The 72,089-nt window shown below is 38.4% G+C and overlaps 1 protein-coding gene across 1 annotated transcript; it reads right to left on the bottom strand.

Moving 5' to 3' along the window:
- Positions 1-28,801: 28,801 nt before the first annotated feature.
- Positions 28,802-52,821, bottom strand: LOC109410166 (keratin, type II cytoskeletal 2 epidermal). The gene is made up of 2 exons (XM_029854575.2): positions 52,391-52,821; positions 28,802-29,865 (listed from the first exon to the last, which is right to left on the bottom strand). Exons 1-2 carry the CDS (start codon positions 52,632-52,634, stop codon positions 29,252-29,254), a joined length of 858 nt encoding a protein of 285 aa, XP_029710435.1. The 5' UTR covers positions 52,635-52,821; the 3' UTR covers positions 28,802-29,251.
- Positions 52,822-72,089: the final 19,268 nt, after the last annotated feature.

Genomic DNA, 72,089 nt, shown 5'->3' with positions numbered 1-72,089 from the left:
TATTTTACCAAAATCTCAACTGTTAAGTTTTTTTCCGGAACAATTTGGTGATGTTTATCAAACTTGTTAAAATTTGACAGATAAACGATAACATTTTACCGAAATTTGGTATTTTTTACAGAATTTCGGTAAAAACCATTATCGAACGCTAAGCAGTTGAGATTTCGGTAAAAAATACCGAACGCAACTAGCTGTGTAATATAATGATTACAGCTGTGAAAAAATAGATTTTAATTTAAAAATGGCAGAAAAAATATGTTTCCATAAAAAATTTGCTCTCATATATCTATTGGGGGTGCCAGGGTGCTTCGATTTAGTCCACTCCCATAGGAAATGCACGTGATTGGCCAAAATAGTAATCAATGTTGAGAATATGGCCAAAACTGAAGCAGTGCTTTTGCATTAAAAAATATCAAATATTAACTTGATTTCTGCATTTTTCCTTTAAATTATAGCTTGAAACCATTCATTTGACACATGGGCAGTTTTTATAGGATTATTGGCTATTTTTATAGAAATGATTTCCCTTGGACTGGCCAAAACCGGTGCTATGTCTGTGGCGTAGCTTACCAGGATATCGAACATGTCGTGTGGGGATGCAATGAGTATCGTGAGGTCAGATCTGAGCTGCATGAAATTCTCCGGGTCTGAGGAAAACAACAGAAACCCGTTAGAGAAGTGTTGGCAGGACTTGATTTGGAATACATGAACCTGATTTACCAGTTTTTGAAACGTGTTGATGTCAGAGTTTGATGTAGTACGTTCCTTGTTTTCGTTGTCTGCCTTTTGGTTTTGTTGTTCGACCCTGTCTGTCGTCGCCCCCCTTCCGTTTGTCCTCTTCTTGTCGTTGTCTACCAATAAAGTCCTTTCTTTTTGGTTCCGTTACAGATATGGATAATTTGTCCCACCAATGTTTTTAGTATAAGTTAGCAAATAATTTAGTTTTAAACCCATAAACCCGTTCTTCCCAATTTTATTTTATTTTTTTTCCAATCCTTAACCTCGAAACAGCCGCGAGTACTTCGGCTTCCCAAACTAACATAGTCTTAAGGCAGTAATAAATTGTAAAATGTAAAATCAATGTAAAAACAAAAGATTTCGGCTCAGTTATGCCCATGTGGCGCCCTGGAAGGCTTGGGCGAATAAGTAAAGTAAAAAAACCAGTGCTCGCACCCTACCTTTTCCCACAAATGCTGCTATGAATTCAGCCTTACAAAATCTAATTGAGCTCGATAGTTTAACATGGCACCATTGGATTTGTACACTGGAACTAAGAATGGGCATCAATCACACCAGGGAACCGACAGCCCTTGAGATAACCCTGAAACGCTCCTAAGACCCGTAGGATCCCCCTAAATCCCTTCTGAGATCTCCCTGGAACCCCCCTAAAACCCTCTGAAATGTCCATAAGACCTCCTGGTACCCCCGTGAAACCCAGGGGGATCCCTTGAAACGTACTTCAGACTCCCTGGTCCTCTTTTGACCCCCCTGGAACTCTTCTCAATCTCCTAAGATCCCCTAAATCGGCTCTGAGACCCTCTAAAATGCCCCCAAGACCTATTAAAATGCCCCTGAGACTCCCGGTACTCCCTGGGACCCTGTGAAACCCTTGAGAGCCTCTGGCTCTTGGACTCTCTGAAACGTCTTTAATAATTCGTGGGATCCTCTGAGATTCTCAAAGACCCTCCTGATAAGCATCTGAGATTCCCTGAAAAGCCCCTGAGATCCCTTGAAGCACCCTTGAGACTCTTGAACCTTGACCCTTGAGATCTTTAAACGGATTTAATACCCATTGAAATGGTTCTGAGACCCCTTGAAACGTCCGTAAAACCTACTGGGGTCCTCTAGGACTCTCTTAGCCTCCACGAAAACCCCTGAAAAGCCTTGAGATCCCTTGAAGGCCCTTGAACACCTTGAAACATTCCTCAGACTTCCTAGGATCCTCTGGGACTCAAACACACCATAAAAACTCCTTAAGAGTCTCTGAGAACCATTGAAAAGCCCATTGAGACCAGCTTTGAGATCTCCTGAAGGGCCCTTGAGATTCCTCAGAGCCCCCCACCCCTCCGAAACGGCCCTGCGTCCGCCTGGGATCCTCTGGGACTCTCCAAGAGCCAATGAAAACCCCTGAAATCCTCTGAGAACCCCTTGAGATTCTTTGAATTACCGCTGAGACCCTTAAGAACCTCCCTGAAACAGCCCTGAGACCCCTTGGAACGTCTCCGAGACCCTCTAGAACGTTCATAAAACCTCCTGGAATCCCCTGGGACCCCTTGAAACACCTTTGAGTCCTACCGATACCTCCCCTGAAACCATCTGAAACGCACCTAAGGCCCCCTGGAACCCCTCTGACACCTTCTGGGACCGAATGAAATGCAACTGATGCCCTCCAAAAAGGATTTGAGACCTACTGAAACGCCCCTGAATTTCCCTGAAGCGTCGCTGAGATTCCCGAAACTTCATTGAAATTCCCTAAAACGCTTTTAACCCCTTTTTGGGAACCCCTGAAAAGAAACAGTTTCCAAGGTTTTTGATACTAGTTTATTTGTGGACGCAGTAGCGCCCGTGGTAAGTTTTTTTTTTTTCAATATAAACGGTTCATGTGTAATTCACGCTTGTAGATTTTAAATAAGAAAAGCATTACATACCTTTTTCTACGTTTTGAATAGAGTTTTTGGTATTGAATTCACCAGCTTATATTTACATCTGAAAATACATCCGTGAAGTCACCGGACAAACAGGACTATCTGTGTTATTCCCAGTAACTGCTACATTCGGTTGTCTAAGAGTGACAGATTCTTTTCCGCATTAAAACAAATCAAAATTTTCAGCGTCTGTTGTCTGTCTGTGTGTTTTTTTTCATCAAATGCTGTGTCTGGTTGTCAAAGGTTGTCACTGGTTTTGTTTTCTGCACCCGATAGTAAAAAAGAATTGAAATGTCAAATATTAAAAAAATCAAAATTTTTTAAAAATCAAATTTTTAAATGCTATGTCTGGTTGTCTATGGTTGTCACTGGTTTTGTTTTCTTCATCTGACAGTAAAAAAGCATTAAAGTGTCAAATTTAAAAAAAAAATCGTCTGTTGTCTGTGATTTTTTTCATCGAATGCTGTATCTGGTTGTCACTGGTTTTGTTTTCTTCATCGGACAATAAAAAGCCTAAAAGTGTCAAATTAAAAAAAAAACAAATATTTGAACGTCTGTTGTCTGTGATTTTTTTTCATCAAATGCTGTGTCTGGTTGTCTATGGTTGTCACTGGTTTTGTTTTCTGCGTCTGACAGTAAAAAAGAATTGAACTGTCAAATATTTAAAAAAAATCAAAATTTTCAACGTCTGTTGTCTGTGATTTTTCCATCAAATGCTGTGTGTGGTTGTCTATGGTTGTCACTGGTTTTGTTTTCTGGATCTGATAGTAAAAAAAATTAAAATGTCAAATATTTTAAAAAATCAAAATTTCCAACGTCTGTTGTCTGTGATTTTTTCCATCAAATGCTGTGTCTGGTTGTCTATGGTTGTCACTGGTTTTGTTTTCTTCATCTGACAGTAAAAAAGCATTAAAATGTAAAATTAAAAAAAAATCAAAAATTTCAACGTCTGTTGTCTGTGATTTTTTCCATCAAATGCTGTGTCTGGTTGTCTACGGTTGTCACTGGTTTTGTTTTCTTCATCTGACAGTAAAAAGCATTAAAATGTCAAATTAAAAAAAAAAACAAAATTTCAAAGTCTGTTATTTGTGATTTTTTCCATCAAATGCTGTGTCTGGTTGTCTATGGTTGTCACTGGTTTTGTTTTCTGCGTCTGACAGTAAAAAAGAATTGACATGTCAAATATTAAAAAAAAATACAAAATTTTCAACGTCTGTTGTCTGTGATTTTTTTCATCGAATGCTGTGTCTGGTTGTCTATGGTTGTCACTGGTTTTGTTTTCTGGATCTGATAGTAAAAAAGAATTAAAATGTCAAATATTTAAAAAAAATCAAAATTTCCAACGTCTATCGTCTGTGATTTTGTTCATCAAATGCTGTGTCTGGTTGTCTATGGTTGTCACTGGTTTTGTTTTCTTCATCTGACAGTAAAAAGCATTAAAATGTCAAAAAAAATCCAAATTATTAACGTCTGTTGTCTGTGATTTTTTTTCATCAAATGCTGTGTCTGGTTGTCTATGGTTGTCACTGGTTTTGTTTTCTGGATCTGACAGTGAAAAAAAATACCATCAAATATTTAAAAAAATCAAAATTTCCAACGTCTATTGTCTGTGATTTTTTCCATCAAATGCTGTGTCTGGTTGTCACTGGTTTTGTTTTCTGCATCTGACAGTAAAAAAGCATTAAAGTGTCAAATATTTAAAAAAAAAAAAACAAATTTTTCAACGTCTGTTGTCTGTGATTTTTTTTCATCAAATGCTGTGTCTGGTTGTCTATGGTTTTGTTCTCTGCATCAGATACTTAAAAAGAGTTGGAAGAGTCAAATATTTTATTTTTTGTTAGAATTGTGTGAGAATTTCCCCGCGTGCTGCGTCTGGTTGGCTAGTCACCGGACAGACAAACAGGGCTATTATATATATGATGATAAGTAAATTCAAAAAAAAAAAAGAAAATAAGAAAAATATACCTTGTTAAGCGTTGATCGTAACGGTCTGAAAAAATAAAACTGTGGCCTGATAAAAACTGCACTCTTAGAAAAAATCATGTAAATTTAAGTTCACTTGGATGCACATATTATGTTTCCAGTTCAAAACCGAATAAGCGACATTTTTTCTTTGACTTCCGCTGCTTTTGCCTTGCGTTAAACACAATGTCGGAAGTGGGGCGCTGTATAGAGCACCAGGTACACAATACAGCGCCCCACTTCCGACATTGTGTTTAACGCAAGGCAAAAGCAGCGGAAGTCAAAAAAAAAAAATGTCGCTAATTCGGTTTTGAACTGAAAACATAATAAAAGGAGCGGCCCGTTTGACACAAATTTACGTCTTCTATCACAAATAAAGTCGAGCTAGCAATCGCTAGAGCCGAAGCAAGAAATACAACATATGTAAGTAAAATAATGAACTGGATTCAAACTCTGGTCCGCTGATTGAGAGGCACGTACTATACCTCTCGGCTGTATCACCGCGTTGTAAGACAAGCGATAAATGTAAAACTGTTTCTGCCTATCTGGTCGGATAGGTTTGTTGACATCTTGTGCAACTAACGCGAACTTACATGATGGATGTAAAATTGAGTCAAATTTTCCATTCAGTCATGAAGTGTTTACGTACGTTGATGGTTTACGTCACGTGTGAATTCCTAATTTTTTAAGAGTGTGTGAAACAATAAACAAAACTCAACAAGGTCGCATGCATTTTTTTTATTTTCGCTGTCACTTAAGCGTGACTAGATGTAGAAAAATAAAACTTGTGCGTTAAATCCATTTTTGATATGAAAATCCCAAAAATTGTTCTCTTCCGCATGTTTTAATTACAGTCCCAATTTTGTCAGCACCCGGTACCATTTTGAGCTGACAATATCGTGGAATTTTTTTTCAATGTTCTTAGCTCATCACAGCCAGTAGCCGCGAGTGAGAAGTTACGGAGATGTCGGTGGGAAGGTCTATTTTGTAGTAAAATATTCGATTGGGTGTTAAGGGCACAGAAAAACAAGCATTTCAAAGTTAACATTCAGTGCTTTGTCATATCGATTTTTTTTACAGCAGAACTATTAAATCTTTTACTTCTCCTTCCATGGAGGAATTACTGGAGCAATTCTCAAAAAAAGAATCTTTGAAAAAATCCCTGTAAGGACAGGTGAAGTACCTTGAGAAATCCATGTAGGAATCCTAAAAAAGGGACTGGCAGAATGTCTGAAGCAGTTCTTAGAGGAATCACAGCAGAAATGGTTTTTTTTTAATTTTTATTTTTGTGTATTTTAACTTAAATGCTAATTCTACACTCACAGCAGAAATGGGTTAAACTCATTAGTTTTGGTGATATTTATCGTGGAAAGCTATCAAGCCGGCTTGATCGACGGCCGGTCGACAACGGGCCAGATCTTCGCTGTACCGAACTTCTTTGGAAATGCCGTGAATATCAGGTCCCAACGCATCACTTGTTCATCGACTTCAAGGCAGCATATGGCAGTATCGACCGCACAGAGCTGTGGAAAAGCATGGACGAGAACAGCTTTTCTAGGAGGCTGATCAGACTGGTCAATGCAACGATGATGGGCACACGGTGTGCACAACTTTGTAAGGGTTTCGGGTGAACTATCCAATTCATTCGGATCGCTCCGGGCGACTGCGACAAGACGAACCTTCAGAGTCACTATGGAAGTTGTAATGCTACGACCCGAGCTGAACAGCCGGGGTACGATCTTTACAAATTCCGGTAATTTGTGTGCTTTGAGCACGCCCGAGCATTTGGAGCAGGTCGAAATGGTGGTGAATGCGGTAAATACAAAGTACATGCAGGTAAGCGACACTTGGATGAAATTGATCTCAACTAGTGATAGGGTGTGACTCGAAACTCTTGGCAGCACAACCAACTGGAAAGATGCGAGCACGTGCAATCGGTTGTGCACTCTTGCTTTACCATACACTGGAGGTCACTTGTCTCTCGTGGTCTGCCGTATGCATTCTCTCTGTGCTTGACTCTACGAAAGATTGTTGCAGGTGTATCTAGAAGTGATCCTGGGGGTCTTGGGGGAACCGTGGGCTCAAACCAATTTCAAATGAGATTCAGTGGTGTTTCCCGGGGGCTCTAGGTTTTCAGAAGCGTTTTGAGAGGATTCAGGAGCGTTTAGGGTTTAGGGTGATTCTATTGTTTGTAAGTCCTGATAAATATTCCCGAAGATACCATGTCTCCTAAAAATCAGGATACTGGGACCAGAGCGTTGATGATTAATCATAAATTTAATCATGATTAATGATTAATGATTAAGATTAATCAAAATCATTAATCATAATCACAAAAAATCTCATTTAATCATTAATCATTAATCTTAATCACACTGTTTTAGCCATCTAATCATTAATCAGTAATCATAATCATAAGAAAAAAAAAATGAATCATCAATCATTCATTAATCATCAGCCATTTTTAATCATTAATCATAATCAATAATCACAGATAAAACCAATTTTAATCATTAACCCTAAAAAGGATACCTGGGGTCCATTTGGACCCCAGGCGCCTTTCAGAGCTCGTCTTTGATGGAACACACTCAGCGAGGTGACGAAACTGAGGCCATGAAGGTATTCCTTTTAGGGTTAATCATAATCTTTAATCATCCTTAAAATCAAATTAATCATTAATCATAATCAATAATCACCAAAATTGGAATTTTAATCATCAATGATTAATCATGATTAAAACTTTTGTTAATCATGAACGATCTGACTGAGACATACGCGATGGACATTGTCAGTCTCAAGCACTGTTCACTACTGAGAAATTCATCCAGGGATATTTTCACAAAAACTTATATAAATTCCTTTAGAAATTCTTCCAAGCATTCTCTCAGCAATTCCTCTAAAGATTCCTCCAGAAACTCATAAAAAAATACTTAATAAAATCTCCACGGATAGCTTTCAAAATTACAGCATGTATTGATTTCCTAGGAAAATCTCAACAGATTCTCTTAAAAAAGCATCAAAAAAATATTCGGAAATTTTCCTCAGGGCTCCTTTAGAGATTCCCTCAGTTTCATCATAAAAATTACAAATAATTGTTTTGGAAAACATTACATGGACTGCATGTAATTTAACTTAAATATTTCACCAGGGATTCCTTAAACGACTTTCTGGGTGTTTATTCAGAAAATTCAGCAGGAGTTGTTAAAGAAAATTTGTTAAGGATTTCTTCAGTAATTCTTCTGGTTTATTCCGGAAAATCTCCCAAATAATCATTCAGGAAGCCCTCCAGGGATTGCATTGAACATTGTAGTCTATTGGATTGCCAAAGAAGTTCCCCCGTGAATTTGCCGGACATTTTTTGTGGGATTCCACGAATTGCTTCAGAAACTCCATCAGAGATTTCTGAAAAAAAAAAATCCTTCAGTGTTTTCTTTAGAAACCTCCAGTGCAAATTCTATCAGAAACCTCTACAGGATTCTACAGGGACCTCTACAGGGAAAAGCTTCTACGGATTGTTTTAAAACTTGCATCAAAGGTTATCACGTGGCGTGTGTTATATGTGTCCTTCAACGATCCTTTCAAAAAGTCTTCCAGTTCCATAAATCATTCTAGGATTTCCTTGTAAAACCTTCTATGAATCCCCTTCGAAATTCTTCCATAAAATCTTCCATGGATCCCTTTGTAAATTCTCTCAGATAAACGGCATCACCATCGTTCAAACATTCCTTTTGAGATTCTTCCAGAAAACTCATCAAGAAATCTTTAGAAAATTTTCCAAGGATTTCTTGCAAATTTTCAGCATGGATTCCTTTAGAAGTTCCTCAAGAGATTCCTTCAGCAGGTCATTCACGGGCTTTTTCAAAAGATTTTCCAAGGATTCATTTAGACAATAATAGTAACTTGCTTTAGCAGCTCTTCAATGAATATTTCCGGAAATTCCGCAAAAGTTTCCATCAAATATTTTTCTAGAACTTCAGCAGATAAGAATTCCTCCCATGTATTTCCATTAATATTCCTCCATAGATTCTCTAAAAAAAATCTTCCGGGGATTCATTCATGTTCTGCGCGGATTTCCAAAGAGTTCGTTAAGAATTTTCTCTAGAAATAATTTAAAAAAACGTACAATCTGATCTTTTTGGGGATTTTCTAGGAAAATTTACAAAGTTTGACCCATTTGTTTTTACACAACTTTCTTCAGATACTTAATTATCCATGGATTTGATAATAGCATACGTCAAGTGGTTCTTTAAGGAATTTCACCAGAGGTTTCCCAATGAGTGTCTTTAGTAAGCCCTTTTTTAATTTCTTAACCCTCTAATACCCAATCCCGCCTTTAGACGGGGTATAGTTTGAGCATTTTTGTAATTTTTGTTTCGTGGAAAATCATTTTTTCTAATATTTTTGGCTGATATTTAGGACTGTTCTGTATATCTCAAAATGGTTTTTGGTGTATTTTAAAGCGTATTTACATTTTTTAAAATCATTGAAAAATTGATGTTTTAGTCACCTTTTAGAAGTCATTGTTTATTTTGTATTGAATCGCTACAATTAACATATTTTAAATTTTTCCCGAATCATTCTATCCTTGTTTAATAGTTTAAGCGAATCGAATACACTCTAAAAATATTTTCCTTACAATTACACGGAAAATAAAATTTTCTGTGAAAAAAATTTAAAATAATAATATTTCAACAATAATCATAAAATCTCAAAATGTGTTCATCTTAAAAAATCCGTTCCCCAAATTGGCTTCCAAGAATAATATAAAAGTGTGGGGATGTTCAAAAATAAAAATTCGGAAAATCAAAAACTGAAATTCACGAAATCTAGAATTAAAAAGAATCATCTTCCAAAACATGTTTAAATCGATTTTTGATGACGAAAAATGTTATCATCAAAATCAAAAATTTGGGTATTAGAGGGTTAAAGATTTTTCTAGATTTTTTTTAAGATATTCTCCTAGAGATTTTTAGAAAATTTTCTCCAGGGATTTCTACCGAACTCAAACTAGAGACATATTTAAAAAATATTCAGGAATGCATGTAGTAATTCCTTCTGAAATTTATTTAAAAATCTCACCAGTGATGCTTTTAAAGGCATCTCTAGAAGCTCGTTTAGTATTCCAAGAACTTGTTTAGGAGTTTCAACAGGGGTTTCATCAGAATTCTACCATGGATATTTCATTCAGGGGTTCCTTCAAGAATAACTACAAAAATCTTTAAACAATTGCTTCACTGGTTCTTTCAGAAATATTTCTGGGGATGCCTGGCTAAGTACTTTAATATTAGTCCATGGATTTTTTTAGAAGGTCTTTCTACGCGATTGCTTTGAAGAGCGTAATTTCTCGAATCATTTTTTTTTCTTCTTATGTGATAAACAAAAATGGCCTACGACTCATCAATTTCGCGTTCAAGAACATGGCCATGGTCTCCAGTTACCCTAGCGATTAAGGCTATGAATAGCCTATATGGAGACGACGGGTTCGATACTCGTTTCGGTCGGGATTTTTTTTTTCGACTTCCTGGGCACAGTTTATCATTGTGCTTGCCTCACAACATACAAATTCATGCAATGGTAGGCAAAGAAAGCCCTTTAATGAATAACTGTGGATGTGTTCAAAGAGCACTAAGTTGAAGAGAGGCAGGCCAAGTTCCAGTGGGAATGTAGAGCCATACATAAGAAGAAGAATATGGTCAAACGTAGCATTGTTTTCCAGCACTGCCTCCCTCTGACATCGACTCTTACCACTACCTGGTGGTGGTCAAACTACACCCAAAACTTTCCGTCATAAGTAGCTTAGAGCGACTTCAGGAAAGAACGCAACGTGGGCGGTAATTCTACAGCATGGAACCCAGCAAAACAAGAAAAGATACAAACAGCAGCGGAAACAGTAGACTTAGAAGAAGCAGAGTACAAGGAAACGAAACTACTATGCCGGCCTCAATAAACACGGGTGTTCTACCTTAAGCTCAACGCATCCTGTTGATGTTTTTGTTGTTGTTGTAAAAAGCAGCCTTGAAATATCACGGCAAGTTTCCACGAAATCCGGCCAATTTGTACGATTTTCGGATGAAATGCACTATATTAGAAGGCATTCATCGCTTTCAATATATCCGATTTTCATTGACCTAAAGGGCACTGAAAATAAGGAATATGCTAGGGAATATGCATCGAAACACGAAAATAGAGATTCACTTACGGTTTCGAGTTGGCGGATGATTTCATTATCGGCGTCGGTGGTGTAGTGGTAATCGTGGTTGCCTCTCACTCCAGCTGGTCGGGGTTCAATTCCCGTCGACGCCGATGGGATTTTCTGAGACATAAAATCTGTGATCACGTCCCGGCCCATGTGTTGATGGGTTCGATATGTAGGGTCCCAGGTGTGGTGGCAGTCTCCCTGAGCGTCGGAATTTAAGGCTTAGCTCTTAGACCCAGCCGACGTTAAGCACAACTTGCGCCGAACGGTGCTAGTTGGCCAGAAATAAAAAGAAGAAGATGATGATTTCATTTACTCCTGATCCTTACAAACAGTGGACGTTAAAGTAAGTTGAATCGATTGAAGTCGTGGGCGAGGCGGAACTTATCGTCGCCTCATAAAGCAACAGTCAATTATAATTGTTTCGACCGAAGACAGAGTCCTGAAGACGAAAGTATTTTTTTTGTTTCTCACTTAATCAAGCCTACCCATCCCATTTGGGAAACAGAAATAATTATGACTCATCATTCGTCAACTGCCCTACAGCCAGTAAGTGTTCCACCATCAGTAGTAGTCTTTCTTGCAAGTCGTTGCCGGTCACAATGCTAGCTGCGGTGTTTCAACACCATAGCTGTCGTTGATCTGTGATTTTAATTAATTTCTCCTTCTGCTTCGGGGGCAATACTGGCCCTCTACCGCTGTTCGGTTAGTTAGCATCACAACCAGAAGAAAAAGGTGTGCTCATTTATGACTTCACACGCCTTACGTTCACGTTGTTGAGCCGTCCTGTCCTGTTCGTTGTTGCGGCGACTGCTGCTGCTGCTGCTGTCGGCGAAAGGTGCAACCGAGATTTGGGATTTAATTTCAAATCCGCCGCGAGTTGATTCCTTTCGATCCCCCTGCCCGCCGGCTTCCTCGATCGTCCGTCGACGGTGTTCGTCGAGCTGATGTGGTTGTCTGTCACGAGGGATTTAAATCCGATTTGTTGTGAGCTTCGGTGATAGCCCGATCCGTGGAATTGTTAACCAACCGACGACTAGAAGCGGATGTGGCGGTACTATTGAGAGGGGTCGTTCAATGTTGATGTAAATATTTGTGAAAAAAGTTCTTGAAGTTTTCAAAACTACTGTTTCTGAAGAGACAAAATGCATTTAGTACTCCTGCAAATCGGTGCCTCACGACCTTCGCTTACCAAACGGCAATACATACACCAAAGTGAACCTCTGACAAACAGCCATACACCAAATACTCCGACATCCATATCAAATTGCATGGACTCAATGGTATGTACGGTTTGAACGACCCCCAATCGAGAAGCGGATCTTGTGAAGAGATTTTTTCCTCCCCTTTCTTCGCATGGCGCTCGATTGTCACGCTCGATTCGCGGTGTGTTCACGAGGAATGCTGGTTGGTAAACAGCGAGCGAGAAGACTTTCGACGGGTTGGGGTGGTAGTGCCGCCGGCGGGCGGGCGGCAGAGTAATCAAGCCGGCGAAATTACCAGCGCCGGATTCGAATGAATGAAACTGGTTCGGTGGGTTTCGGATTTCTTTGTTACCTACGGGCTGCTTGCTGCTGGGCTTGCTCGTGCAGATTTTTTTCTCCTCTGTTTTGGTTTACGTTACGTTCCGGTGAAGGTTTATTTTTCATTTCGTTTGTTTTGATCTCCGAAGCCAAAAAGTTGTCAAGACCGGCTGACCGTTACAATCGTGGGTTGCGACTGTGTGTGAAGGTCGTTTCGGATGGACTAGGGATGTACACTACCCGCCATAAATATGGAATCGCATCTTCTAGTATTGCAACACCCCAATTGAATATTGCAGCACCCCAAAAAGTTTGGCATCACCTGAAAACCTTATTTTTTACTAAACTATATCTCAAAAACCGTATCCTCTGCAAAGTTTAGACCTTCGGCAAAGTTGTTCACCAGGTTTATGACCTTCAAATGGTGAAATGTTTGGTACGTAATTCCGCCGCTATGTGGCGCTAGTGTGCATTTACAATGAAGTACTTTGACATGGTTTATCTCATGATTCTGACCACCTAGAATGTTCGTGTCTTCAGCAATGTTGATCAGAAGGCCTATGGCTATCAAATGATGGTAAGTTTAGTGCGTAATTCCGCCGCTATGTGGCGCTAGTGTGCATTTACAATGAAGTACTTTGACATGGTTTATCTCATGATTCTGACCACCTAGAATGTTCGTGTCTTCAGCAATGTTGATCAGAAGGTCTATGGCTATCAAATGATGGTAAGTTTAGTGCGTAATTCCGCCGCTATGTGGCGCTAGTGTGCATTTACAATGAAGTACTTTGACATGGTTTATCTCATGATTCTGACCACCTAGAATGTTCGTGTCTTCAGCAATGTTGATCAGAAGGCCTATGGCTATCAAATGGTGGTAATTTTAGTGCGTAATTCCGCCGCTATGTGGCACTAGTGTGCATTTACAACGAAGTACTTTGACGCCGACTATATTTTGCTCGGCGGCAGCGTGAGGGCCATTTTTGGCCGGCGGCGGCGGCGTCACGCTGGTGGCAGCTTTCGGCGGCGTGAATCGGCGTGACCTAAATTTGACAATAATGCTACATTGACAAAGCAAACAAGTTATCATTACACTCTAGAATTTGTAGTCTGAGCTATTTCATGACCATCGATGACATAAACTATTGATTGAATGAATACCTTTTGAAAGTCTTGTTCAGATCCATCGCTGCGACCAGTGAATAGACCTATTGTGGCATTACCCGCATCCTTAGTGTAGTTCATGTTGCAATACGGCATTGCAATTGAAGGCGATACAATAGAGATTTTGCTACAGTTTTTGTTTCATTTATTTAGAGTGAAGGAATCTCGTTTCTTCAGGGAGGATTCTCAGAAGGAATTCCAGGAGGAACCTTGAAAGAAACTGGAGAAATCCATGAAGAAAATTCTGGGCTTATCTCTGCAGGAACTGCTGTATGACATCCTGAGAACGACTGCAGAAATCTCTGGTGGTTCAAGCACAGACAAACAGACGTAACACTCTTCAAAACGGCTTGGCTCATGCATTTAACGATCAATTCAAATTACATTTGATTTCCGCAATCCTTCCACCAGAGGCGCTAGTGTTCGATCGCTTTGACGTTTGTTATTGTACACGTTGCTGAATGATACAAACGAACATTACAGACGATTTGTGTAGTAGTGTGCGTGTTAGACAAACGTCAAATCAAAATCCATCATGGCCGACAGTGCCTCGCGTGATTATACCAACAGATGGCAGTGTGCTCATGAAAAAGACACCGGGCAAAAGTTTTTGATGATTTTCCTCTATGAGTTACGTCTGTTTGTCTGTGGTTCAAAAGTCTGTCTTAGAGAGATCCCTGCAGAAACTTCAAAAGAAATCCATGATTGAAATTTTCGAGGAATTTCAGAAGGAAATCCAGTAGGATTCCATAAATGAATTCAAGAAGAAATCCTAAGGGATTTACAGCAGAAATCCTCGAAGGAATTCCAGCGGGAATTTCTAAGGGAATTCGAGAAGGAATCCTTTAAGCAAGGATTTCTAGGAGGAATCAACGAAAAATATCCAGGAGAAATTCCTAAAGATTTTCCAGCAGAAAACCTCAAAAGAATTCAAGTGGGAGTTTAGAAGAATATTAGAAAAAGAATCCCCAAAGGAATTCTAAGAGGAATCAACGAAAATTACCTTAGAGGTATTTCTGGAGGAATTCCAGGAGAAATCCCTGAGAGAATTCCAGTAGGAATCCCCGAAGGAATTCTAAGAGGAATCCCCGCAGGATTCCAGAAAGAATCTTCGAAGGAATCTCCCAAGAAATTGCAGGAGAAGTTTATGCAGAAATCTCAGGAGAAGCCACCGAAAGAACTTCGGAAGAAATCTTCGAAGGAATTTCGAGCGGAATCCTCAAAGGTTTTTTAAGAGGAATTTCCATAGGAAGTCAGAAGGAATCCCCGAAGAAATCCTTGAAGGAACTCTAGGAAGAAACCATGAATTCTAAAAAGAATTTCCGAAGGAATTCTTGGAGAAATCACCGAATAAATTCAAGAAGGAAACCCTGAAGAAATTCCATGAAAAGTTTACGGAATTCCAGGAGGAATCACCGAAAAAAATAAAAAAAGGAATCGCCACAGGAATTCCAAGAGGAAACTTCAAAGTAATTCCAGGAGGAGTTTTCGTGTTAATTTTAGGAGGAATCCCCGACGGAATATCAGGAGGAATACCCGAAGAAACATCAAGAGGAAACTTTGAAGGAAGTCCAGCAGGAATCCACGAAGGAATTCCAAGGCAAATCCCCGAAGGAACTCTAAGAGGATACCCCGAAGGAACTCCCGGTGGAATCCACGACGGAATATCAAAAGGAATCCCCGAAAGAATTTCAGGAGAAATCCATGAAAGAAGTCCAGGAGGAATCTCCAAAGAAATTCCAGAAAGAATTTTTCAAAGTAATTCGTGAAGGAATCCTCAAAAGACTTCTAGGAGGAACCATCGAAAAAAAAAAAAATAAGAGGAATCATCGAAGAAATTTAATGAGGAACCAGTGGACAAAATTGAAAAGGAATCTTCGAAGGAATTTTAGGAGGAATCCCCAAAGGCATTTCAGGAGGAATCTCCGCAGGAATTTCAAGAGCAAATTCCGAAAATAATCCTGCATGATTCCCAAAAGAATTCCAGCAATTATCCACAAAGAAATTCCAGCAGGACTCCAGTGGGAACTTCCAAGGGAATTCGGGTGAGAATCTCCAAAGGATTTCAATAATGGATCAACGAAAAATATCCTCTGAAAGAGTTCCAGGAGAAATCCTTGCGGGAATTCTAGAGGAATCACCGAAGGAGTTTCAAGAGGAATCTCCGAATGAATTCTATAAGAAATTCCCCAAGGAATTCCAGTAGGAAACCCCGAAGGAATTCTAGGTGGAATCCCCGGAGGAATTCAATGGAAAATTTCTGGAGCAATCTCCGAAGAAATTCGAAGAGGAATCACAACAGAAATCCCAAGAGGAAACTCCAAAGGAAATCCAGTAAAAACCTCCGAAGTAATTGCTGGAGGAGTTCCCGTAGAAATTCCAGGGGGAATCCCCGACGGAATGTCAGGAGGAATCCCCGAAATAATTCCAGGTGAAATCCCCAAAATAACTCTAGGAGGAGACCCCGAACGAATTCCAAAAGAAATCTCCGAAAGAATTCAACGAGAAATCTCCGAAGGAATCTCTGAAGGAAGTCCAGAATAAATACTTCTACGGAATTCCAGGAGGATATCCTGAAGAAATTTCAAGAGAAATCTCCGAAGAAATTACAGGAGAAATCTCAGGGGGAAGAGGAAACCCCATAGGGATTTCAGAATAAATCTCCGAAGAAACACTAGGAGAAATCCCCGAAGAAATTTCAGGAGGACTCCTGGAGGAATTCTATGAGGAATCCCTGGAGGAAATCAAGGAGGAATCTCCGTGAGAATTCTAAAAGAAATCATCGAAGAAATTCCAGGAGGAAACCCCGAAGGAATTTTAAAAGAAATCCACGACAGCGTATCAGGAGAAATCCCCGAAAGAATTTCAAGAGGAATCCTTGAAGGAATGCAACATTAATTTTGTTTGTGCACTGATCACCGGCGCGAAAAATAAAAACCGGCGGCGTGACAAACTGCGGCGTATGGCCTAGGTGATCAGAATCATGAGACAAACCATGTCAAAGTGCTTCGTTTTAAATGCACACTTGATAGCCATAGACCTTCTGATCAACTTTGCCAAAGACAAGAACATTCTAGGTGGCCAGAATCATGAGATAACCCATGTCGAATTAATTAGTTTTAAACGCACACTGGCGCCACCTAGTGGCGGAATTACGCACTAAACTTACCACCAACTGATAGCCATAGACCGTCTGATCAACTTTGCCCAAGACACGAACTTTCTAGGTGGTCAGAATCATGAGATAAACCATGTCAAAGTACTTCGTTTTAAATGCACACTGGCGACACATAGCGGCGGAATTACGCACTGAACTTACCACAATTTGATAGCCATACACCGTCTGATCAACTTTGCCGAAGACACGAACTTTCTAGGTGGTCAGAATCATGAGACAACCCATGTCGAACTACTTCGTTTTAAACGCACACTGGCGCCACCTAGCGGCGGAATTACGCACTAAACTTACCGCCATTTGGTAGCCATAGACCGTCTGGTCAACTTTGCCGAAGACACGAACTTTCTAGGTGGTCAGAATCATGAGATAACCCATGTCAAAGTACTTCGTTTTAAACGCACACTGGCGCCACCTAGCGGCGGAATTACGCACTAAACTTACCGCCATTTGATAGCCATAGGTCCTCTGATCAACTTTGCTGAAGGTCTAAACTATGCAGGGGATACGGTTTTTGAGATACAGTTCAGAAAGTGATGAAGTCTTCAGGTGATGCCAAACTTTCTGGGGGTGCTGCAATATTCAACTGGGGTGTTGCAATACTAGGGGATGCGATTCCATATTTATGGCGGGTAGTGTAGTTGAAAAACGCGTTTCAACTAGAAACGAACACAACATTGTAGATTCGTATGTAATTAGCCATTTCATATGTATCTTAGCCTTTTTCATATATCTCTTCCTTCAGTCTTTAATTTAGTTAAACACAAGCTGGTGATGTTGTGTCGATTCGTTCATATCATACTTTATCATTTCGCTTGTACGTAAAGAGAGAACAATCAGTTTTTGCGAGATTTGTTTACACGATGCTAGGTAGTAGTGCGCTCGTTCCATATTTTACATTTTTCCACATTAAGGTGATACGGGACGCCGTATTATTTTTCCTATCTTCCTTCTCTTCCTAACAATTTGCCTCGCGATTTTGAAGATGGTAATCTCGAGTTCTATCGCACCAAAGACGCTGAAAAACAATCAGCATATGTACTGGAAGTGAGCATACACAATGATAGATATTTGTTGCAAAATACGAAGTAGAATCTGAGATTACCATGTTAGTAGCAACAGAAAAATGGCGGAAATTTCCTCGACCGTCCCGTTCGTCCTTAATAACAGATGATAAACAATATAAAAACCGTGTTCGTGTGCATCATTTCTATGTGTAAATAGCAGCGCGATGGACTTGCAACTCGTGACAAAACTCGAATTTTTCAACACTATTTAAATTTATCCAACTCGACAAGCTTCGTTAGATATATGTGTAATTCGTGGTGAAAAGTCTTGTATGGTTACTCGTTGTATACACGTTATTTGTAGGCTACTTTAGCTATCAGCAGCAGACTTAAAAGTTTCCACTTTGTATGTGATCGATTTGATCTAAGATGCATGTTGAGTCCATCAGCAAGCCACCAGGGTAATCTCTCATCGCACCGTGTCGGTGGGAAGGTATGCCACATTCGATCTTTGCAGATTATCACAAATAATCAGTTAATTATTTACATACAGGGTATGGACAAAATGTTTGGAAAAGACAACTTTTTTTTGCTCTCTCAAAAAAGTTCAACAAGGTGTAACTTTTCGTAGAATGCATATAAAATCTCAAATTTTGACTGTTTATCAACATATTATACGTACATCATTGATACAAATTTGAGCTCGATCGGATAATCTTTCGAAGTATCTGTGGAAAAATTTCAGAAAATAGGTCAACTTTTTTAGGATTTGTGACAAATTACTTCAAAGATATATGAAAGAACCCTTTTCGGATTCTATGAAATACTATACATATTCCTTAGGTTGAAGTTCTTGAAAATACGTTACATCATACTTGAGTGATTTATTAGATTGATTTACTTACTGAGCTTATTGATAGTTTTTCGCTCGATATTCTTTGGAAATTTATTATGGACTTCATTGTGAATTTGTTGGCTTTCCGCAGAGACGCTTTGCTCTCATTTTCCTAAAGGTTTTCTGAATTTAATACTTCAGATACAATATTCGTTCATGGCATGCATGTTGTCGCGGTGCACCTGGTAAACTGCCGTGTGCAGCATAGTTGTCCCATGTTAATAGGGATTCCCATAGAACACGGGACAACTATGCTGCACACGGCAGGTAAGCTTCGCGGTGCACAATCTGAAAACCGCTGTGGCAAAACACTATTTTTAGACAACTTATTTTTAAACTGTCATATAAACCAGTGAACCGAATTGAATAAAATTTTTAACGTTTATCGAAGTGTAGTTTTCGAAATTTGTGGGTCCTCCTCTCCTCTTCTTGGCGTAACGTCCTCACTGGGACAAAGCCTGCTTCTCAGCTAAGTGTTCTATGAGCACTTCCACAGTTATTAACTGAGAGCTTCCTCTGCCAATGACCATTTTGCATGCGTATATCGTGTGGCAGGCACGAAGATACTCTATGCCCAAGGAAGTTAAGGAAATTTCCTTTACGAAAAGATCCTGGACCGACCGGGAATCGAACCCGTCACCCTCAGCATGGTCATGCTGAATACCCGTGCGTTTACCGTCTCGGCTATATGGGGTATCCAACACGTTTTCCAGTAGCCACTACTCGGTAGCATAAAGAAAAACGTGCATATTTTTTGGAAAAAAAAAACTGGAAACAGGGAGTAGGTATATGGCTAAAACGAAGAGCGCATCTGATAAAACAGAGCCCTGAGGGACTCCATTCTGTAGTCGTATTGATCATGAAAAAACACCGGCGAAACTGTCCCTTGCTGATCGATATTGTAGAAAATTATCAACAACCCAGTCAACCAGTGATCGTATAAGAATTTGCATAAGATGTTAAAGTGGAGGCGATATGCGTACATTTTACATGCACCTAAATGAAGGCATGCACGCATATGGCCTCCACTTTATCATTTCATGTAACATCTTATACGATTACTGGTTGTCTGGGAAATCTGTTCATGTTGTTTCCAAGGTTACTCTCTACGATAATATCTTACGAAATGGCAGCGAAAAACCTACGCGTTTTCCACTTTTGTGGCCAAAATCATAAATCAATTTAAATCGTGGTTTGCTAGAACGGGAAAGCGTACTGTTGAACTGCGAGGTGTTGTTCAACGTATGGTTAAACTGATTAAACTGCAGTTCACGTTTATTACGAAAACAAAAAGCTGGAAATTTGCTTAACATTGTAACTATTTTAAATATAACTGTAACTATTTTAAATATAATTTCAATTGCTACCAAAATAATCGTTAGCTGTGTTTATGAGTTAAATTAAATCAATTAATGTCACCCCATAACACGGTAGTTTTCTACGGTCAGAGAAAAAAAAATACGAGAGGAAAGAGTTGTCAACAAAAACGTAAATAAAGCGGTGCACAGTAGGATAAATGGTGAAAATACTGGGCAAATTATGAATTTAAATAAATTTAAAATTTTTTTAAAAGAACAAACTGTGTCGGTGAGCATGTTCAATAAATCATAGATCTATGGCTCAACTACTATTTCTATATAGCTCGTTTTGGACATTTTTTGTTAGTTTGCTTGACTGACTGTTTGCGCCGTCTCATTTGTTTGTTTTGAGTGAGTGGTTGAGAGGGTGATTAAAGCGGGAGCCGGAGCGGGAGTGGGAGTTTATTATTATGATCTCAAGCAGCCTTCACCTTAAGGTACTCACGCTCGCACGCACCGTGATGCGAGATCTCCCAAGTAAAATTTTTTAGTCATATAAATTAGAAGTGGTTCTTAAAACCAACATGAAACCAAAATAAAAGGTATTAGGTTGCATGATGGATATCAAGCCCTTTACAAGACTAATTGGTCATCAAAATGTGAATTGCACAATCTCCATTTTTTCTGTTTGTGAGTGTTTTCACCCGTGGCGGCGTATAGGGCACTCATTCTCACAAGCCAGCCAGCGCTTGAGATGAATGGAGCTCACAGACTCTGTTAGTTCTCACAACGAGGAATTGAATACGTCCGCCGCAGTCATTCAATTTCGATTGAAAAACAGGCACTGAGACTGATAGTTGGCAGCACTGATCAGGAGTCCTTAAAGGGCGGTTCAAGAGCGTTTGAAAGCATTTTGTGTTTCAAGGCATTTCAAAGGCATTTTAGAGGCATTTCAAAGAGTTTCAGGGGAAGCGGGTTTTTCAGGTTAGGGATCGGACGTATCATGCGGGGTTTCAGGAACATATTCAAATCAAAGGGGTTTTCAGAACATTTCCAATACGAGGAATTCACGGGCATTTCAATGGAGTTGTGGATGTTCCAGAGCTGCTTCAAAGCACTTCAGGGACGTTTCAAAGGGTATCAAGGGTTTTAGTGTAGGTCTCTGAAAATCCTCTCAAACATCCTGAAATGCTTCCAAAATCCTCCTAAAACACCCTCACACCTCTCGTATCGCACCTGAGACCCTTCCGGAACTCCTTAAAACGCCTTCGTAACGCTTCCGTAACGCCTCCGTAAGGTCTATTAAACCCGCTGAAAATCCCCTGAAACTTCCTGAAATGCTTCCACAATCCTTCTGAAATCCCCTCGGACCCCATGCAAAGCACCTGAGACCCTTCGAAATCTCCGTAAACACCTCCGTAATGCCTCCAAAACCCGTCGAAAGCTAGCTCTAGCTGTGGTCAATCACGGAGTGGCAACTATGAAGTGTACGGCCACCAATGCTCATGCTATAAGGTTACAATTTCACAGTGCTCCCCGTTTTATGGCATTTGTGATGATTTCATCGTGTTCCGCAAAGTTGCCTGAGATCCCTTTTCCTTTTACGGAACGCGGATCCCGTGGATGAAGTTTTTTCATGCTTGAATTTCTGTTAAACGACGATTGACCGTTCTTTACATTGATTTTGGGTCAATAACAGGACTCTCCTGGTTTTCGGATAGAGATTATAATGCTTTCCTTTCAACTCAATGGCATGTCCCCAGTAGTCCAAATATGGTTGAAGGCCTCAAGAAGAGTCACTTTGCAGTGGAATGGGAGATCATAGGATAGCCTATGTTGTCCGAGCCTGTTGACGAAATCGCTCTTGCATGGAAAAAGTTGATCTAATGGAGAAGCTTCACTTGATTCAAGGTTTAGCTGAATATCTTCTCCAACCCGTCTATTTCGTAGGGATTTCTCTGATTATCCTGCGTCGTAAAGGCAAAATATTCGACGAAATAGTCTTCAATCACCGTGGTATTGCTGTTATGGAATGCAGCGTGAATTTATTCAGGAAGTTCCCGAGGGTTACCATGAAATAGTTTGCAGCAACTCCATTGAGAATTTAAAATTTTAGAATTTAGGCTTTGAAGCCTATGTATATCCGGTAATTTTCCCGAATATTCCTCCATGAAGCCCATCAAGAAGTTGCGATGGAGATTTATTCTAGCATTTAAAAATTCCATTTAAGGATTCGTGAATCTACTGAGTACTTTTCTAAAATCAAATAAAAACCATCCGCCTTTAACACCTTCGAATATTTTTCCAATAATTCTCCCAATATTTTACTGGGAATCAATCCGAACATACCTATAGGAGTTTTAAGGATTTATCCAGAAATTCGTCAAATGTTCCCATTTTTTTTTTTTTTTGAAAACTTATCTATCTATTCAACGGATGCTTTGCAGAATTCCTTCAGGAATTTTTTCGTGAATTGCACATTGGTTTTCTTCAAAAGTTTGTTCCACAAATTCCTTCAAAAAATTGCCCATGAATATTTTCGAGGACTATACCAGGTATAAGTGGTCGGCGTTCGGTCAGAGTGGACCACGCGATTTTTTTGGATAAAGATACGCGAAAGAAGTCGAAAACTTTGAACTTTCGTCATTTTTTTGGATGCAGATGTTTCATTGCATAAAGGAGCTATAGTATTTCAGACAAAAACGAGCTAAATTTGATTTCCCAAGTTCTTGCAGGACATATTCCCAAAATCGTTCAAAAACAGATGGTCCGGTCTGACTTAACACCGACAAGTATGTCTCTAGATATTCCTAGATGAATCCCTCTAGCAATATTTTCCTACAGAGATTATTTCGGTGATTTATAGATTTCCAGATTTCTCATTTAGATGTTTTACGCGGGCTCATCCAGAAATTTCTCTGAAGAATTCTCAATATTATCCTCCAGATTGCCTTCCCAAAGCTTCTTCAAACTTTTCCAAAAGATTACGCCTGTGTTTCTCAAAAAATGACTCCTCCCCTCCGAAATGCATGGTTCGTATTGAATTTCCTGAAAGAGATTGTTCGAGGAAATTGCTAAGATTTTTTTTATAGAATTGCTTCAGAAATATGTATAACTTTCTTTTGGGAATCACTTTGAGGATATTTGCCAGAAATTCCTCTGAATTTCCAAGAAATGCTTGTGAATATTGTCTTATTTTCAAGGATTCCAAAGAAAGTCTAGGAAGTCCTGCAGGAATTTTCGAGGAACTTCTTAATGAATTCTTGAGGAACTTCTGGATAAATTCCCGAGGATCTCCTGGAAGAATGCTCGATGAACTTCTGGACGAAATCCTGTGGAGTTCAGGAGAAAGCCCCAGTGAAATTCCCAGGGGACTCTTGGAGGGATTCTCAGAGAACTACTGGGTGAACACCCGGTAGATTCCCCCAGGAACTCCTGGTTTCCTGAGAAACATCTGGAGGATTTTCCGAGAAACTCGTGGAGGAATTCTTGAAAAAATTATGGGAAAAATTCCTGTGAAATTTACGAGAAAAGCCGAAGGAATTTCCCCTCTGACTTCTGGAGTATTCTTGGAAAATTTCTGAGTGAACTCCTGAGAAAGACCTGGAGGACTTCCCGCCGAACTCCTTGAGAAGTCTTGAAGAACTACTTGATTAATTCCTGAGGCATTCCTTATGAACTGCTGGAAGAATTCCTGAGGAACTCCTAGAGGAATCCCCGAGGAACCTTCAGAGGACTTCTTGAAGAAACTCCTGGAGATATGCCTGAGGAACTTCTGGATGAGTTCCTGTGATCAATTCACAATTCACTTTCGGAAAACTTCTGGGTGAATTCCTAAGGAGCTCTTGATAGGAACTCCTAGAGAATTTTTCGAGAAACTCCTGAAGGAGTTATTGCGGAAGTCCTTGATGACTATTCCTGATAAATTCCTAAGGATTTTTTTGTGGAATTTTTGAGATGCTTCTATAGTAATTCCCGAGGAAATTCTGGAGGGATTCCCAAATAACTCCTGAATTAATTCCTGAAGAACTCTGATGAATTCCCGAGGAACTTCTGGATAAGTTCTGGAAGAGTTCTGAAGCAATTATCGAAGAACTCCTGGGGGTATTTCCGGAGAAATTCAGGGTGACTTCCAAAGAATGTCATGTAAGACTTCCCAAGAAAATACTGGAAGAATTTGCGTGTTATTTGTATAGAAATTTCTTGGGAACTTTTTGTCGAGTTCTAGATGAACTCCTGGAGGAATGCCCGAGAAAATCCATGAAAAATTTCCGAGAAAGTTCTGGAGGGATTTCCGAAGAAGCCAAGGAAGAATTCTCGAAGAACTCTAAGACACTTAGACCCATTCTAGAGGAACTTTTGGAGGAATTTCCGAAAAACTTCTGGAGAAACGTTCGATGAACTTTTAGATAAATTTCTGTGCAATTCACGAGAAAGTCCCAAGAAAATTCCCAAGATACTCCTAGAAGACTTCCCGAAGGATATCTGAGGTAGTTCCTGAAGAACCCCTGGATGGTTTCACGAGGAACTTCTGGAGAAATGACTGATGAACTCTTTGAGGAAGGCCTAGAAGAATCCTCGAGAAACTCCTGGAAAAGGAATTTCCCGAGGAGCTTCTGGATAAATTCTTGTGGAATTTATGAGAAAGTCCTTTTCCTAGCGAATGTAGGAGCAACTGAGCAACTGAGCAACTGATGGATGAATTGTCTAGGGACTCATTGGTATATTCCTGAGGAATTCCTTAGGAACTCTTGAAGGATTTGGGATTAAATCCTGGACGAATTCCCGATGAAGTCCTGTAGCTAATCCTGCAGGAATTACCAAGAACTTTCGAATGATTTCTCGAAGAACTTCCGGAGAAATGCTTGACAAACTTCTGAAACTAGTGAAACTTACGTGGAAGTTTCAAGGGAATTTCCAAAAAACTACTCCCAGAGATCACTTCGAGGAATTCCAGAGGAACTTCTGGATAATTTCAAAGAAACTCCTGGAGAAATTCCCGAGAAAACTCCTAAGGGACTCCTAGAACTATTCCCATGGAACTTCTGAATTAATTTTCTGATATTTTCTTGTTAGACTTCCCAAGGAACCCCCTATGAAATTCCCGAACAGCTCCTGGAGGAATTCACAATGAACTCCAGGGTGAATTCCCGAGCAACTCGTGAAGGGGTTCCCTAGGAACTTCTTCTTGAGTTCCAGAGTAATTCCTGATGAAATCTAGAAGATATTCTCGAGAAACTCCTGGAAGAAATTTTTGAAGAACTTTTGGATGAATTTCTGTGGAATTTACGGGGAATTCCCGCAGAAAATTCCCTACAGATTCCAAGAGGTATTCCCGGGATTTCCTGAAAAACTTCCAGTATTCGATGAATTACTTGATGAATTCCTGAAAAAATCCTAAGGAATCCGGGATGAATCATCGGAACATTTCTAAAAGAGCTTCCGAGGAAGACCTGAAGGTAATCCCGAGGAAGTTGTGGATGATTTTTCAAGGATTTCCTGGAGGAATTATCAAGGAACTTGAGAATCCATCTTTAAAGGTACCAAAATCCTACTGGGATATCTCCAAAATCCTTTGGGACAGTTCAAGAACCTTTCTGGGATGATTCTAGGACCCAGAATCCTTGTGAACTAGGTTTGGATGATGCAGAATCCTTGTGGAATAGTTGCAGATTCGTTCCGAGATGTTTCCAGAATACTTTTGAGATGATTCCTTAATTTTTCTGTGATAATTCCTGAATCCATTAGGGGTGGCTCTTAAGTCCTTATGTGATTGTTCCTGAATCTTTCCAATATTGTTCCAGAGTATTTTTTTACAATAATTCCAAAATCCTTCTGGGATGGTTCCAACATTATTATGAAATGATTCGTGAGTCCTGCGAAGTTGCGAAGGTACCACATGGCTCTACGTCCCCACTGGAACTTGGCCTGACTCGTTTCAACTTAGTGTTTTTTGAGCACTTCTCTCTCTCTTCTTGGCGTAACGTCCTCATTGGGACAAAGCCTGCTTCTCAGCTTAGTGGTTCTATGAGCACTTCCACAGTTATTAACTGAGAGCTTCCTCTGCCAATGACCATTTTTCATGTGTATATCGTGTGGCAGGCACGAAGATACTCTATGCCCAAGGAAATCAAGAAAATTTCCTTTACGAAAAGATCCTGGACCGACCGGGAATCGAACCCGTCACCCTCAGCATGGTCATGCTGAATACCCGTGCGTTTACCGCCTCGGCTATATGGGCCCTGGGTTTTGAGCACTTCCTCAGTTATTAATTAAAGGGCTCCCCTTTGCCTGCCATTGCATAAATTTGTATATTGTAAGGCAAGTATTTCAACGGGGAATTTTCCTGATTTCCTGAAAATTGCATGCGTGACACCAATTGACAAAGCTGAGTCTAAGAACGACGTTAAAAACTACAGATCAATATCAATATTATCAGTGCTAAGCAAGATATTGGAAAAGTTTCTAGCAACCAGGCTTTTGAGGTTCTTTCATAAGCATAAAGTTCTCTATAGCCACCAATATGGATTCAGGAAAGACTCCAGTACTCTTACAGCCACCAGTGTGTTATTAGATGACGTTTATGCTGCTATTGATTCCCGTAATCGCGTTGGAATACTCTACCTTGATTTAAAGAAGGCTTTCGACACCATCGACCATGAACTATTGTTGCAGAAATTAGAATATTATGGGATTAGAGGAAATGCGAATAATCTGATACGTAGCTACCTGTCCAGCAGAAGCCAGTTTGTACACGTTAGTAGTACAAACAGCACTAAACGACCGATAACGGTGGGTGTTCCGGAGGGTGGCAACCTCGGGCCATTATTGTTCCTCCTCTACGTCAACGATCTTCCGAAGCTAAACTTGCATGGTCGGACTCGACTATTTGCTGATAATACTTCATTATCGTACGAATGTTCAAACCCAAATGAAATTGTTAGACTAATGACAGATGACTTGGTGAAGCTGCAAGACTACTTCAATGAAAATTTGCTCTTGTAAAATTTGTCTAAGACAAAATACATTATCTATCTAATCGTTGAATCCACAACAACTACAAAAAGTAGAGAGTTCCAAGCACCTTGGTCATCGATTCAAAACTATCTTGAAGCGATCATGTGAATTCACTACAAAAAGACATTAGCTCTATGTGCGGCATATTGTGGAAGGTGGCCAAATTTCTACCCCAACAAACTTTAATAACAATGTATTATGCCTTCGTTCAGACTAAACTGCAATACCTGGTATCAATATGGGATGCAGCAACGAGGTCAAGATTAAAGCCACTAGTCACTACAAATCCTTCAAAATCGTTGTCAACCTGTGTAAAATGTTATTTGAGATATTTTAAACTGGTTTACTGTTTCAGTCAAAATATTTAATATTTTTTCACATATGCAAACTTTCAGACTGGCTCGAATAACATTCCAAAAGGTCCAAACAATTTGTCACATTTAGGCCGATGCAAACATTTATTTCGTTTCATGTTAGCCCCTTCTCCCTTAAAAAAATCCCAAAATATTGAAGGGGTGAAAAAAAAAACATGGTGACCTATGACTCCATTTTAATAATAAAAATGTGACCAACCCACTATTGTTCTATATTTGAAAACTATTGTTTCAATAGTTGGTATAATTTTAAACTTTTCAATGGATTTTTTTGTTTTTTACTTATATGGCGATCCATAGTCTTAATCACTAGGCTAACTGGAGACCCCCAGTTTAAAATGTAAAATCTATTGTTGTTATGAAAATTATCAAACAATATTTTTGGCTTGTTTTGATTATCGATGAAAAATGAAATTTTGTGACACAATAGTTAGAAGGTCTGGGCTTTTTGGTAAATTCTGAGGCTAGGAGTCAAGCCTGGGGTAAAAATAAAAAATCGAAAGGTAGGATTTTTGAAAACAAAAAAAAAGTATATATAAAATCTAACATAGATGCGCAATGAATGTTGATCTAGTGTATTTTTTTTTCTAACAATCCTTCAAACATCCTCAAGGCATCATTTCAATCCAACAAATCGTTTTCGAGCTATAATTTATTAAATAAGAAGGTTGTTTTTTCATACACCCTTTACAAATATTTGGGGAAAAATATCGCAAAACAAATAACATGAAAATATTTTCAGATAGAAGCTCATAGGGTATGAGTGCCATCTATAATCTCATGTTCCCATATTCATCTTATTCGAAAACAAGCGATTACGACTCCAATTGATTCCGTTTTTTTATTTTCATGCGTGTCCACTAACAAAAAATACAAAAATAAGAAACAAAACAAACAGCGCTTCAATCCTATGTTTTTCGTAGTATAAAAGTGGGAGCCACATGCTTAATAAGGGATCCAATACCTTACATGAGCAAATTATTATTTGAATTCAAAAAGGTTGTGTCTTCCCGATTCGAGCGTTGAGCTGGAAATGCTTTTAAGTGTTTTCTCCTTCGATAACGATGCAAAAGAAGTGATTTGTTAATCTTCTGATAAATAGTTCAACCTAATTCTGTTTGTTTACCTTACAGCCCTGGCCTCTACATCTTTTTGTCCCGCACTCCCATCCATTAAACAAACCACAAACCACACTACACATCTCCGAATCACATTTAATCACTCGTCCCAGTTATTTTTTTTTTGCAGAGCTCTTTCCGTTTTCCTTCTCACCGAAGCTGAACTTCACCCTCCGGGCGGCGCGGACGATAATCAACCCCATCAACAACGGCTCCGACTTCAACTCCGACTGTGGCGACGACGACGTAACATCACGCAATAACAAAAGTAAAAGTTCGCTTTTATTCACCTGTTCTGGTTTTAATCACCCACCGCAGCCGCCACCGCCAGACTGTGCAGCATAATCCCACGGCAGTTTTTACGTCATCATCTCAACCAACCAACTGACTTGGGTCGTCGTTGAATAAAGAAAAAGAGGTTATGGGGTTTTTTCTTAAAATTTGTCACCGTTTTAATTTGCATATCTTTTCTAAGAACAACATTAAACAAAGATTACAATTAATCATTACTAGTAATAATAATAATAAGAGTGAGAGTTGTAAAAATTAATTCCTACCATTCTAAAAGAAAATTTGTCTTTTCTTCGCTGGGTGAAGTGTAGAAATCCTATGTACAACAGAGGCCTCGGCGTTCCGATTGGACAAACTTCCAATTGGTCCGATCGGAACCTCCTCGGCAGCAAGAATGAACAGCGTTCAACAATAACAACGTGATGTGTGTAATGTACTTAATGTGGTGTTCGTGTTTGCGCGTGAGCTAGACTCCGCTTGGATGTGTTTGTGTTCGTGTGTTTCTTTTGTTTGTTTTGTTTTGTTTTCGACTAGCTACGTGGTCCGCGGAATCGGTTCAGGGTGAGTCCGTTCGTGGGTCGTTCTTTTAGTATGGGCCGGACTTGCCGGGGGGTCCGTACTGGGCGGCTGGGGCGGTGGCTCCAGAGCCGCTGGAACCGCTATCATGACCGCCAACAGAGCCACCAATATCGGCACCGAAGCTTCCTCCGACGCTTCCGGCGTATCCTCCGGCTCCGCCCTCCTTCTGGGTCTTGTACTTGATGAAGTAGACCTCGGGTTTGCTTGGTTGAGTTGGGGCCGGGGTCGGGATGACGATGTCCTGCTGTTCGTCGGGCTTCTTAACCAGCACGTAGACCAGGGTCTTCTCTTCGTTCTGCGGTTGGATGGGGATCTGAGGCGCTTGGTAGGCCGGAGCCGATGGAGCCTTGATGAAGATGATCTTGTAGTGCTTCTGGGCCGGGGCTACCTGGAGTGGGCGCTGGACGCGGACCTCCTCTGGCTCTGGTGGTGGGACGTGCACGTAGATGTGCTTCTGGATGATGGCCTGCTGGGAGCCGCCTCCAAAGGAGCCTCCGAATCCGCCGCCACCGCCGCCGCCGCCGAAGCTGCTGACTCCGCCTCCGAAGCTGCTAGCGCCACCGCCGAAGCTGCTGGATCCACCGAAGCTGCTGGCACCGGCCGAGCTGAACGAGGACGAACCTGGATGGGGAGGAGGCGCCGAAATGCGAAGGGGTTGAGAACGTCAGAATTGATTCGGTATTTGAATAATGTGGACAATGGGCGTTTGTGGTTATGTGAATACCTTGAAAAACGTGAGTCACATAAGGATGCACGCATTATATCGTATAAGGTGCTATAATAAGTCACTCGCGTTTTTTTTTTTGAATACTACTAAATTGCATTAACGTGGCATACATCGCAATAGTGTAGAGCGTAAGTCGCATAAGAAAGCGCTTTAAGTCTTGCTGCGTTATCATATCCCTTCAATACTCGTATATCACATCAATTTTGTACGCACAAGTTACATTTGCTGCAACTTTTATGATGTAACTCACGCATTAAAGCACGTATAAAACAACCATGAATTTCATTTATATGGCTGGTTTCCACCTGATAAGTACTGTGTAAAAGGATAGGACAAGTAATGCTCACGTAAAACTTTTGCAATCAAAATTACTTAGGCGTTCGCAGTTGATAAGTAATTCACAGCCAGAAAGATTTGCCAACAGATGGCACTGTCATGCGATGCTGTCAGTCTTGTTGTTGATTTTCCGTACGGAATAATATGTCGATGTATTATTCCGTGAGTAAAAGGGACATTTCTCTTTGTGTTTCTTCTTTCGCGCCTGCGCGTTCACAGTGTGCATTAGTATTTAGCCGTGTCGCTCTATAATGTGTGCTCCGTCGTCCCTCAGCATGGCTGCATCTGAACACGAGATTGAATTTCTTGAGGTTGAATAATTTGCCGTTACGTAGTTTAAAAATTTATAAAGACACCCCAAAACTGAATTGTTTATAAATAGTTCGACTATTGAAAAAAGTAAATAGCATTTGAGTTTAGCTGATGAGGAGACAATGATTCTAAAAACTGTTGCATCATAATCATTTCATTTCGTTTGTTGAATAAAATGTTCTATGGTGCACTAGAACCATGAGAAGTAAAGACTGTATTCGATGAAATTTGGACACAGAAAATAATGTTTAGCTTTTGATTGCGTTCACAAAATCATTTTTTTTTTTTTGATCAGGAATAATATATAATGTGTAGCTAATACCATAACAATGACAACAAATTCAGTTTGGTATTGGTGCAGATATTGTTAATATCATAAAATAAGATTTTAGCAAATTTTTTCATCCGTTTTAAAAATTGTAAAGGCTGTAATTTTGATGTAACTCGTCAAGACGTCTGAAAATTTGACTCGAAGTTCTTAACAGAGTATCAATAAACTGGTAAAAAAATCTTAAAATCGGTTCAATACGTTTTTCTAGTATTCAAAACTCAAATCGCTTCAAGGCATATTTTAGGTACATTTTAACCATTTTATTCCGTGTGTACTGTTTTGTTTGTACAACTGTCATGACTGTTCCGATTTTTATTAGCATTTGAAACTGTAAAACCATTATAAAAACTGTTCTTAGCCAAATTGCTTGAAAACTTTTCAAGTTATAACTGTGTGAATGTTACGATACAAAAAAAAAACATTTTGGTTATTGTGACTTTGTGCCACATATACGGCTATAACTTTATTACGGCTAGATCAAATTTAATGAAATTTTTACACAATATTTCTACATTTATACTTTACATACAGAACAGTTTTGATTGAAATCGGTTCAGTATTTTTGAATCTAGAGCTATAACGGTGAAGAAACTTCTCAAAAGGCAAAATTCTTGTTTCAACGATATCTCCACCAAATTTCAACCGATTTTGATGAAATTTGTATAGTAGCTTTACGTAATACACTATTCCTGGTAAAAAAATTAGTCATTTACCATTTTATTATGAAATCTTTCTGAATTCCAATAATTCGTTCCGAGATCCCTACGAGAATTGCTCTGGGATTCCCTCAGAATTTCTGCTTGGGATTCCTCCAGAAATTCCATCCTAGATCTCTCTCGTAATTAATTCAGGATTGCTCCAGGAGTTCTTTCTGGGATACCTAAGGGAGTTCCCTCAGATATTATTCCAGCAATTTGTTTAGGATTTGTTCAGAACTTCCAGGAGTTCTCTCCAGGATTACTCCTGTAACTCCATACGGAATTCCTTCAGAGGTTCCTTCATGGAATTCTCTAGAAATTCCTTCCGAGATTCCTCCAGAAGATTCATATGAAATTATTCTAGAAGTTCTTTCAGGGATTCTTTCACGAGTTTTTTTTTTATGATTTCTCCAGAACCTTTTGGAATGTCTTCAGATTTTTATCTGGGAAGAAACTATTGAAAGAATCTCTGAAATCGCTCGTGTAGATATTCCCTGCAAAACTGCTGGAGATATTCCTTAAGAAGCTGTTGGAGGAATTTTATAAGGAACTCAAGAGTAAGTCTTGAAGTACTTCCATAAAGAGTAGTTCCATGAGCAAAATTTAAGAAACTTCCAGAATGAATTCCAAATTATGTAATCTGCAAGGAATCCCAGTAAAATTTCTTGGAGAAATCCCGGAAGGATATCCTGGATAAATTATTGGAAAAATCTTAGAAGGAACTCCTGGAAGAACCTTGACTTATTTTCCAGGAGTCTGGAAGTTCTGAAGAAATTCCGGAAAGAACTTTTGAAAATCCCCGGAAGATACCCCGGGTAAAATTTCTGGAGAGGTCCCTGATGCCACCCCTGGTGTAATTTCAGAAGAAAATCCTGGAAAATACCAGAAGAAACTAAGAGAGGAACCCATAAATTTACTCCTAGAGGAAACCTAGAAGGAGTTCCTGGAGGAATCCCGGAAGAAGCTAGAGGAATTACAAAAGGAATTCTTTGAGGATTCACATGAGAAACGTCCAGAGAAAACCTAGATGAATCTCAAAAAGTTGTATCTTAGAAAGAAATCCTGGAAGAATCACTGAAAGAACTCCAGGACGAATCTAAGAATGAATTCCTATAGAAATCCTAGAAGGAATTCCAGAAATGATCCCGGAAGGAATTCCTGCGGCAATCTCCGAATAAATATCTGAGTGAACCCCGGATAAAAAATACTTAAGAAATCCCGGATGAAATTATTGTAGAATAGTTCGAAAAAACTCCTGGTAGAATCTTAGAAAACACCTCTGGAGAAAACCCTGAAGGAACTCCTAGAAGATCCAAAATAAAAAAAAACAAAATAAATAAATCCTGAATTAGAAGAAACTCACGGAGGGATTTTTTGTAGAACTTCTAATGAAAATGTCAGAGATATTTTATAAGAATCCCCTGCGAACTTCAGGTGGATTTTTCGGTGGAACATCTGGAAGAAATTCAAGAGGACTTTCTGTGAAACCCCAAAGAAAAACCTTCGTACGGAATGCCAAAAGATTCATCACAAAGAATCTTTCGTGGTTCTTCATTGAATTCCCCGTGAAGCTTTGTCCTACCTCGTATTTCATCTAAAACTCCACAAGGTAACCGTCAGAGTCCCAGCCGAATTCCTCCCACCGTAGTCCGAACTCCAATATTGCAGAATTTATAATTAGTATCCAACCATAGCTCTCGCTGTAATACCATTAAAAGTTTTTTTTTTAATTTCTTTTTATTTGTGAATTTTAACTTAGGCTAATTCTTCACACACCCATTAAAAGTTCCCTCAGAATCCCAGCGTCTCTCATTAGCATTTCCCTTGGAACTCCGTTGCACGGTGACAAAATTTCGATTATTATCGAACTTCCATGTACCTCGGATCTTTCTTCACAGAAAGTCAGCATTTTGGCTATACTTTATAATTGGAAAGTTTTAAAATATTCCATCGGGGAAATTTTGATTTATCTAAGTTTTTGGCTATTTTCCATACTAAAATTAATTAAATACTGATTTTTACCAAAAAACGTCCCAAACAAAATGTATGGGAAAATTTTCACCGATAAAATATTTTCTCGTCTTCCGATTATGAATATATAGCCCAAATACTAACAATTTCCGAAAAAAAAACCGAGGTACATGAAAGTTCGATAATCGAGATTTTGACACCGTGGCGTTGAAATCTCACTATCTGGATTGTCCCCATACGCGCGCAAAAATTAAATTTAAATTTCAATCACACTTCCTGAGGAAACGAACAAAATTTCTCCAAGTCCAAATCGTAAACAACAAGGTCACGAAACGCCACACGAACAACGAACAATTTATCTAGCAACCGCCGTATGCAGTGCCCTTTTCTTCACATCCTTCTTACAGCATCGTTTCGTAAAAATGCTGTCGGTTAAACAAATGTCAAAATTACTTACGGAAAAAGGAGGAATTTTACTTGAGCGCTCTACTTGGGAACTGGAAACTTACCAATACGTATGAATTAGTTGTCAGAGTTCACTGCACGGTTACAGCACTTCGCGGAATTTTAATGAAAACACGTTGGAAATTGCGGTTTAATTACATTTTCGGTGGTTTCCGAGCAAACGCCATGAGGGGAACTGTGTCCCGGCCCATCTCAGTAGGTAACAGTTTTGATGTGACATGATGGGAGAGAAATTATTGGCGCCATGCGTTCTCGTTGATTGATACGCTGCTGCTCCAAATTATGGTAATTTAACAACCGCCATCGATGATGGATTGATGAATTGAAGCTTCGAAATTAGCTTTTCGAAACAATGGGTTGAGTGGGTATTGTTGGAATTTGTTTGTTTAAATTGGGGTCCTTGGAACCGAAAACATCTAAATCGAATCAGCTATTGAAATGGAAGTGGTGATGCGGTAGGTAATAGGTTAACAGAAACCTCCCGGACGCAGTCAATCAGTGATAAGGTATGCACGTATTGTTTATTATTGTCGTATCACCGCTGACGATTGACCGTTAAATTTATTACACAATTTTGAAACCGGACTTGAATATCTGTATTCTGTTCAAAATCTTGAAAACGTTAACATGAACAAATCACAACATCTACACAGAATTGTAACGATATTTATGTTAGCTTTTTTCTTCAAACCTTCCTCGCCTAAATTTCTGGCGACTATCTTGATTGAAAGTCTGATGAAATTTGCAAGAAAAAACTCTCAGGTTTACCGTTTTGATGACTTTTACAACCAAGATTCCTGATTTGAGATTAGTGTCCTGGAAAACCTAAAGAAATAACAACATATTTCAATGGTGGCTCCAAAGAGGACACTTAGCTCTTAAGGGAAAACTTTGAGATCAAAAGCAGATTTTGGAACCTCCAGCGAAAATGTCTTCCAGCTGTTCCACATATTTAAACATTCCTGGAAAACTTTGGAAATTGCTCTGTATCTTTTGAGAAAGAACTCAGTTCAGAAGGTTTGTAGAAAAAGCACTTAAATGTGTGTGAAGAATTAGCTTAAGTTATGTAACCTGATGGTGGCTCCAAGGAGGACACACAATCCATCCGATGAAGTGTGGCTAAACTGCTCGGAATGTTTTACTGTAGATGAAATCTCACTCTTGAGAGAAGTAATATGTGAAAAGTGTACAGTGAGCTTTCGTCATGTTCATTAAAACCCAATTTCCCAAAAACTGTATTTGTTTGCTTTTTTCGTTTCAAATGGATATCAAATCCAACTTTGACTAAGAGGTGCCCCAAGCAACACACATGTTATATCGGCACCAACATTTCAAAAGGGCGTAACTGCATTTGGAAGTAATACCTTCTTTCAAAGCTGTAGGTCGTACTGCCTCCCTTACACTCAAACCACCGTGGTTGTCGGAAAGAGGAGAGTTTTTCCCATCTGGTACTTGTTGTGAAAAACATGGAAATCATAACACATGATCCACCGCTTTAAAAGAAGGTGATGATTCCAAAAGCAGTTACGCCCTTTTGAAATGTTAGTGTCGATATAAGAGTTACGACAGCGCAAGTTTTGGTTGTATAGAAGTTAATTTTACGTAATTCTAACATTGTGTTGAAATAACGTGAAATAAACTTCTATACAACCAAAACTTGCGCTGTCGTAACTAATATATAACATGTGTGTTGCTTGGGGGTGTTCTGGCAGCACTGTCTAGTTCCAGTCAATTGCAATTATCCTTTGACCGATGAGGCAGTGCATTTGACAGGACTATTGACGGAAAAGCTGACAAATTAATTAAAGGAGTTGAGTGTACTGCATCGAGTAAAGATTTAGATTTTTGACCGGTAGTCATGTAGAGGCTTTTTGTAAGGCATTAGAGTAAATTCAGCGTAGGTTCTTCCCGGAACTTTCATCTGCTCAAATTTCATCAGAGAATACCGTCCAGGCATTCGAGCCGCCGATTGCTTCTGAAATTCTATTCGCGAATCCTTCAGGAACTCTTGCTAGGGATTTCCCCCTGGAAGTTCCTTTTGGCTTTAGGGGATTCCATCTTGGATGCCTTCTGTGGGTTTTCCCAGGTTCCTTTATGGATTTTTTGGGTGATTTCTCCAGGAAATCGTTCCGATGCTCCTGTAGAGATTTCTACTGCGATCTAGACGATTAATGCAGGGATTACTCCAGAATGTACTGAAGGATTTCCAGTAAAAAAATGAAACAATAGAGAAATAATAGAAAAATCACAGGTCAAATCCCACAGAGAATTCCGGGAGGATTTCAAGAAACAAAAACTCCTGCAAGATTCTTAGAATGCACTATTGGAAGTTTGCAGCAAGAACTTTTTGGATGATTTTTAGAAGGAAACTTCAAAGGATATCCAGAAATAACTCCTAGAAGTTTTCAAATAAGAACCCCGAAAAGGCTCTCAGAAGCAGGATTTTTAGAAGAAATTACTGGTTTACTCTTGGACGATTTCCAGTAGGAAACCACGGAGCGTTTCCAAAAAGTAATTCAGAAAAAATCCCAGGAGGACCTTTTTGAGAATTCACAAGAAGAACTCCTGGAGATTTCTAGGAGCAACTCATGGAAGCTTCCCAGGAGGAACTGCTAGAGGAGACTTAGTAAGAAGTTCTGGAGAAGTTCCAAAGATCATTCTGGAGAGAATCCAGAAGTAGTCATGATCGAAGTTGCAGTAGAAACTCCTTCAGTATTCCCAGAAAAGAACTCCTGGTGAAATTATTGAACGAGTTCCAGTGGGATTTCGTGGAACAATCCCAGAGGCAATTCTAAACAAAATCCTAGCCATATTTGTGAAGGAATTCCAAGAAAAAAAATTCTGGAAAAAAAAACTTCGGAAGGTATATCGGACGGTATATCTTAAAAATATAAAAATAAAAAAATGGAGAAATTCCCACTGGAGATTCTGAAAAAAATCAGGAGGAGTTTCAGAAAAAGGTGAAATTATTGAACGAGTTCCAGTAGGATTTCTTGGAAGGAACGTTGAACGAGTTTCTTCAAAGGAATCCCAGGAATAAATTCTGGGAAAGTAACTTCCGAAGTAATATCAAAAAGAGATTCCGAAAAAAAAATAAAAAAAAATTTCGAAAAAAAAACCCACAGGAAATTTGGGAAAACAGAGAGAATTTCAGGAGAAACATCTCGGTGAATTCCAACAGCAACTCTTGGAGGAATGTCAAGAGGATTCCCAAAAAAAATTTAGAAAAGATTTAATTTTTTTTTGTTTATAGAGACTTTACCCTGAAGGGGCATTCGTCTCTAACGAAAAAAAAAAAAAGATTTAATAAAAACTGATCTTTGGGGCAATTCCTAAAGGAACTCCTTCAAAAATCCCAGGGTGTATAAACTCCTTTTAAGGGAACCTTTCATAAAATTCTAAAAATCAACCCAACGGAATGGTACGAGGAATCCCAGAGGAAACCGCTTGGGGAAACCTAATAACAATTCTAGACGAGTTCCAATAACTTTAAAAGAAAATGTTCTTAAGTTTCCCAAAAGGTATCCAAGAAGAAAGGATATATTCTGGTAATTTATCCGGAACTTCTGTAGGATTTTCAGAAGTAACTGCTAAAGGATTTTCACGAGGGTTGTCCCGAACGAAACCATGGAGCATTTCCAAAAAAAATCAAATAAATTCTTAGAAAGAGCTAAGAGAGATTTCTAGAAGCAACCTCTGGAGGATTCTCAGGAGGAACTTTTTGAGAAAGCCCAGTAAGAGATTCTGGAGAAATTTCAAAGACGATTCTAGACAGAAACCGAAAGTACTCAGGATCGAAGTTCCAGTAGGAACTCCTACAGGAATCCCAGAAAAAAACTCCTGGAGAAATTGTTGAACGAGTTCCAATAGGAATTCTTGGAATTATCCCAGAAGCAACTATAATTTTGTTTGCTAGCCAAATTTGTAAAGAAATTCCAAGAGAAAAATCTTGAAAAGAAGCTTTTGAAGGAATATCGGACGGTATTCCCAAAAAAGTTAAAAAAAAATGGAAAAATTACCACAGGGGATTCAGAAAAAAATCAGGAGGAGCTTTAGGAAAAAATCATCTTGAAGAACTCCAAAAGCAACTCCTGGGGAATGCCAAGAGGATCTCTTGGTAAAAACCCAGAGCTAGTTCCTTAATAAATTACATTTTCTGAAAAAATGCAAAGAACATTCCCGTAGAAACTCTAGAAATAATTAAAAAAAACTGCATCTTGGTTAACTCCAAAAAGGAAATCTTTGTTCGAGAATTTCTCATGAAATTCCAAGCGTTATCCAAGTGAAACAGTTCAAGGACTCCTAGAAGGGGTCCATTGGAGAAACCCTCAACTAACTCTACAAGAGTTTCGGAATTTGTTGATTTTTTTTTTTATTTTTCTGTGGAAAGTGTTTAAAGAGATCAAATAGAAAAAAAAATCCCTTAGATTTCCAAAGTCGGAGAAAGGATATTTCTGGTAATTTCTCCGGCAAATCGTTTAGATATTCCCTTAAAGATCACTGCTAAAGCATAGTCGGGGATCCAGACGATTGACCTAGGGATTCCTCCAGGAATTACTGAAGGCTTCCCAAAATACCCTCCCGAACGAACCAAAACAAGAAAACTTTGAGGATTCCCGCTAGGAACTCTGTGAGGATTTCTGCTTCCCAGAATCAAATTCTGCAAGTTTTCCACACGAAACTCATGAAGGATTTTTAGAAGGAATTTTTACAAATATTCCAGAAATAACTCCCAATCTAGCTCCCAATAGTTTTCCATTAACCCGGGAGCGGTCGCGTCGTGTACTGAGTACACGCACCATGAAAAATGCTCACATGTGGTACACAGCGTGAGCACGGTGTCGCTGCAGGTAGTCAAAGACGCGACTGCTCGAGGGTTAAGAAGAACAAGAGGGCTTTCAGAAAAAAAAACATTTGGAGGATTTTAAGTAGAAACTGCTGTAGGATTTGCATGAGGTACTCCTGGACCATTTCCAGAAGAGAACCATAGAACATGTCCAAAACTAAGTCCGTTTAAGTTTCTAGAAGAAACTTCTGGGAAATTCACAAGAAGAACTCCTGGTGGTTTCTAGAAGCAACTTGTGGAGGACTCCCTGAAAGAACTGTTGGAGGAGAGTCAGTAAGAAATTCTAGGGAAATTCCAAAGACGATTCTAAAGTGAATCCAGATGAACTCAGGATCGAAGAACCGGATGGAACTCCTGCAGAAATACCACAAAGAATAGCTGGGGAAATTTTTGAATGAGTTCCAGAATAATTTCTTGGAAGAATCCCAGAGGGAACGCCCAACGGATTTCAAGAAAAACTTTTGAAAAAATCCCAAGAAAAAATACTGGTTAAGAAGCTTCTGATATCCGAATCTGGAGGAATAAAAAAAAAGAAAAAATCTCACAACTCTAAAATTCGGGAGAACAGGAGCTATTTCAGAAGAAACATCCTGAAGAACTTCAAAGCAACTTTTGAAGGAATTACAAGTAGATCTCTTGGTTAAACCCCAGAATGAGTTTCGTAATGAATTCTGATTGCTGGTGGAACTCCAGAGGAAATTCTCGAAAAAAAATCCCAGAACGAACTTAAAAATCGATCCCTGGGTCAATCCCAAAAAAAAAAGAAAAAAAAACAGCAGAAATCCCAGAGGTTCGAAAACTTCTCATGAAATTCCAAGAGTCAACCAAGCAGAATGGTACGAGGAATCCCAGAAGGAAAATGTCCTTGAGACTCACTAAAGGAAAAATAAATAGAAATTAAAAAAAAATAAAAAAAAAGTATTCCAAAACAAACTTCTAAAGCAACTGTTGAAGGAATACTTCGAGGAGTCACAGAAGATGTCCCAGTGCATGACTCTTCATGAAAAAGGGTTATCATGAGTTCGAAAATGCTGTAAACTGGTGAAACGGCTTGTAGCAAACGATCCAAGTGACAGTTTTTAGTCAAATAGACTGAAGGAGGTTCTTATAATTACCATAAAACACCAGAATTAGAAGAATTCGGCCTTATGACGGTTCTCAAAACCTCTACAAGACTTATTAATTATTAGAACGTTACTGGGGAAGTTGAGCGGACCTGGTGTGATGGTTAGAACACTTGACTATCATGCCGAGGACCTGGGATCAAATCCCACTCCCGACAAACTCGCAAAATGTGAGTTCTTCCTTCGGAAGGGAAGTAAAGCGTGGGTCCCGAGATGAACTAGCCAAGGGCTAAAAATCTCGTTACTACAGATAAAAAAATACTTCAATGTTCATTTATCAATTTTCAAATGAAAGTCCCAAGATAAATCTTGAAACTTTCCTTAAAATAAAAGAAAATAAAAATAATGTTTTTTCTTTCTTTTATTTTTTTCTCATTGCCCTTTCATCAGTGAATTCTTTAAAAAACAAGTGAGTTCTAAGGTGCTTTCACGAAACAAAAGTTCCGTTTTTTAGAAAATAAAAAACAGCGTTAGTATTTTCTGAAAACAGAACAAAACAAAACATACATTTCAAAACTTTTTCTAAAATATTTTTCCTCAAATCCCGACAAAAGCGATTACGGCGCATTTTCATCAAGATAGCAGGTTTTGTAAAAAAAACCGAAGGCAAACTTATTCAGCTTAGCTTCTTCTCTGATTCTTCATACATCTTTTAGTAATTAGTCTTAAGGAAAATCTCTTTGAAAAAATATAAAATTTAATATTTTGACATAACTAATGTACTTGAAATATCTCAGAGACAAAACAGCCGAGAGCTGGAAGCAACTAGTCTGTTGAAAAGTTCTCTAAAGTTTAGATTAGGATGAAAAACACTCCCGTACCAATCAAAAACTTGGGCAATTATTTTGAAAAGGACGGGAAAGATTGAAATTAAAAAAAATATCAGCTTTATCAAATGCATATGATAGAAAATATCGCTAAAGAAAAAGATATGATAGCCCGGAAGTATCCAATACTGCTTGAGCTGTCAGGTTTGTAGAAGTAAAACAAATCTATATTTCATTTATTGTAAATTTGAAGTTATGGATCTGGAACTCCTCTCATGAAAAAAAAAAAATAAAAAAAACAATTCTAAAAAGTTTTAAAGTTTAATCCTTCAAATTATACGTATTTGGCTTTTGTTATGAAACAAAAGTTCTCACAATTACCAAATGCTTTTTGAACCAAATAAAAACTTAAAAAACTTATAAAAAAATACATTTTTGTAACTTTTATGTCTGCCCTACATAGGGTATTCTGCGATGAGAGTATTCTGTTTAGAGGGTTCGAAAAGTCGGTACAAGAAAAAAACAGATTCTATTTGCATCTGAAGCTAAGGACTTTAAAAATCATTTTAAAAAATCAATTGGCATATATTGAGTTTAAGCGAGCAAAAAAAGAAAAAAAAAACCGAAGAGCAGTCTATGGAACGCAGCATCGACAATCAAACTGTTCCAGTTAGACACTCTTCAACAGATGTTTATGGGTACAATGTTAAGTCTGTTCATTACCCACAAATCATTCACTCGCTGTAGATACAGGGGATACTCAAAATAACTGGGACAGGTAAAATTTTAACTTTTCAAAAAATGTTCAACTCGCTGTAACTTTTCGAAAAGGGCATCAAATATTCTCAAATTTTTACTGTAAGTTCATCAACTAGTTGTGTATCAGTGGTCAAAATTTGGAGAAGATCGGACCATTTTACATAAAGTTATAAAAGTTCTAGAAAAAGGTATAATTATCCGATAGCCAACTTTGAGTTGTTTTATCTCCGGATTCAATGATCCGAATGCAATGAAATTTTGATCATTTTTTACTTATATAATGAGCTATTACAACATTTGACTAAACTTAAAAATCCTCACACGAAAGAAAATTATTTCGATTATTTAATTTTTCTAATATAACACCAATTCATCCAAAACTTCATCATCGTTTCAAAATTCGAGATAATAATTATAGTTCATTTAAATTCCCTCTAATTGAATTGAATTTGTTAATGTTTCAAAGGAAAGCACTCAAATAGCCGGCATTAAATTGAAGAAGTAATTTGATGCATATGAAAAATAGATAAATTTACTGAAAAAACATGGAAAAAATAAAATCGTCATAACTTTTTTTCTGATTAATAATTTCAAATTAAGTCAACTGTTTTTCAAAGTTCATTATATAAGTCATCAATGATCAAAATTTCATTGCATTCGGTTCATTGAATCCGGAGATATAACAGTTCAAAGTTACCTATCGAATAATTATACCTTTTCCTAGAATCTTTATAACTTCGTGTAGAATGGACCGATCTTTTCCAAATTTGAACCACTGATACACAACTAGTTGATGAACTTACAGTAAAAATTTGAGAATATTTGATGCCCTTTTCGAAAAGTTACAACGAGTTGAACATTTTTTGAAAAGTGAAAATTTTACCTGTCCCAGTTATTTTGAGTATCCCCTGTACAGTGTATCAAACAATTGTCCGTACAGCATTTTTTTGGTCAAAATAATTTTTCATTCAATTGATTATAACTTTTTTATACATCAATCAAATACGCTGAAATTTTGAACAATCATACACCATATATCAAAGCTCTATTGGTAAAATTTTGAGCGAGATCGAATAAGTTTTCTGAAAATTAAACAACTTTTAGTAAAACTTATAAAATTTTTGAACGCATTTTTAAAACATTATATCGCAATATGTACTCGATGAAACTTTTTCAATTTTTTCTATGATACAGCTTATACCTAAGGATTTCATATGCAGCTTCGTTTGAGGTTTTATATTCACTACAAAAAATATGAAAAATCTGTATAAGTTCAGAGTGTCATTTGGTAATTTATCATATTTTGATCAATAAAAGTGCCAAATGTTTTCAACGTTTTTAAATTCTCTTAATGTAATATTTTTATACAGGACCTACTAAACTACATATGAAGAGTATGTCCTATGTATTTTTCGTTCAGTTAATGCACTTTTATTGGTGGAAAACGTTTGGCAGATTATATATGCAAAATATGGTAAATTTTTAAACATCGTCAACTACATAAGCACATTTTTCATTTTTTTTGTAGTGAATATAAAACCTCAAAAGTAGCTGCATATGAAAGCCTTAGGTATTAGCTGTAACACACAAAAAAATGAAAAAGTTTCATCGAGTACATATTGAGATATTATGTTTTAAAAATGTGTTCAAAAATCCTATAAGTTTTTTTAAAAGTTCTACAACTTTCAGAAAACTTATTCAATCTCGCTCAAAATTTTACCAATGGAATTTTGATATATGATTCATGATTGGTCAAAACTTTAGCGTTTTTGATTAACGTATAAAAAAAGTTATGAACATTTGAATGAAAATTAATTTGGCCAAAAAATTGCTGTACGGACAATTGTTTGATACACTGTAAGTGAAGAGAATTCATATAAATTTTCGGTTCCCATGTACAACCTAAACCATCTGTGAGCATTTGATGAATTTTTGAGGGTTCTGAGTTATCTTCAAAACGAAAATGACTAGATGGACCAGCCAAAGACTGAAAATCTCTATAATAAAGACAAATAATGGTAGAAATATTATATTAAAACTTTTGGGAATTTCCACTGAAAGCTAAAAAAACTACAAAAAAAAAAGAAAAAAAAGGGAAAAAAGAGTTGTTTTGAAAATGACAACTCCGAACGACAGTAAGGTGTTGCCATTAAAATAAGTAAGAATCGACTTCAAACGCTTAAAGAAAATTGTAAACATTGGCTCTGCAATGCAGTTACTGAAATGTACGGATCTAAACAACCCGATTTTCGCCAAACCTGACGTCACCACAATGCGTGTTCACTTGAATGAAGATTGTGGAGCGTGATTGCGAAATAGCGTGCAACTCGCCCCGTTCAGAAAAGTCTTCTGAACTGGTTCAGCATTTGAAGCTGCTGCTGGTCTAGGTAATTGTTAGTCGAATAAAAAAAAAAAACAAAAAATTGGCGCGCATCGCCGAATGAACAGTGCGCGGGGAAACAAATTGTGCGAAAAACAACGCAGAAGGCCCAATCGGTTTGAGCAAGAGGCTGCAATTGCTCCGGCAAAGGTGTCGGCGCGAGATCGTAATTGGTATTTACACATCTGATTGAGGTGCATTTTTTTTTTGTTTGTCTTCACTACGCTGGGTGATGATGATCCACTTATTGTGATCCACTTAGAAGGGGTGAGAAAATTGGAAATTTGGCGAAAATACTTCGGTTTGCTCGGCGGATTTAGAGGGAGAAGTTGAGCCAATGGTTGTAAGGCTAATTGGGTTTAAAGAGGTTCTTAGTACCTTAATAAAACTTGGATTGGTTTGTTTTGGCTTTAGTATGGTTCTAGGGAGCGTTTTGAATCCGTTTAACCATTTTTAAGTCAATCAGACTGGAAAAGGTACTGAAAAGCAAGATACTAGACAACGGATTAGCATGCGATGTCCAGTGGCACAGCCGAAAAGTTTTCCTGACAGCTGTGGCGAGAATCGAATCCGCTGCACTCCGCAGAACGATGTGTCTTAATGCTGGATAGTTCTAGCCACACGACAACAAACCCGCAATGGTTTAATGGTGGTTTTTACAACCTTCTCAAAGCCTATCGGACCTCAAAATGTTACTTGGGTAAATTCTATGCAATGTGTTTATCCTCAAATGTTGTGGTGATATCTCTAAATTGTCTACCAAATTCAAAATTAGCTGAAAAGTCGATTTTTGTTCTTCAGAAGCAGCAAATGATCCTAAGGCATTTTTTGATTGTACCGCCTTGAAATATTATTGAAAAGTTCAACCTATATTTCAAGGAGCCCTTTCTTCAAAATTTAGTAATCTTGGCGAACATCCAATTAATCTCCTGTCCTGAATTGGTTGCTGTTGAAATGCTTGCTTATTTGTAAGAAAGAAAAAAAAAAACAAAAAAATGGGGTTCTAAAATTCTAGTATAGTATATTGCTGTATCGGCCAGTACCTATGGTTTGGAGGTTTTGTTTTATAATCGTTAACCTCAGAAATAGTTTCCAAGTCTTGAGGATTGTGATTTCCATCTTGGGGTTTCCATCAAACAAAAAATAAAAAAAAATAAAAATATAAATTTTGGGGTTTCGAGGCAAGTTCTTCTCCATTTAAACAAATTGTGCCTTAAAAAGTCTATAAAAATTTGAATTGTACCACATTTTCTTCGAATATCAAAAGAGCGATTGAAGCTTCAAAGGCTCCAATGAAGCTACCAACTTATCAGATGTTACCAGAAGGGAAAAGTTTAGAATAAACCGCACGATCTCAGATTAATTGCTGTCATTTAGTGCGACTTACATTGATGAAAATAAGAACAAAGAATTCCAACGAGTTGAAAGGCTCTCGTTTTAAGATATGTATTTATTTTTTTAAATTGTTGTGGGTTGAAACTTTTTTAAATTTTGTAAAACAAAACTATAAAGCTCATAAAATTTGAAAAAGTTTTTCATTCGTAACAAAAGTTGTAGCCTTTTAGAAGAAAGAGTAGATATAACTAAACATTTTCCTTCGATGTTTTATAGTTTCTTCGACTAGACAATTATTCGAAATGGAAAAAAAATATAAAAAAGAAGACAAAACATACAGGGGCAAATAATTGGAAGACATTTGACCACTTGAAGGAAGGAAAAATGTCGAATAAATCAGTAAAGATCTAATGCAAAGTAAACCGTTGTTAGTTTTACAAATTATGAACACCAGTTATGGATGGTCAATATTGAAGAAAAACTGTTTTGGCTGAAGCCCAAACGTGTTAAAATCTGAAAATTGGTCTTAGTTCCCCTGAGGGCTTTGAAAGGCTTCAAGCTTTTTGTCCTGAAATCACGAAAAAAAAACGAAAAACTTGTAGTTTCGACAAAGAAAGAATGCGATATTTGAAAGTTAATTCAGTCTTATCTAAAGTTGGACATAGAAAAAAAAAACAAAAATAACCATCCAAGCTTTTCAAAGGATTTGCGTGGAATCTGTCCGGTTCTGTCCTAGGATAGCCTGATGCTAGGCCTGATGTTATGTGATTTTTCTAGTATTGGTTGATTTTCCAGTTCTTTTCTTGAATCAGCCATCCGCCATTCATTTTAATGGTTCAGAAGGAACACTGCTCAAAGGTAATATTTTGAAAATATCCGAAAACTGCGTAACAATTTTAGAATTATTTTTTTAAACATTTTAACGTCGGAAAGTTTTCCCGGGTGCTATCAAGAATTAGTTGTGTTCTCAAGAATAATCTCAATTCGATCGCAAATCTCAATTTTGTATGAAGAACATAAAAAATCTAAGAAATCCAGAAACTTGCTGAACTTTTTTTTTTATTTTCGATTTTCAGAAATCGCGTAAGAGAATTGTGATAAGTCAAAATTTATGAAGTTTCTTGCAAAATCTTTCGATAAGTGCTTAACAGGCTTGGCAGAAAATCCCTATGCCACTTTCGACAATCAAGCCATGTATGCCATTAGAAAATCTTCAATTCAAATTGAATTAGGAAATTTTTAAAATTTTAGTAATCTTCAACACGATTTCGGAAAACTTTCCAAAGTTCTGTTTTTTATTCTCAATGACAGCTTGAAACTTTTACGGCTCACTGTAAGCTTTGAGCGCTTAAAATTGTAGCTTCACTTGACTCTTGTACCGTAAAAACCTCTGCAGGTTTGTTTATTCCATTCCTCAAATACAAGCTTTAAATTTTTTGGAAATTTTAGAAAATTTCTGCAATATATGTTTAGATCATCAGATTGATTTTCTGCAATCCAGTGTGTAGAGATTGGGTCTCAAATAAAAAACAACAACTTTATATTTACGGTGCTTTCGAAGCGGAGCATCGTTCATGGGCCAATCTTGAACCCAGCAATACAATCTTCAAAAAGTTTAAAATGTTGGGTAAACCACAAGGCATGGAAGCTTGGGTGACATCTCTTGCAGCCATGGGAAACTACTTTCCTAGATGCTTCAAAGCTCTGATTGTTTTAATTCTAACGATATGGTTGAATCTATAGTAAAATGCGAGTGATGCGTAATCAGTCATAATAAGCTTAAGTTCGTATATTTTTTTCGGAATCATTTTATGAGAGGTTAATAATCCAAGATTCAAATCTAAACAATAAATCGAATCAGTCGTTTATGGTATTTTGAATTTTATCAATTCGGTCAGGGAGGGCCAGGCTATGTTTGACACTGAGCATTTTATTATTCCGATAGACATTTTGAAATTTGGTAAAATTTTAGAAATCCTGAAGACAATTTCGGAAAGTTTGCTTAAGTTCTGATTATTCCTGAAGACAGCTAGAAGCTTCAACAAGCATCTCATTGAATCAAAACCTGGTCAATATCGGCGAAAGAATAGTTTTATTTGCGCGATTAGTACTTTTGAGAAATTTCGGAAAATTCCGATGCAAGACACCGATTGTGGAACAATCTTCAATCCATTGCCAACGGTTGTGGAAGAAGTTTTAAAACTTTGAGTAAGCTGTAAGGCCCAAAGGCCCTGATGACATCTCTTCCGGCATCCTATGAGGACATACTTTTGTCAAGGCCTATATTTTTTATTTATTTTTTTACTTTTAAAATTTCAAAAATGTTTGAAATTGTTAAATTTTCAAAAATTTTCCGGGGCAAGGCACCGATCGTGGAACAATCTTCAATCCAATTGCTATCGTCTTTAGAAGAAGTTAAAAACTTTGAGTAAGCTGTAAGGCCTGAAGTCCTGCATGACATCCCTTCCGCCATCCTGGACAGAAATGCTTCCATCAATGCCTATTTTTTATTTTCGAACTTTAAGAATTTTTTCATTTTTTTTTGAAATTTTTCGAGGCAAGGCATCGATCGTGGAACAATTGCCAACGTCTTCGGAAGAAATTTGAAACTTTGAGTAAACTGTGGGGCTTGAATGACATCTCTTTCTACATCCTGGGAAGGAGTACCATCGTCAATGCCTATTTTTTTTTAATTTTTTCCATAAAATTTTAAAATTTTCGAAAGTTTTGAATTCTTGTTGAAAATTTGTGTTGGTTATGCAAATCTTTTTTTCATTTCAGTCACAATCACTTTAAAATTCCTGTGCGTCCTGCCAAAAAATCTCCTGTAAGGAAAAAGAGTTACAGTTGTTTGAGAAAATTTGAAATAAAATGCGCACATTACAGTTGCTGTAGTAGTAGCTAGATAGGGAGAGCTATGTGACATAATTATTTTCCACTCACGCAAAGTGAATAAAGAGCTTTAAGAACAACTCAATTTTCTCCGATTTATCATAATTTTCAGAAGCAACGTAAAAAAATAAAAAAAAAATTCTGAAAAGTTTGAAAACAGAAGATTTTTGGTAGGCTCAACTAAAGTTCGATAAAATCGGCACTTACACAGGTGCACACCAATGCATCTGGGCACCTCAGCTCTACCCTATTTCCAGTCGTTAGCCTCAATTTTCTTTAACTTCAATTAAACCTTGACGCAATTTTAAAAAAACTGCTGTGGTTTTGTTTGTTAAACTGATAGTGATAATATAGTCTTGAAAAAAAAATTGAAGAACCAGCATGAATATCTGTAGAGTTGTTAAGCTCATTTCTCAAGAAATCGTTTTGTTGTATTGATAAATTTTTGGAAAACCGTGCATACAGGAGGTAGACAAAATGATCGGGATAGGCAAAATAGTCTCTTGAAAAAAAGGAAAAAAAACAGCAAGCTGCTATCGGGCATAAAGAACTCTAAAATTGTCACTGTTTTTTATTCAAAAAGTTATTAGGTTCCAGTATTGTTGTGCTCTTCTTCATGAAGTTATAGTAATTCTACTTAAAGGCACAATTATAATTTTGGCTACACTTTAGAAAACGTTACAACTGGTTTAATTTTTTGTTTTTTTTTTTTCAAAGTGCCTGTTCCGATAATTTTATTTAATCCCTATATATTGCAACTAATTTAAGGATTAGCAGTATGAAAGCGAAGTTTGGTTTAAAGTTGGGCAAGTTTTTAGTATCAGTGATTTCAATAAACAGCGCTGCTTGTGGAACAAGATTCAGTGCACTTAAAAAGTAAAAAAAAAATAAAACTTTTAGCAAACCGTAATGTTTAGATACCACATTTGGTTTGTCGTGTTATGTAAATCTGAAAATTCTTACTCTTTGACAAAAGCTTAAGCCAAAGGCTGCTTTATCGACAACATTTAGAACAAATCTCCAATTCAACCAACTTATTAACTTATTAACTTATTGGGGATCTGTAAGATGATAAGTTATCACAGATGTGATCGTTTTTTTTTAATTTTTTTTTTCAAAACATTCTTCGACACTAAGCATTTGTGAGAGAAAAAAACTTTTAAAACAGACCTTCAAACCAAGTTGCAACTGAGTCAAAGCTCCAATTCTATAAGAATTGTGGGAAGTTTTGCCAAGAGATTTGCTTTCCCAGCTTAGACGATAGGTAGGGTTCGTCGCTTATTTATCAAGCCTCAAAAAACTTTGAAATAAAATGTTCACATCACATTACTGTAGTAGTTGTTAGATGGGAGAGCTAAGTAATGTATGAAATGGACAAAAAACACTTTCGTAGAAAGCTTCAAAATCTACTAGATTTTCTCGAGTTTTTAGTTTTTTCAAAGGAACGTAAAAAATCGAAAAATATTTGAAAAACTTGAAAACTGAAGATATTTGGTATGCTGAATGGTATTAAGTTCAATGAAAACGGCACTTACACAAGTACACACAGGATGCATCTGGGCTCCTCAGCTCTACCCTATTTCCAGTCATCAGTTTCAATTTCTTAAATTCCAATTTAAGCATGACGCAATTTTAGAAAAGCTGATGTGATTCTGGTTGAAGTATAAGTTTGCGACAATGTAGTTTGGAAAAAATAGAAAAATTGAAGAATCAACATAAAAGTCTGTAAAGTTGTTCAACTAATTTCTCAGGAAACCATTTTGTTGTATTGTGAAGTTTTTGGAAACCCGTGCATACAGGAGGTAGACAAAATGATCGAGTTTGTTAAAATAGTCACTTAAAAAAAGAAAGAAAAAAAAAACAGCGAGCTGCTACCAAACATAAACAATTCCGAAATTTTCACTGTTTGTTATTCAAAAAGATAATAAGTTCCAGTACTGTTGTGCTCTTTTGCATGAAGTTATAGTAATTCTACTAAAAGGCACAATTAGAACTTACATATAGGGGATCTGTAAGATGATAAGCTATCACAGATGTGATCGATTTTTTATTTGTTTTTTCAAACAAATTCTTCGACACTAGGCATTTGTGAGAGGACAAAATTCTTAAAACAGACCTTCAAACCAGGTTGCAACTGAGTCAAAGCTCCAGTTTTATCGGAATTGTGAGAAGTTTTGCTAAGAGATTTGCTTTCCCAGCTTTGACGATAGGTAGGGTTCGTCGCTTATTTATTCAATCATCACTCAAGCCCCAAAAAAACTTTGAAATAAAATGTTCACATTACAGTTGCTGTAGTAGTTGTTAGATGGGAGAGTTAACTAATGTATGATCACCCTAAATTCTGCAATTAAGGGTCGAAAGTGACAAAAACACTTTTGTATAAAGCTTCAAATTCTACTAGATTTTCTCGAGTTTTTAGTTTTTTCGAAAGAATGTAAAAAATCGAAAAATATCTGAAAAACTTGAAATCTGAAGATATTTGGTATGCTCAATGGTATTAAGTTCGATAAAATCTTCACCCTCACAGTACACACAGTATGCATCTGGGCACCTCAACTCTATCCTATTTCCAGTCATCAGTTTCAATTTTCTTTTATTTTAATTAAACCTTGACGCAATTTTAGAAAAGCTGCTGTGGTTCTGATTGAAGTTAAGAATTGTGATAATATAGTCTTGAAAAAAAAAATGCAGAATCAGCATGAATATCTGTAGAGTTGTTTAGCTCATTTCTCAAGAAATCGTTTTGTTGTATTGATAAATTTTTGAAAAACCGTGCATACAGGAGGTAGACAAAATGATTGAGATAGTCAAAATAGTCACTTAAGAAAAAAAAAAGAAAAAAAACAGCAGGCTGCTACTGAACATAAACAATTCTAAAATTTTCACTGTTTGTTATTCAAAATGTCCTTAAGTTCCAGTACTGTTTGTGCTCTTCTTCATGAAATTATAGTTATTCTACTAAAAGGCACAATTTGAATGTTTGCTACACTTTTGGAAACGTTACTTCTGGTTTATTTTTATTTTTTTATTTTTTTTTTGTACATTGTCTGTTTAATAATTTTGTTTAATTTTCATATGTTGCAATTCGTTTAAGGTACAGCAGAATAAATACTATCAAATCTAGTTCGTAAAGATTGGTGGAAGAAGATTCAGTGCACTCAAAAAGTAAAAAAAAAACTCTTAGCAAACCACAAGGTATCTGAAAATTTGGTTTGTCGTGTACGCTATGTTATGTAAATCTGAAAATTCATACTCTTTGGCGAAAGCTTAAGCCAAAGGCTGCTTCATCGACAACATTCAGAACAAATCTCCAATTCAACCAACTTATTGGGGATCTGGAAGACGATAAGTCATCACAGATGTAATAGATTTTTTTAAATTTTTAAAACAACATTCTTTGACGTTAGGCATTTACGAGACAACACAATTTTCAAAACAGACCTTTGAACCAGGTTACCACTGATTCAAAGTTCCAGTTTTATCGGAGTTGTGAGATGTTTTACTTTTTCAGCTTTGACGATAGGTTGGGTTCGTAGCTTAATGACTGGATCATCAATCAAGTCTCTAAGCAAAAACTGTTCACATGCCATACTATTGTTGTAATTCTGAGTAACATTCCGTCCGTATAACGCAAAAGGTTGAACAAAATACAAATTTATGAAACTCTGATTGAATGCAATGAAGATAATCATGAAAAATCCGTTGGAGACTCCATCTGTGAAGAGGGAAATAAGCGACGAACCTTTTTTCAGTACACCAATGTTCTAGAAAGTCCTTAAAAATATCGTGCAGTGTTATCGAATCAACTGTGGATGAGTTTGATCGATAAATTCTATGTTTTTAGACAGATTGTGGTCCCCAACTTTCAATGATTGAGTGTTCTTCGTGTAACTGTTACTGTGAGATAAAGCACTCTGAACTACAGAGTCCTCACGACACTACCTAATTGCATGTTCACGGCCGAAATCCAAATGTTAGTTCACTGATTTGGTATGAAATTCAAAAAGACGAGAGTCCTTTTCAAACACATTATAAATTCACTCGATTTCCTCTTCATTTTCCACCCATCAGTCCAATAGTGTTAGTTCCGTGTTGGTAGATTGTCCTTGTACTTCGAGTCCACTGTACTGCGCTCCCCAAAAAGCACACACTTCACCACAAACGTCCTTCAATGTCCTGCCCAATCACTTAAACAACACACACCTCCGAATCCGCTTCCGCCGAAGGACGAGAATCCGCTGCCGCCACCGCCGCCTCCGCCGGAGCTGAACGAGACTCCGCCGTGGCCGCCGCTACCGCCGCCGCCTCCGTGTCCTCCGGACGAGTAGCCGCCGCCGCCACCTCCGTGAGAGCCTCCGCCCGTCGACGGACGGTTGTATGAGTAACCCGCTTCCGGTCGAGCGGAAGCCAGGGCCAAACAGGCGCTCAACAGTACAAAGGCTCTCATGGTGCTTTGTTCTTCTTCTTCTTCTGCTTCTCCTACTTCTTCTTCAACTGCACTCAGAACTTGTCACGTGTCGCCACAGAACACGGGTTCTACGGGAGGGGCTCGGATCGCGATTGTCTTATGGGGCCTGTTCCGGACGATGTTGGTCCGAGAAATGCAAACAGATGACTGATGCTGGTCCGATCCTCGGTAATCGAATTTATACCCTTAATACACCCTTAATGGACCGGGGATTGAAGAAGTTTCCAGCCGTTTTGGGACTCGCTTCGTCTTCTGATGGGGGCGCACGAGAGAAGATCGCAGCGTGCAGCGAGAGCGCGATCCCCCAGAAACCCGCGCGAACCCCAAACGATCTTCTCCGGTTCATCGGGCCGAAGCGCGAAGCGCGGGAAGGGGAATCTCAACGCGTCGCGTCGCGTCGGTCGATCAAACACACAAAACAACAACACGCTGAAGAACCTCACTCTCACTTTCCGTTGGACACACGCTTCAAACCGTTACCAGCCAGCCGTTCGTTGCTGTGAAGATAACCCATCCACCGAACCGCTCCGAACGGAGCACATCGAGATGGGGTGAGAAAGAGCAAACGAGAAAAGAGCGATCGCGCGCGCGCGACTCCCGCGTTGTTGTTGATCCTCACCACCGGCACGGCGGCGCCCTCCACAACACAAGCGTGATGAAGAGTGTAAACATTTGCGTTCACTTTGCTGCAGCTCCAGGTTTCGTTCGAGAAGAAAGGCATTTCCCCTTTCTTCGCGTGCGCTCACGCCACCGCGATATGCAAGACCCAGCAGCAGCGAGGTCGTCTTTCTTCTTCAGCCGGCGCGCGCACTAGTTCAGTGGGTTGATTGTTGACTTGTGGGTGTACTGCGGCGGTGATCACCGCCGCGAGAGAGACCCCCAGTGCGCACAAGGAGAGAGGCGGGATGACTACCTGGTTGAGCGCACGTGGTGAACGCACATCGCAGTATCGACGTCGAAGCCAGAGATTGTTGTTATTGTGTGGCCGGTTGGTTGGTTGGCTGGCTAGCTGGCTGGAAGAAGAGGTTGCATAATTCGAGAGACGGATTCAAGCACCGTTGGAGATGATGAATTATCGCGTTTGCGAAGTAGGGCGTTTGCCAGGAGATCAACAACGGTTCAAGGTCATCGGCGTGGGGCTAAATGAGAAGACGGATAATGGGTCAGACCCATTAGTTGAGGTAATGGGTACACGTCGTTTTGCAGGTACATACGAGGAAGGTTTTCTCACATGGAATTTGAATGCATGATTTATTGGCTTAATTACTCAATGTTTTAAATAGGGGTCGATGCAAAATGGAACGCAAGCTTTGTGTTATGAATTTCTTGTGAGGCAGAAGCCTGGAAGACTTCTCTTTCAGAAGCCTGGAAGACTTTTCTTCCAGAAGCCTGGAAGACTTCTCTTCCAGAAGCCAGGAAAACTTCTTTTCCAGAAGCCTGGAAGACTTCTCTTCCAAAAGCCTGAATGACTTCTCTTCCAGAAGCCTGGAAGACTTCTCTTCCAGAAGCCTGGAAGACTTCTCTTATATAAGCCTGGAAGACTTCTCTTCCATAAGCCTGGAAGACTTCTCTTCCAGAAGCCTGGAAGACTTCTCTTCCAGAAGCCTGGAAGACTTCTCTTCCAGAAGCCTGGAAGACTTCTCTTCCAGAAGCCTGGAAAACTTCTCTTCCAGAAGCCTGGAAGACTTCTCTTCCAGAAGCCTGGAAGACTTCTCTTCCAGAAGCCTGGAAGACTTCTCTTCCGGAAGCCTGGAAGACTTCTCTTCCAGAAGCCTGGAAGACTTCTCTTCCAGAAGCCTGGAAGACTTCTCTTCCAGAAGACTGGAAGACTTCTCTTCCAGAAGCTTGGAAGACTTCGCTTCCAGAAGCCTGGAAGACTTCTCTTCCAGAAGCCTGGAAGACTTCTCTTCCAGAAGCCTGGAAGACTTCTCTTCCAGAAGCCTGGAAGACTTCTCTTCCAGAAGCCTGGAAGACTTCTCTTCCAGAAGCCTGGAAGACTTCTCTTCCAGAGGCCTGGAAGACTTCTCTTCCAGAGGCCTGGAAGACTTCTCTTCCAGAGGCCTGGAAGACTTCTCTTCCAGAGGCCTGGAAGACTTCTCTTCCAGAGGCCTGGAAGACTTCTCTTCCAGAGGCCTGGAAGACTTCTCTTCCAGAGGCCTGGAAGACTTCTCTTCCAGAGGCCTGGAAGACTTCTCTTCCAGAGGCCTGGAAGACTTCTCTTCCAGAGGCCTGGAAGACTTCTCTTCCAGAGGCCTGGAAGACTTCTCTTCCAGAGGCCTGGAAGACTTCTCTTCCCGGGGCCTGGAAGACTTCTCTTTCAGTAAGCCTGGAAGACTTCTCTTCCAGTAAGCCTGGAAGACTTCTCTTCCTGAAGCCTGGAAGGCTTCTGTTCCAGAAGCCTGGAAGGCTTCTCTTCCAGAAGCCTGGGAAACTTCTCTTCCAGAGGCCTGGAAGACTTCTCTTCCAGTAAGCCTGGAAGACTTCTCTTCCAGTAAGCCTGGAAGACTTCTCTTCCAGTAAGCCTGGAAGACTTCTCTTCCAGTAAGCCTGGAAGACTTCTCTTCCAGTAAGCCTGGAAGACTTCTCTTCCAGTAAGCCTGGAAGACTTCTCTTCCAGTAAGCCTGGAAGACTTCTCTTCCAGTAAGCCTGGAAGACTTCTCTTCCAGTAAGCCTGGAAGACTTCTCTTCCAGTAAGCCTGGAAGACTTCTCTTCCAGTAGCCTGGAAGACTTCTCTTCCAGAAGCCTGGAAGACTTCTCTTCCAGAAGCCTGGAAGACTTCTCTTCCAGAAGCCTGGAAGACTTCTCTTCCAGAAGCCTGGAAGACTTCTCTTCCAGAAGCCTGGAAGACATCTTTATCAGAAGCCTGGAAGACTTCTCTTCCAGAAAGCTTGGAAGACTTCTCTTCATGAAATCCTGGAAGACTTCTCTTCCAGAAGCCTGGAAGACTTCTTATCCAGAAGCCTGAAAGAATTCTCTTCCAGAAGCCTGGAAGAATTCTCTTCCAGAAGCCTGGAAAGCTTATCTTTTATGCTGGCAGAATTTCTCCCAATGTAAAGTTGGTATCCGATCCACAGTCGTTAAACTATTCCAGTTTGTTGGCCTACAGGAAATCGCCGGCCCGTAATACCATCGGCTATCCAGATCTAAAGAAGGGCCTTTATTCCACTGTGTCGTTTCGAACTGTCGATAGTGGCGCGCATCGAACTTAACCCTTGCGATGACCGTGAATGAATCTCTCCAGAAAACTGTGCGACGTAATTTTAGAGAATGTTTCTCTTCAACCGTCTTCCGTAAAACCGCGCCAATACTGCTGCAGACGGTTCAAGGCGTGGGATGGATAGAGGTTGAAGGTTGAGCTACGTCACTATCGAACAAATCGTGGATATCGAAGGCTGCCACGAGGATCATAGATGATCGTAGTAGCTTTCAACATGTCCCTTTTGGTCGGAACTACTTCTCCTGCCATTTTTTTTTTTTTTTTTTTTTTTTTAATAATCTTTATTAGTATCTCAATCAATTGTTACATTCTTCAACTTAATCTAGGTGTTCTGTGTATTATAACACACTATCATCCTAATTTGGTGAAATAAATTTAAGCTATTATCAATACTAATTAATAACATATTACATTTCATTTGCTGTAGCAGTTAAGATTTTTAGCAGGCTTTATTTTTCACCTGCGTGTCTGAAATACATTTTTTTCAACTTATCCTAACCCTAACCCACCTTAAACTAATTATACAAAGAGCTAATCGTAGCAATAGAAGACTGCAACGATTTTTGACGAAAGTTGGCAATGATTTTAGTTGACATCTGTTCCAATGTTTCAATATTAGAAATTTGATGCAACTCATTAGTGCTATACCAGGGAGGCAACTTCAGAATCATTTTCAAAATTTTATTTTGAATCCTCTGAAGTTGCTTCTTTCTGGTATTGCAACAGCTCGACCATATTGGGACAGCGTACAACATGGCCGGTCTGAAAATTTGTTTATAAATCAAAAATTTGTTTTTGCGACAAAGTTTTGATTTTCTATTAATAAGTGGGTATAAACACTTAATGTATTTATTGCACTTAGTTTGAATGCTTTCTATGTGGTTTTTAAAAGTTAAGTTTTTATCTAGTAAGAGCCCTAGATACTTAACTTCTTCCGACCAATTTATTGGAGTTCCCCTCATAGTGACAACATGTCTACTTGAGGGTTTCAAATAAAGAGCTCTTGGCTTATGTGGGAATATGATAAGTTGAGTTTTGGAAGCATTTGGAGAAATCTTCCATTTTTGCAAATAAGAAGAAAAAATATCTAAACTTTTTTGCAATCTGCTACAAATGACACGCAAACTTCGCCCCTTGGCTGAGATTCCTGTGTCATCTGCAAATAACGATTTTTGACATCCCTGTGGCAAATCAGGTAAGTCGGAGGTAAAAATATTGTATAAGATTGGTCCCAGTATGCTGCCTTGTGGAACACCAGCTCTTACAGGTAATCTATCTGACTTGGAATTTTGATAATTTACCTGAAGTGTTCGATCCGATAAATAGTTTTGAATAATTTTAATAATGTATAGTGGAAAATTAAAATGTTTCAATTTAACGATCAAGCCTTCGTGCCAAACACTATCGAATGCTTTTTCTATGTCAAGAAGTGCTACACCAGTGGAGTAACCTTCAGATTTATTGGAACGAATGAAATTCGTTACCCGTAAAAGTTGATGAGTAGTCGAATGACCATGGCGGAATCCGAACTGCTCATTGGCAATAATAGAATTTTCATCGATATGAATCATCATTCTATTTAAAATAAGTTTTTCAAAAAGTTTACTGATAGATGACAGTAAGCTAATTGGACGATAACTAGAAGCTTCGGCAGGATTTTTGTCAGGCTTCAAAATTGGAACAACTTTAGCATTTTTCCATTTTTCAGGAAAATATGCTAACTGAAAACATTTGTTAAATATATTAACCAAAAATGATAAGCAACTTTCTGGAAGTTTTTTGATGAGAATATAGAAAATTCCGTCATCACCCGGAGCTTTCATATTCTTAAACTTCTTTATAATAGATCTCACTTCGTCCAAATCAGTGCCCAATGAATTGTCGAAAATGTTCTCATGATTGAGAATGTTTTCGAATTCGCGGGCAACCTGATGTTCTATTGGACTAGTGAGACCTATACTAAAATTATGCGCACTTTCAAACTGTTTGGCAAGTTTTTGTGCTTTTTCAGAATTAGTTAATAATATTTTGTTATCCTCTTTCAGCGCAGGAATAGGCTTCTGAGGTTTTTTCAAAATTTTTGTCAATTTCCAAAACGGCTTAGAGCCGGGGTTTAATTGAGAAACTTTATTTGCAAAATTTTTGTTTCTCAATTCGGTGAAACGTTTTTTAATTTCCTTCTGAAGATCCTGCCAGATTACTTTCAAAGCAGGATCTCGAGTTCGTTGGAATTGTCTTCTTCTCACGTTTTTAAGACGGATCAGAAGTTTCAGATCGTCGTCAAAAATAACTGAGTCGAATTTGACTTCACACTTTGGTATTGATGCGCTTCTAGCTTCGACTATAGTACTAGTCAAAGTTTCGAGGGCATTGTCAATATCAAAATGTGTTTCCAATGAAACATTAACATCTAAATGGCTATCGATGTATGTTTTATATGTATCCCAGTCAGCTCTGTGATAATTGAAAGTAGAGCTGATGGGATTAAAAATCGCTTCATGGGAAATTTGAAATGTTACAGGAAGATGATCAGAATCAAAGTCAGCATGAGTAATCAATTGGCTACAATGCTGACTTGAGTCAGTTAAGACCAAATCAATTGTTGAGGGATTTCTAGCAGAAGAAAAACAAGTGGGGCTATCGGGATATAGAATAGAAAAATATCCTGAAGAGCACTGATCAAATAAAATCCTGCCGTTTGAATTGGACTGAAGATTATTCCACGAGCGGTGTTTCGCATTAAAATCACCAATTATGAAAAATTTGGACCTGTTGCGAGTTAATTTTCGCAAATCAGATTTAAGAAAATCTATTTGCTGGCCAGTGCATTGAAAAGGCAAGTAGGCCGCAATGAAAGTATGTTTACCAAAGTTTGTTTCAACAGAAACACCCAAAGTTTCAAAAACTTTGGTTTCCAATGATGAAAAAATTTGGTGCTTGATGCGCCTGTCGACGATGACAGCAACTCCACCACATGCTCCATCTAGGCGATCATTTCTATAAATAAAATAGTTTGGGTTTCGTTTGATTGAAGACCCAGGTTTTAGATAAGTTTCAGTAATAACTGCAATATGCACATTATTAACTGTTAAAAAATGGAATAGCTCATCCTCTTTACCATTTAGAGAACGAGCATTCCAATTTAAAATGTTCAAAAATTTATTTGGATCCATTACCAAAACGTAATCCAATTACTATTTTATTTGTAAATTTAACTCCAACTTGGACTGCTTCAGCCATAGTTTGAGTTTTGAACATTGCATCAATCATTTGTTGCAATTGTTCAGATAAAAAGTCAAAATCGGAAGCAGACATGCCTGAATCACGTGCATTTTCCGAATTTGATGTTTGGTGATAGGAATTATTTGAATTTTGTTTACCCGCAGCCACATGGGCATAGGTAGCTCGATTCGTTTGAACAAAATTAGAAATATTACTCACTCCACTGCTGGAGGGTAGATTATTCGCTCGAAGGTTTGTTTGGTGGTTAACTACCTCCGGCGAATAGGTACGAGCGGTATGAAAATTATTCAACCGATCGTTGATGGAAGAATTTGTGTTGTTAGAAATTCTACCTGCAGAGTTTCGGGTACGACTAGCGTTCCCATTCATCTGCCGGGCACGTGATTCGACAACTTTTTTGCGGATAGGGCAATCCCAAAAGTTTGACTTATGGTTGCCACCGCAATTCGTACATTTAAACTTCCTGGTATCTTCCCTTACCGGACAGTTGTCCTTGGCGTGAGAAGAACCTCCACAAATCATGCATTTAGCATCCATGTGGCAATGTTTCGTTCCGTGCCCCCAACCTTGGCACTGACGGCACTGAGTTGGGTTCTGGAAATTTCCCCCAGGCTTACGAAAATGTTCCCATGTCACTTGGACAAGAAACATTTTCTTCGCCTTTTCCAAATATTTCAAGTTATTTAGATCACTTTTGTTGAAGTGAACTAAATAAAATTCTTGAGAGATACCCTGCCGAGGATTCTCAGAGCGGGTTCTCTTTTTCATTTTTATTACTTGGACTGGAGTGAATCCAAGTAATAAGTTGAGTTCAGTTTTGATCTCATCAGGTGATTTGTCATCACTAGAGAGACCTTTTAATACGACTTTGAACAAGCGTGCAGACCTGTCGTCGTATGTGAAAAATTTATGCTTCTTCTCAGTAAGGTACTTGAGAAGAAGATCCCGATCTTTCAGGGTTTCCGGCAATACGCGGCAGTCTCCTTTCCTGGCAATTTGGAAGGAAACCTTGATTCCCCTTATGGAGTTCAAGATCTCCTGCCTAAAACCAGCAAATTCACAGACGCTGACCACGATTGGCGGCACCCGTTGTTTTTTAGCAGAAATTGAAGTACCTGGGCTAGAGGCATCCTCAATTTGCTGTTCCGAAAAATTGTTCAGCGTTTCATAAGGATTACTCATTTCAACGAAATTTTCATCCGAAACAATTGTTTTAGTAGAAGGAAGCGGAGAAGCTGAAAGTTCTCCTTTCCTTCTAACTTTGCCGCGTTTAGCGACAGTTTTGAAACCGACTTTTTTGGAAGGAAGTGGTGAATTCAAGGATTCACCCTTCCTTTTGTTCGATGATGCAACCATGATTTAATTTGAAGCGACCTTCCAGGAGGTTTTTTCCCTAATCGGTGTCCAAGTAGGATTACCACCGTTTCACGGAATTTGACTTCCGTAAACGGGTCCAACGAATAATCGAAGGCACGGGTCCAGGCAAGGATCGAAAAGGAATCAGTAGGTATAAATTTAGCGCTGAAAAGTGCTATTGTGGGTAGTACTGAGAAGTACTGTTGAATTGCTTTAGGTAGTAAAACTTCCTGCAGCAGAGAGAGCTTACGTCCGCACAGCACAAGAGTACGATGCGAACTGACTTCTCCTGCCATTAGTTGTTGCAACTCTTCTCGGAAGCACCATAAAAACGAGAAGACATGTTCGTCTGGTCTCCAATCCATACCCCAAGTAGCCGTTCTGTGCCAGTTTCCTTGTCTGTAGTGAAACACTCAACGAATCCAGGATTCACTTCACATATCATATCTTCTTTTTCAATAGTCAGTTTCTGATTCGAGTGGACTTCCGCTACCTCCAAAGCTAATTCGACAGCCTCCTCCTCGGTATCAACACTGATCAGATGGTCGTCCACATAGTGCTGACGTTTGATTGCAGACACTGCCCTTGAATATCCTGTTTCGTGTTTCGTAGAATTCAAGTTCATCTTAAACAGAGATTAAGCTGCAAAACGAGATGCACTATAAACTGCAACATTCATCACCATGACTTCGATTGGCATCTCCGGGGAATCTCTCCAAGGAACAGAAGCACGGTATTCCTCTCGAACTAGGAGCTGGTGAATGCCAGAAATGGCCACCTCCCATCCATGGTATTGGAAAAGCACGGAAAAAAGCGAAGTCAATTGGTCCGGACTCTTTAACAGCATGGAGTTTAGTGAAAAGTATTGGAGCTTTGCCTCGGCGTCCCAGATTACCCTTACCTTACCAGGCTTACTAGGATTGAGGGTAACACCAACGGGAAGATACCATGTCCAACGTGGATATGGACGGATCAGCTCTTCAGCGGTTGCCTTGTGGACATAGCCCTCAAGCCCGATATGTGTTGGCGGACGTTCATGTAGAGTTCAGGATCCTTTGACAGCCGTCTCTCCAAACACCTTAATCGTTTTTCTGCTTACAGCCGACTGTCAGTAAACTGCAATCCATAGTGTTTCGATAGGAGCCTGGAATCTTCCGCAACTCGTTCGCTCCGTGGTTTCTTTCAGAATTATGCGGGCTCGCTGTTCATCCGCTTCCTCGACTTGGAGTACCAACGCCACGCCAAAGTATCCACAAAAAACATACAAATCTTCTTTCGATGGCTTAGCACATATGGGTAATTGCCGATGGAGCATACCATCTACTTTATCACTCTGACATCCGTACATTGAGCAGCCGATTCGGGTTTTCGTCGATATCGGCTCCTGCACTCGACCTTCCCGCAGATTCAGCGTATCCAACAAGTGTATGTTGGTTAAATCCATCAGAAGGCTTGGGATGGCAGCGTCAAAACTCGTAACAGGCAAGTGTTTAAATCGCGCTGACTTCCCACAGAAATCTATTGACCGCTCTGGTAGTCCAAGGTTTTCAACAGTGTACACTTCGTGAAGTTTGAAACCTTGGCTGCTTCCCGCTGCTGCTGTATAAAACTGAACTCGATTTTTATTCGTAATCTGATTTTTACTCCTCCTGTCCATTGGATGCATAAGGATTCCGCTGGCCCATCCATGCCGAGTTCATCAATCCAGGATCGCTAAGTCATCGTGATAGACGAACCGTCATCTAGAAACGCTAATTAGTATTAATGTATTCACAAGACCGTTCTTTTTTTATAGGGTTAACGATGGAACTCGGATCAACATTGATGTGATCGCGAACGGACACCCTGCTATTTGGTGATTTCTAGACCTACAGGCTGGACACACCTTGTTGGTAGACACCTGCCAGTCCAACGGTTTCATAGGTTTCGACGAAACCCTCCAATCACTGTTTTTGTCGTTGCCGTCGTCGTCTTTGACCGATGATGAGTGTGCATTTACGTACATATACCTTCTATTTGACCCGTCCGTTTTTGGTTGGCTTCTGCGGCAATGCACTGAAACATATCTCAGTGTTGGTGGCAGATACAGTTTTCTGTTAGCTAGGCAGCAGTTTGACGTTGGTCGGTAACTTGTCAATTCGTTCTTGTAACAGCATGGGATTTAACTAATGCTGCCCCAGTCCGATAGCTTTCGGGTGCAAGCGCAGATTCTATACTGTAAGACCGAAAGACTTAGGTATGGCGGCCCGGCGTGGGGCACCGCGCTAAGTACTGAATGCTACCGACGGAAGCTGGAAAGTGCTTACAGGCTAATGTGCCTGAGGGTTGCAAGCGCGTACTGTACCGTGTCACACGACGCTCTCTGCGTCATTACTGGTATGGTGCCTATCGGCATCCTTGTCAGTGAGGTCATGGAGTGCTTCGAAATGCGCGTTCTCACATCGAGCAACTGAAAACGACCACCGCAGTCATTCATTTTTGGCTAAAAAACAGGCACTGAAACTGATATTTGCAGGCCTGCTTTTGACAATGGTGCGCGTCCTGAAGGGTTAATGGGAAAGGGAATGAAAATTGTATCCCGTCGGGAAATATTGGATGGTAACAACTCCATTCTTCACAAGGTCCATCACATAGCAGTACTTCGTGTTTTTAGGTTTGGATTTCCATATTGTAGTATCTGCAACAGTGAGAGCTATGCAGCTCTGGTAATCTTCGTTAACGCGTACAGGTAGCTTCAACGCACAGTGCACAATGGTCCGAGGACCAACATTAAGTGGAAAAAATTAATAACTCAAAAACCATCCAAGATAGAGTCTTCATGTCTTCTAGACATTTGCTCGTGAGTCCAAGCCGCGTTATATGCAAAAGTGTCCTAAACGCCAAATCTTAAAATACTTCATATTTCAGCACCTAACTTTTTTATTTCAAAAGATATCGAAATAAAATGTTCTGCAAAGTTGAAGAAGGTAAAAACCCCGACAACTTTCTCGAAGAGCAGTTTTTTCTATCTCTTCAATCTGAGGAGATATAACTTATTGAAGAAATAAAAAGTCCGAAATCGGTTTATGCATCTGGTGATCGTATGCAAATTTTAAATTGAATTGTGGACCGTCCAGTTTTATATGTTTGACATATATTATGAAAGGCCTTTGATCCTAGGATAGGATGCGACACGTAGTCAGTCAATTTGAGACCAATTTGCTGTCAAACGGAGACCATTCGCTGATTGGTCGAAATTGATATCCGTTTGCTGCGATCATATCGCTTTGTTGTTGGCTTGGCCGTGTTGCTAGTTTGTAGGTTTAGCATTTGATACCAATATTTAAAATCATTGTATTTATTTTATTCACGCTTTATCATTGCAATGGTTTTAACCGGTGTCAAGCCATGGGAGTCACATTAGGTTGATTTGCTTTTGAATGCTGACATATTTGAGGCGATAAAGCTTGAATAAAAAAATACAATGATTTTAAATATTGGTATCAAATGCTAAACCTACAAACTAGCAACACGGCCAAGCCAACAACAAAGCGATATGATCGCAGCAAACGGATATCAATTTCGACCAATCAGCGACTGGTCTCCGTTTGACAGCAAATTGGTCTCAAATTGACTGACTACGTGTCGCATCCTATCCTAGGATCAAAGGCCTTTCATAATATATGTCAAACATATAAAACTGGACGGTCCACAATTCAATTTAAAATTTGCATACGATCACCAGATGCATATATCTGATGAATTAAGAAATCGAAAAACTATAGGGAATTTGTTTTATATTTTTGCTCACTTACACAAAGGAACAAAACAAAACAAAAAAGACAACATTGGGTTCATCGCTACTCGAATGTTTAAGATAAGTGATCTTGAAACACGAGTAGATGTTGAACTCGGACATTATGGATGTCATCTTTCGTGAATTTGATGCCTAAAATACGGTCATAGTCAAAACACATTTAAAACGCAAAACAAAAAAACACCCTCTCCAAAATTTGTTAAAATGCAGTTTTTGTCATACTAGATCCGGTGGTGGGAGAAAATTAAAGATTCACTTGCGCCTTTTTCAAATGTTACGCTAGAAAAATTGGCTTAAAAAAGTACAAAAATACTTATATCTTTTGATAGAAACATCGTACAGCTTTGATGTCTTCTGACGAAATGTGTATTTTGGCAATATGTACAATTGCTCTGAACATAGTAGGCTTGAAAAAATGATAGTTTTTGACATATGACAAAAAAACCGATTTCGGACTTTTTATTTCTTCAATAAGTTATATCTCCTCAGATTGAAAAGATAGAAAAAACTGCTCTTCGAGAAAGTTGTCGGGGTTTTTACCTTCTTCAACTTTGCAGAACATTTTATTTCGATATCTTTTGAAATAAAAAAGTTAGGTGCTGAAATATGAAGTATTTTAAGATTCGGCGTTTAGGACACTTTTGCATATAACGCGGCTTGGACTCACGAGCAAATGTCTAGAAGACATGAAGACTCTATCTTGGATGGTTTTTGAGTTATTAATTTTTTCCACTTAATGTTGGTCCTCGGACCATTGTGCAGTGGGATCATTCTGAAAAACCCGATTTAATCCACCTATGGTGAACAGAACCCTTCTTACACTTATTAAAATTATTGTTGTATTATTTGTATTGTGGAATTGACCAAAAGTTCTAGAAAATATTGTGGATTTGGCATCTAGTGGATTGGTTTCCAAAATAGCATCATGGACCATGGACTAAACTACCAGAAATGCCAGATACTTCCTAGAGTCCCATATGGAATGTTTAAAAAATAGCTTACATATTCTAGAATTTTGTATCTTTTATTAACTGCTAAAAGATCTTGAATCGATTAACAAATGGGTAAGAAAATCAGCGAGATACACTTTGTCTAAATCAGTCAATTAAATTAGCTCCGAAGTACTTCCCAACTAACATTTTTGCTGTATAAGAGCTTAATCAACCACTTTCACATAAGCGTTTCTTCCATAAGCTCTTATGCAGCTACTTTTGTTACTTGGGTTGGTATTCATGGTTATGGTGTAAAAACGACAAAAATGATATATCTACTAAGTTAATCAGTTTTGGCATTAGCTATTTATTTTGGCTGTCTGGTTCTTCAAAGCTTTCATTTAATATATTGTTAGTTTCCATAAAATTCCTGTGTATTTGTAATTTGTTATTTATAATTTTGTTGAAAACAATAACCTGCTAGTATATACTTTGTATGAGGTCAGCATCATTTATTGAAAAATAAATTCCCACAGACTGGTCAAAAACAAATGCAAGATAACATGTGAATATAATAAAAAAAGAATTTATTGAAATACTCTTCGTAAGATATCTCAGTAACCAAATGTCGAATCGAAATAAAATTTCAGGGCCTTATACAAGCATATTGTGGCTTTCATTTGGTTCTTGGAGAACCCAAATCGGTTGACAGACGGCTGAGATATTTATTATGGTACCCTTGGTCAAAAATCTCTCAAAAAGTTAAACTGTATTACTCCCAAGTACTCTTTGAAAGATATCTCGGTAACCAAATGTCCAATCCTAATGAAATTGTATAGGGTTCTACTAGAATGTTGTAGCTTTTATTTGGTGCCAGGATAACCGAAATCGGTTGACAGACGGCTCAGATATTTATTATGATACTTTTGGTCAAAAATCTCAAAAGGTTTAGTTGTATAAATCCGAAGTACTCTTCGAAAGATATCTCTGTAACCAAATGTCCAATCGAAATAAAATTTCTGGGCGATCTACTAGGATGCTTTAGCTTTCATTTGGTGCTAAGAGAACCCAAATCGATTGACAAACGGTCGAAATATTTATTATGATACACTTGATCAAAAATCTTAAAAAGTTTAGTAGTATGACTCATAAGTACTCTTCGAGAGATATCTCGGTAACCAAACGTCCAATCGAAAAAAAATTCAATAGCGTTCTACTAGGATGTAGTAGCTTTCATTTGCTTCCAAGAGAACTCAAATCGGTTGACAGACGGCTGAGAAACGTGCGTGACTTTTTTTTGTAACGCACATACACACACACACACATACACACATACACACATACACACACACACACATACAGACATTTGCTCAGTTCGTCGAGCTGAGTTCATTGGTATATGAGACTCGGCCCTCCGGGCCTCGGATCGAAAGTCGGTTTTTCGAGCGATATTTATACCCTTCTTATGGGTGTAAGAAGGGTAAAAAGGCTTTTCCTACATACATTCCGTGATATTTTTGCTACTGTTTATTAAGCTCAAATATTACAAAGAGATAGTAACTTTTATACATTTGATGCAATTGCATTTTCATGCAGAGCTCCTTGAGAAACCAAATTTGATCATAAAAAAAGGCTTTTCCTACATACATTCCGTGATATTTTTGCTACTGTTTATTAAGCTCAAATATTACAAAGAGATAGTAGCTTTTATACATTTGATGCTATTGCATTTTCATGCAGAGCTCCTTGAGAAACCAAATTTGATCATAAAAAAAGGCTTTTCCTACATACATTCCGTAATATTTTTGCTACTGTTTATTAAGCTCAAATATTACAAAGAGATAGTAGCTTTTATGTATTTGTTGCAATTGCATTTTCATGCAGAGCTCCTTGAGAAACCAAATATGATCATAAAAAATCTGTTGACAAACGTCTGAGAAATGTATTATGATACATTTTATCAAAAATCTCTCAAAAGCGTAAATTTCATTACTCCTTAGTACTCGTGGAAAGATATCTCGGAAACAAAATGTCCAAACGGCATGAAATTTAATAGCATACTACTTGGATGCTGTAGCTTTCATTTGATGCTGAGAGAACTCAAATCGATTGCACACGGCTGATTCATTTATTATGAAGCATTTTGTCAAAGACCTCTTAAAAAGTTAAGTTGTATTACTCCAAAGTACTCCCCGAAAGATATCTCGGTTACAAAATGTCCAATCGGAATGAAATTCAAAAGCGTTCTTCTAGGGTGCAGTAGCTTTCGTTTCGGGCCTTAAGAACCCGAATCGGTTGATAGACGGCTGAGAAATTTATGGTGATACACTTTGTCAAAAATATCTAAAATAATTAAGTTGTACTACTCCCTAGCACTCTTTGAAAGATATCTCGGTAACCGACCGTCCAATCAAAATAAAATTCAATAGCGTTCTACTAGGATGTAGTAGCTTTCATTTGCTTCCAAGAGAACTCAAATCGGTCAACAGATGGCTGAGAACCGTGAGTGACATTTTTTTGTAACATACATACACACATACACACACACACACATACACACACACGCACATACAGACATTTGCTCAATTCGTCGAGCTGAGTTGATTGGTATATGTGACTCGGCCCTGCGGGCCTCGGATCGAAAGTCGGTTTTCCAAGCGGTATTTATACCCTTCTTATGGGTGTAAGAAGGGTAAAAAAAAGGCTTTTCCTACATACATTCCGTGATATTTTTGCTACTGTTTATTAAGCTCAACTATTACAAAGAGATATTAGCTTTTATGTATTTGATGCAGTTGCATTTTCATGTAGAGCTCCTTGAGAAACCAGATTTGGTCATAAAAACCCGATTTAATCCACCTATGGTGAACAGAACCCTTCTTACACTTATTAAAATTATTGTTGTATTATTTGTATTGTGGAATTGACCAAAAGTTCTAGAAAATATTGTGGATTTGGCATCTAGTGGATTGGTTTCCAAAATAGCATCATGGACCATGGACTAAACTACCAGAAATGCCAGATACTTCCTAGAGTCCCATATGGAATGTTTAAAAAATAGCTTACATATTCTAGAATTTTGTATCTTTTATTAACTGCTAAAAGATCTTGAATCGATTAACAAATGGGTAAGAAAATCAGCGAGATACACTTTGTCTAAATCAGTCAATTAAATTAGCTCCGAAGTACTTCCCAACTAACATTTTTGCTGTATAAGAGCTTAATCAACCACTTTCACATAAGCGTTTCTTCCATAAGCTCTTATGCAGCTACTTTTGTTACTTGGGTTGGTATTCATGGTTATGGTGTAAAAACGACAAAAATGATATATCTACTAAGTTAATCAGTTTTGGCATTAGCTATTTATTTTGGCTGTCTGGTTCTTCAAAGCTTTCATTTAATATATTGTTAGTTTCCATAAAATTCCTGTGTATTTGTAATTTGTTATTTATAATTTTGTTGAAAACAATAACCTGCTTGTATATACTTTGTATGAGGTCAGCATCATTTATTGAAAAATAAATTCCCACAGACTGGTCAAAAACAAATGCAAGATAACATGTGAATATAATAAAAAAAGAATTTATTGAAATACTCTTCGTAAGATATCTCAGTAACCAAATGTCGAATCGAAATAAAATTTCAGGGCCTTATACAAGCATATTGTAGCTTTCATTTGGTTCTTGGAGAACCCAAATCGGTTGACAGACGGCTGAGATATTTATTATGGTACCCTTGGTCAAAAATCTCTCAAAAAGTTAAACTGTATTACTCCCAAGTACTCTTTGAAAGATATCTCGGTAACCAAATGTCCAATCCTAATGAAATTGTATAGGGTTCTACTAGAATGTTGTAGCTTTTATTTGGTGCCAGGATAACCGAAATCGGTTGACAGACGGCTCAGATATTTATTATGATACTTTTGGTCAAAAATCTCAAAAGGTTTAGTTGTATAAATCCGAAGTACTCTTCGAAAGATATCTCTGTAACCAAATGTCCAATCGAAATAAAATTTCTGGGCGATCTACTAGGATGCTGTAGCTTTCATTTGGTGCTAAGAGAACCCAAATCGATTGACAAACGGTCGAAATATTTATTATGATACACTTGATCAAAAATCTTAAAAAGTTTAGTAGTATGACTCATAAGTACTCTTCGAGAGATATCTCGGTAACCAAACGTCCAATCGAAAAAAAATTCAATAGCGTTCTACTAGGATGTAGTAGCTTTCATTTGCTTCCAAGAGAACTCAAATCGGTTGACAGACGGCTGAGAAACGTGCGTGACTTTTTTTTGTAACGCACATACACACACACACACATACACACATACACACATACACACACACACACATACAGACATTTGCTCAGTTCGTCGAGCTGAGTTCATTGGTATATGAGACTCGGCCCTCCGGGCCTCGGATCGAAAGTCGGTTTTTCGAGCGATATTTATACCCTTCTTATGGGTGTAAGAAGGGTAAAAAGGCTTTTCCTACATACATTCCGTGATATTTTTGCTACTGTTTATTAAGCTCAAATATTACAAAGAGATAGTAACTTTTATACATTTGATGCAATTGCATTTTCATGCAGAGCTCCTTGAGAAACCAAATTTGATCATAAAAAAAGGCTTTTCCTACATACATTCCGTGATATTTTTGCTACTGTTTATTAAGCTCAAATATTACAAAGAGATAGTAGCTTTTATACATTTGATGCTATTGCATTTTCATGCAGAGCTCCTTGAGAAACCAAATTTGATCATAAAAAAAGGCTTTTCCTACATACATTCCGTAATATTTTTGCTACTGTTTATTAAGCTCAAATATTACAAAGAGATAGTAGCTTTTATGTATTTGTTGCAATTGCATTTTCATGCAGAGCTCCTTGAGAAACCAAATATGATCATAAAAAATCTGTTGACAAACGTCTGAGAAATGTATTATGATACATTTTATCAAAAATCTCTCAAAAGCGTAAATTTCATTACTCCTTAGTACTCGTGGAAAGATATCTCGGAAACAAAATGTCCAAACGGCATGAAATTTAATAGCATACTACTTGGATGCTGTAGCTTTCATTTGATGCTGAGAGAACTCAAATCGATTGCACACGGCTGATTCATTTATTATGAAGCATTTTGTCAAAGACCTCTTAAAAAGTTAAGTTGTATTACTCCAAAGTACTCCCCGAAAGATATCTCGGTTACAAAATGTCCAATCGGAATGAAATTCAAAAGCGTTCTTCTAGGGTGCAGTAGCTTTCGTTTCGGGCCTTAAGAACCCGAATCGGTTGATAGACGGCTGAGAAATTTATGGTGATACACTTTGTCAAAAATATCTAAAATAATTAAGTTGTACTACTCCCTAGCACTCTTTGAAAGATATCTCGGTAACCGACCGTCCAATCAAAATAAAATTCAATAGCGTTCTACTAGGATGTAGTAGCTTTCATTTGCTTCCAAGAGAACTCAAATCGGTCAACAGATGGCTGAGAACCGTGAGTGACATTTTTTTGTAACATACATACACACATACACACACACACATACACACACACGCACATACAGACATTTGCTCAATTCGTCGAGCTGAGTTGATTGGTATATGTGACTCGGCCCTGCGGGCCTCGGATCGAAAGTCGGTTTTCCAAGCGGTATTTATACCCTTCTTATGGGTGTAAGAAGGGTAAAAAGACGATCAAAACCTCTAAGAGCCGTTAGATGACATTTTAGCATATAGGTGCCTTTGGAAGATGTGTTCAGAAATATCGTCTCCATTTTTATGCATATTCACTGTATGGTAAAACTGTAGGGTGAACCCGAGCAAAAAATATTTTTTCAAAATAATTTTTTGGAGGGTAGATGTCTTCAGTCAAAGTTGTAGAACAAGTAATTTTAAGTATTTTTGCTGAAGACACCATATAGTTTGGACTTCATTTTTTGGGAAAAAATATGAAAGTTTTAAAATCAACCTCAAAATCAGTTTTTTGAACTTTTCCATGATTATATCGTAAAATTTCAACGTGGTATGTTCTACAAGTTTGTAGGTACTACTGGAATACACTATCTTGCCGAAGACACCAACTCTGTAAAATTGAAAATTGCTCCAGTAAACCAATTTTTTTGAAATTTTTTCACTATTTTCACTATTGAATATTTTTTGAATAGGCACTTTTTGGCAGCCGTGCTATCAAAATTTCAATGCTTTATCATGTCCAGAATAGACCAAAAGTGACTTAACAATCGGGTCTGATAAGGCACTTTGATTTCTGATGCTATTTGAAAAGTCATTTTTCAAAGAAAATATTCACAAATTTCATACAAATCAATTAATACAAACTGAAAACTCACGAAAACTTTTCGACATTAATATTTGTTAATCCTAATGGTATTCTTGTTGAAATAGTCTACATTTCTAACACTGTGGTTGACTTTACATTGAATAAGTTAAAAACTGTGTTTTTTGCCTTTCTCGTACACCAAGGTGTACCGAAAGGCTATATGTTCACTCCAAAAACGAAAATTTGATAGAGCCCCCGGAGGGGTCAAGTGTTATATACCAATCGACTCAGCTCGACGAGTTGAGATGATGTCTGTGTGTATGTATGTGTGTGTGTGTATGTATGTGTGTGTGTGTGTATGTGTACAAAAAGGTCACCTAATTTTTAGATAGTAAATATGAACCGATTTCAACGACCGATGGTTCATTCGACGCGGTATATTGCCCCATTGTTTCCTATTGAAAATGGTTCAGATCGGTCCAACCGTTCCGGAGTTATGGCCATTTAGGTGTTCCGGACCGGTACCCTAGGAAGGGGCCAGATATGAAAATGCAACAAACCCATGCATGCGACCCATCAAACCACTGCATTTTAGATTATCTGATGA

Source organism: Aedes albopictus, chromosome 1 (genome assembly GCF_035046485.1).
Source record: "Aedes albopictus strain Foshan chromosome 1, AalbF5, whole genome shotgun sequence".
Taxonomy (NCBI): Eukaryota; Metazoa; Arthropoda; class Insecta; order Diptera; family Culicidae; genus Aedes; species Aedes albopictus.
The sequence above is the reverse complement of the archived record's forward strand: the minus strand, read 5'-3'. Positions and strand labels throughout refer to the sequence as shown.

Coding starts and splice junctions, on each gene's coding strand:
- LOC109410166 (XM_029854575.2), bottom strand. CDS start 52,634: ATGAGAGCCTTTGTACTGTTGAGCGCCTGTTTGGCCCTGGCTTCCGCT. Junction 29,866..52,390: donor CGGCGGAAGCGGATTCGGAG/GTGTGTGTTGTT, acceptor CTCCCCATCCAG/GTTCGTCCTCGTTCAGCTCG.